The 72,089-nt window shown below is 33.2% G+C and overlaps 4 protein-coding genes and 1 long non-coding RNA gene across 14 annotated transcripts; 2 read left to right on the forward strand and 3 right to left on the reverse strand.

The window, feature by feature from the left end:
* Nucleotides 1–21,924: 21,924 nt before the first annotated feature.
* LOC118038140 (uncharacterized) lies at nucleotides 21,925–29,738 on the forward strand. 7 transcript variants are annotated; one of them, XR_012168253.1, is made up of 4 exons: nucleotides 21,925–22,616; nucleotides 28,191–28,221; nucleotides 28,318–28,460; nucleotides 29,164–29,738. XR_012168253.1 is itself a non-coding variant. In XM_035044432.2 (3 exons), exon 1 carries the CDS (start codon nucleotides 22,053–22,055, stop codon nucleotides 22,602–22,604), a length of 552 nt encoding a protein of 183 aa, XP_034900323.1. In that variant the 5' UTR covers nucleotides 21,925–22,052; the 3' UTR covers nucleotides 22,605–22,616; nucleotides 28,191–28,221; nucleotides 28,318–28,612. The 7 variants fall into 7 exon arrangements, 5 of the variants coding, with proteins under 5 accessions (XP_034900323.1, XP_034900328.1, XP_073261587.1 ...); XR_012168254.1 differs by having other exon boundaries at nucleotides 29,169–29,738; XM_035044432.2 differs by lacking the exon at nucleotides 29,164–29,738 and having other exon boundaries at nucleotides 28,318–28,612.
* LOC140954749 (uncharacterized) lies at nucleotides 26,380–27,977 on the reverse strand. The gene is made up of 2 exons (XR_012168255.1): nucleotides 26,878–27,977; nucleotides 26,380–26,789 (listed from the first exon to the last, which is right to left on the reverse strand). It is a non-coding gene; the product is annotated as an uncharacterized lncRNA (long non-coding RNA).
* A 9,408-nt stretch (nucleotides 29,739–39,146) lies between the features above and the next one.
* On the forward strand, nucleotides 39,147–42,654 carry LOC118038132 (protein AUXIN SIGNALING F-BOX 2). Its single transcript, XM_035044427.2, has 3 exons — nucleotides 39,147–40,092; nucleotides 41,068–41,563; nucleotides 41,647–42,654. Exons 1-3 carry the CDS (start codon nucleotides 39,641–39,643, stop codon nucleotides 42,412–42,414), a joined length of 1,716 nt encoding a protein of 571 aa, XP_034900318.1. The 5' UTR covers nucleotides 39,147–39,640; the 3' UTR covers nucleotides 42,415–42,654.
* Nucleotides 42,655–44,151: 1,497 nt separating this feature from the next.
* Nucleotides 44,152–47,161, reverse strand: LOC118038142 (uncharacterized). Of its 4 annotated transcripts, none has more exons than XM_073405712.1 (4): nucleotides 47,002–47,160; nucleotides 46,852–46,935; nucleotides 46,612–46,786; nucleotides 44,152–44,403 (listed from the first exon to the last, which is right to left on the reverse strand). In XM_073405712.1, the coding sequence occupies exons 1-4, from the start codon at nucleotides 47,042–47,044 to the stop codon at nucleotides 44,355–44,357; spliced, it is 351 nt and encodes a 116-aa protein (XP_073261813.1). In that variant the 5' UTR covers nucleotides 47,045–47,160; the 3' UTR covers nucleotides 44,152–44,354. The 4 variants fall into 4 exon arrangements, with proteins under 4 accessions (XP_073261813.1, XP_073261812.1, XP_034900330.1 ...); XM_073405711.1 differs by having other exon boundaries at nucleotides 46,612–46,789; XM_035044439.1 differs by having other exon boundaries at nucleotides 46,612–46,908; nucleotides 47,002–47,161.
* Nucleotides 47,162–51,180: 4,019 nt separating this feature from the next.
* Nucleotides 51,181–54,496, reverse strand: LOC118038141 (uncharacterized). The gene is made up of 5 exons (XM_073405627.1): nucleotides 54,225–54,496; nucleotides 52,435–52,533; nucleotides 52,238–52,346; nucleotides 51,937–52,148; nucleotides 51,181–51,555 (listed from the first exon to the last, which is right to left on the reverse strand). The coding sequence occupies exons 1-4, from the start codon at nucleotides 54,407–54,409 to the stop codon at nucleotides 52,005–52,007; spliced, it is 537 nt and encodes a 178-aa protein (XP_073261728.1). The 5' UTR covers nucleotides 54,410–54,496; the 3' UTR covers nucleotides 51,181–51,555; nucleotides 51,937–52,004.
* Between the last annotated feature and the right edge of the window lie 17,593 nt (nucleotides 54,497–72,089).

The raw sequence follows: 72,089 nt of genomic DNA on the forward strand, positions 1-72,089 counted from the left end.
TAGTATCTATAACGACAATTATTGTACTTGTATAAATAGAATTTATATACAATAGTGTTAAACACATTACAACATGCAAAACATAATTCAAAATGATATAAAATGCAGTGTCATTGGCATATTCTTGATCTTGTAGTGATTAAAAAAGGTGGTGGTTATAACACTATCACAGATAAGATATTTACAAATGCATAAGCTATATTGGTTGAGGTGAGACAAAATTTCAACAAACCATTTTCAAGTACAATGAGGTTATATAGAAGAATTGTCATGCTAAACTATTTAGGAAATGAGATAAGGTGATGTTATTTCTGCACAAGAAGAGGTTTTCAATAGAGACATATAACAAGCTGCAATAAAAAAAAAAATATGGTCCTTATAATATTATAAAGAAGATACATGACAATGCCTATATTGTTAATATGCCAAATAATTAGGGGTTTTGCAAGATTTTTATTGTTTTTAACATTCATCCTTATTGTGATGATGAACAATTATATCCAGATTTGAGTGTTGATGTGATATTATCATTACTTTTGATATGATAATTTGATTAGCTTTTTAAAATATTCTACAAGCCCTCATGTTTATAAGTAGTCAAGTTGTTTGTACTAGCTGATTATATATCTAAAATTAGCATAAAAGATGTTTTTTTTTTATTTTTTATTTTCCAAGTTATTTTTAGATTTTTTTTTTATTTTTTTCTAGTTATTATGGGATTTTTTTTTCTTTCTAGTATAGGCCAATTTAGTTATTATGTAAACATCCTTGCATATTATTTTCAAAATAGTTTTGTGAATAATTTGGATTTCATAATAGATTAAAAAATAATTTAGAAATTAAAAAACCTTTATTTTATCACTTATGTTATATGTTGCGTCGTTAAGTTGAGCGTATTAGTATACTAAGGCATCGTTTCAAAAACAAAATTGTTGTTTAAAATTATTATTTTTTTATGTGTGTTTAGATTATTTTGATATATTGATATTAAAAATAAAAAAAAAAAAATTATTTTAATATATTTTTTTAAAAAAATATTAAAAAATAACCATTACTACAGTGTAAAACTATGCTAGGAAACATTACATCAGGCACTTTGTACTCTCGTGCAATCCTACGCCAAGGCCACAACGGCCACACATGTATAGCATGTCATTGCTAGCATCATTTGTGATCTTGACCATAACCGTCGGATTTAACCAATCCTGCAATCGACATGTGAATGAAAGTTTGGAATCCATAATTGATAACCATAACCGTCGGATCAAAGGCTTGGATGGGGATGGCGATGGTGCGAGTGAAGATTTGAAATCCATAATTTTAGATATTGATGGAACAAAGAATATTGATAAAAACAAGAAGCAAAAATATTGCTGAATGCATAATATTGGATTTGGAATATAAAACGTATTTATAATAATGATAATAAAAAAAATTATATTGCAGAATGCATAATTGGAAATTACAATTATTGGATTAACATTGACTTCCAAGTGACTTCTTTTGACTAATTATAATTTAATAATTTATAAATTTAAAGGGTATAGTTCAATTAGTTAGATTCTGAATTTATTTTTTAGAGATCACCAGTTTGAGTGTCATAAATTTTATGATCATTGGAGATTTATGTAATTGTTAATTTTATAATTTTGAAAAATTAGTTAAAAATAAGCTGATTAGAACACTTACGATAAAAAAAAATCTAACAATTTATTCTCTATATTTTTTTTTGGTAACTACTTATGTCCTTGGCCATAATTAGACAGTGATCTCGTGCAATTAAAGTATTGAAATTGCTAGAGTGAACAGTTTTTATGTATTAAAATTAAATTTTTATTACCATATATATAATAATAATCCAGCACACTAGATAGAGAGAGAGAGTCTAAAATGCCGTATTTTGGGTAATGTTAGGGTCCCACGCCTCACTTCACTCTTTTGTTGGTTTGTCTTTGCCTTTTCGTGCAAGTTTTTGTCTCTAAAAGTGAATTCTGTTTTTTTAATCTCCCAAGAAAATCCAACAAAACGACAACACTGCAAACGTGAAACGTTAACAATCAACAACCCACGGCGATCATAACCACGCAAGAAAAAAGAAAAAAAAAAAAGAAAACCACCAGATCTGCAATGTATTTGTTATATTTTCGCCATTTTATTCAAAGATGTTTGATTGTTGACAAACTGCAGCGGCAAAGGAATTCAAAACTGAGAGAAAAATTTACATTTTTTTTTTCAGATTCGGGAGAATTTATGAAATAATAATAAGATTTGCACTAGAATATCATGCTGGGTTTATGTTAGTGTCCAAGCAACTTGTTTTGAAAAAAAATAAAAATTGTAGCATAAATTTGAGTATATAGAAAATAAGCAAGGGGTGTGTATAAATATTTGATATTATTAAAATGTATGAGTGAATATAATCTTTATTTAAAGTATTTGCATAAAAAAATAAAATAATAATCTAATTCTTTTCTTTAATTTGATTTACAATGACTTAATTTATTTATGAAACTAGATCAAAATTTATACTTTACAAGAATACAAATTTAAGCATGTATTTTGGAACAAGATTCAATGATTTGATGCTTTGAAAATCAAAATTTGATTTATCTTTAAATTAGTGTTATTAAATAACTCTTATAAAACATTTATACTTGTTCTAATAGAGCTTTATATTTTGTAGACTTCAAATATAGATAAATGAGATTTACAAGTTTTTAAGAGAGTTTTTAGACATGAGAGCTTTTAAGAGAATTTTATTGTTTAAAGAGTTTGTCTTGAAAAAGATTTTGTATCACCTAGAAGAATCTCCTTCCTTGTGCCTAGGGTACGTCTCTTTATTTATAAAAATTTATCACGGCACTCAGGTTTTTATGATTAATGTTATATGATATTATTTTATTGATTGATTTTTATTTATAAGGTCTTCTATTTATGATAAAATATTTTAAATATTTCATCTCTTATGTCAACTTTACATTAGTCAAGAAATACATTAAAAGTCCATTTATTTTTCACGTTATTTATTTTAATTTTACTATATTTTTATGTAAAAATAAATAAAAATTACACATGAAAAATTTTAATTGGTAAAAAATCTTTGTTTCTATTATATCCCTTCAAGACAAGTACAAATTTACTTAACCATTAAAAAAATAAGCTGTGAACATGTCTCAAAAAATTTGGTTAAAAATATTTTATACTATAAATATGTTTTTTGCTAAAGTAATATATTGTTGCTTGCAATTTCACATCATTTAACTAAAATTTAATTTAATCATATTAAATCCTCATTTAACTATAAAAATCATGCTACCCCTTCTTTCCTTATAAGCAGCGATTGTAGCTACTTCACATAACACTGGCATCTCTGGGTTGTTAAGATAGGCTAGACGACGAAGTGGGATTTCTGGAAGCGTTTCGATCTTGATATTCTTGCTTCGACCGACACCAATCTTGGGGTTTTTTTCTTTATTTGTCAACGTACCAATCTTGTAATATAATTTACGTCGGAGGAAATGATTCTCCACAATTTATTTTGATGCAAAGATGGTTTGAATGTGTGGCCCGAGGCCCAATCTTCGAGAATTACTTGAAACATATTACATACATGTTCATGTCCAGCTTCACACAAGTTCGGTTTTATCTCAAATATGGCAATCTGCACAATCGCAAACATCGACAAATTACTTGGGATTAGGTGTATAGTGCAAGCATAAAACTTTGAGGAGTGAAGCACGTAGAAGATAAAAGCATTCATGGATTAAGACGCTATTATACAACTGCAACAAAATAAGTTGTGAAGTATCATTTCCTCTGATAGCAACAAAATAAAAAATGAGAACAGAAATGCAATTAAAAAACCCATAAAATTATGAACAGCAACCCAAGGAAAAAGTAAAAGAAAAGGCACCGACCTTGGAGGTGCAGCTGAGATCTACGGGTTTTGTTTGAAGGGATTTGGGTGTTTTAACTAAACATCTTTGAACTTCCATTGCTAAAATGCTGGTGATTCTTACGAAGAGGGATTCAGCTTTGAAGAGGGAACAAAGAAATTGAAATAGGTTGAGGAATTTGAAAGCACTGGATTGTTAGGTTTGTTTTTAAAATTTCTAAAACTTCATAAGGATGAGAATTGGGAGAAGAGGCATTTCTGTTAATGGGTTTTAGTTTTTGAACATATACTAATAGGTTTTTGTTATGATTTTGGTCTTTGAATTGGAGAACATGTTATTAAAAAATAAAAGTGAATTTCAAAAATGGATTTTCAAGATAAAACACTCTATTATATCATGTCCTATGTCGTAGTGGAACATGCAGAATTTCTTGGAGGTACGAGTGTTGGGTGTCACATTCATCGATGAAGGATATTGGAATATTATTTTTAACCTTTAATGATAGTAAAGACCTTGGTGATAGTAGTGTTGAGAGGGGTGGAAAACCTCTCAAGATATACCAAACACCTATTGGTTGGTCCTTTCTTGTTCTTTCTTGAGCTTGAATTACCATTAAAGGTGTAATTCTACTTTGAAGGTCCCTTCTAATTGGCTCTTCTTATAAAAATAAGGATGTTTGTATTGTCCACACATGTCTTTCCCACCTATATATAGTTCTTTTTAACTTGCTTAACCTTAAACAAGTTTTTGTTCGGCAAGTAAAGCTCTCTCTACAAAGCACACTTTTACCTCACTTATCAAGGCCTTTTAGGCCACAAGCTCAAACAACTATTTTGCTTTAAGCATCTTTTTGTTGACCCTTATCAAATATGCATGCATGGACTTTCCCTCTTATTAGGTAACCCCAAAGAGCTCCGTAAAACTTTTCTTGACATATATATTTATACTAAAGTGCGCTACTAGTTTAACACAAAGATCACTCAAACCTCCAATAGAGTCGTAAAACTTTTCTTGAAAAGTAAACTTATACTAAAGTGTGCTACTAGTTTGACACAAAGGTCATTGAAGCCTCCAACAAAGCCCAACTCTATATTATTACACCAGGTATGCGCGGAACCATGGAAGGTAGTTTGAAGGATCTTGCATATCGCATTGCTATTCTAGATTACTAGTGAGTGTGTTTGGTATTGTGATAGCTGTTGTGGTTGTGGTTTGAAAAAAATTATTTAATAAAAAGTATTTTTAGTTGAGGTTGGTTTGAAAAAAATATATATTTGGTTAAAACGATGGTTGAAATTGAGGTTGAACCAAAAATAATTTAATGTGTTTGGTTAAAACAGTGGTTAAAATTGAGGTTGAATAAAAAATAATTTAATATGTTTGGTTAAAAGAATGCTTTTCCAATTGAGGTTATATATATTGATGTTTTTAATTTAAATATTGTAGATTTAACTACTGTTATTACATCATGAAATAAATAATATTGATATCAAATATTTTTTTATTGTTCGAAAAAATTCTATAAATGATATGTCATCAAGCGATCTCCTTTTAATTTTTTTGAATAAAGCACAATTAAAAAAATAAAATTTTTTTTATTTTTTTAACTAGGTTGGACCCGGCAAGAACAAAATTGGAATTGTGATCAAATTCTGCAAATGTTTCGTTATCAAGCGATCTCCGTCTAATTTTTTGAATAAAACACAATTAAAAAAAAATCCCTTATGACTTGTGTTTTTTTTTTTTATGTTAAAATATTTGTTATCCAGCCACAATTACGGTCTATAAGTCTTTCTAATATTTTTACACCTCGTCCTTCACTATATACTCTCAGCTTTATTTTCAATATGAATATGACAGTAAACACTCGAGAGAAAAAAAAACCCATCAAGAAAATGGATCATCCAATTAAGTTTAGTGAGCATAGGAACCAAACCAAACTCACAATCTCATTTTTATCCCAGTCCAACACTCTAAACCACAAAAAATTATATGGATATCAGTAATAGACACTTATGCAACTGACTTTTTGTGCTTTGCTTTTTTAGAGGAATCGAGGTGGTTGGGAAGTTTGATTTTCCTCTAACAACTTTTTTTTTTTTTTTTTTCTCTTATTGTTTATGGTCAATGGTGGAAAAAATTGAGGTTCAGAGTTGATGCTATTTGTACAAAGCATAATTTTTATGCTTTTGTTGAACCCCAGTCCAGCCATAATTTTTTTATGGGTCCTATCAAAACAAAACTCAGAAAAAAATTAACCAAACATTTGGCATTGTGGCAGACTCTCAACCGCACATGTAGCCACAATGCCAAACACTATCATAGTAAGGGTTGTCCAAACAAAAGCTTCCATTAAAGAAAGTAGAACTTTAAAAATAGCAAGCTGGGATCGTATAAGCCTAGGTAGGATAAAAATATAACTCTATTTGTTTATAAAAAACTGCAAGTTGGGAGGTAGTCATATGTAACGAGTTTGTTATATTAAAATATTAATATAATAACTTTATAGGGTCAATTTTTTTTTGTTAGCTACTAATTGATCCAAGCTTTTTGTTCTTTTTTCACTATTGTTCCTGACTTTCTTCCTTCTACAAAGATTTCTTTTCAAGCACTAAGCTATTAATGTTTTAGGCTTTATGCTTTAGGAAAGTTTCCTTCATCTTTTCTATTTGTTTCATTATCTAATTTTAGTTTTATTTCTTTATAATTAGTTATTGAAAATGTTAGGGTTTATAATAATTTATGGATTTGTTGAATTAATATGTGTATGGGTAATATTATATGCTAATAGATATGAATTGAAATGAGTTTTAATGAATTGATAAGTATTTTGTTATGAATTTCATATGAAAAATGATGATAATGAATTTACTAATGATTAAAAATGAAGTACATGACAACTAAAAAAACTAGGGACATAATAAATAAATTAAAAAGAAAAAAAATTTAATATTTATGTTTAATCCACTCGTACAAAAACAATAAGTCAGCAAGAACAATATTAATTTATGACAATCCTTTTAAGTTATGATTTTAGATGTTATGCACTATATGTCAACATAGAATTCTTGCCAAGAACTTTCCTAGTCCTTGAAAGATTTAGAAATAGATAAATGAAAGTTTGTTATATATATTGAGAAATATATATTTAATGAGATTAAAAATAAAATAATTATAAAGCAGTTTTAAAATATAAAATCTCAAAAGAGAACAATTATAATGTACAAGTTTTTTTTTTTTTTTAAAAGTATTCTTAAATTAATTTTGCTTGACTTGAATTGGTATATATATATTTCAAATTAATTTCTACATATAACACATGTATGTATATATATATAATATCAATTATTAGTAAGTAATTTGTCCCATCATTTAAAAAATCATGGCTCCGCCACTATTTGTGTACATAAAATATATGAACATAACTTACCATATATATTGTTGCTACCCAATTTTTGATTCATGTTTTGATAAACTTTCAGAAAAATCCAAAAATAGAGAAAAAAAAATGAAAATCCAAAATATATATATTTTTAATATATTTTTGTCATTTTAGCATTTTCAATGTCATCTAAAAAAGAATTAAAATTTTTAAGGGTCTTTCGAAAGCGTTCGACTTTTCACACGTTATTTTTAAAATCATTTGATTTTCCTCATCGAGTCGATGTTGATATTGCTTATTTTCAAAAAAATACAAAAAAAATCAAGAAAAATCAAATTTACAAAAAAAAAAGAAGTTGAGGGACCAAGTTTGGAAACCTAGTAATATTTTTGCCTATAAATATTGGTCTTTAACTCACACAAAAGGGGGGGCAATTTTAAAAGAAAAAATACAAAAAAAAAAAAGAGAGAAAAACCTAACCCTAAAATCTATCTCTACCAAGCCTGTCGCCCCCCTCCCTTGACCCAAAAAGAAACCAGAAACCAGCTACTCAAGCCTCCTCAGTCCCCGCTAAACCGATCCCTATACACACCAGCCGCTCAACCCATTTGCGGGTGGCATCTCCATCTTCTCTACCAAGACAAGGCCGCCATTTTCCCATCTCCTTCCCCACAGCAACTGGTCACTACACAATCTCTCAGTCGTTCCTCCCTCACTCTCCAATCCTCAGCCACACACCGGACAGGAGGGAGCTTCTCCTCTCACAGCCCCCAAAACAATTTTTTTTTCTCAGCCGACCCATCGATTTTCTCAAACCAGAGAGCCTTCACGCTCCCCTTCCACCTCAGCGCCGTCCACACCGTCAGCCATCAGCGCCATCCACAAACTGACCTCCAGCAACAACCCATCTCCAATAGCATGCCCACAGGTGCCATCCCTTCCTCATCCGCCAGAGCTGCTCACCTTCTTTAACCAGCAACAACAACCTGCAACCATCACAGACCGATCTAGATCTCCACTAGCCGCTGCCCAACTACCTGCAGTAGAGGAGAAGACGGCGAAGCCCCAAGAATGAAGAAAGTGAAGCAGATAATGATGGAAAGCAGAGGAAAACAGATCTTAAAAAAAATAACTAAAACAGACTGCTTGTGCGTTTTTTTTTTGGTTGCAGGTGACGGTGATCTTCACCGCCAGCGAGGAAAGGAAGAAGGAGAGAAGCCGAGCCAAATCCACTTTGTCTCCTGTTCTTGCTTGCGACGGAGCGTGAACCCACGCGCCGCCAGTGGCGGAGGCGCATGGGAAGAAGCTCTGCCACTGTTCATGTTGTTCCAGAAGGGCTTCCCAGCACTGTAATGGATTTTGAGGGGTTATTTTGTAATTTTAATGTGTTTAATGTAACATTTTTTTTAGTTTTGAGTTTTTTTGTAATTTATAGTTTGTAAATGTGGAAGCAAAACAAGGAAAACAAAAGAAACAAAAATAGGTTAGGTGGGGAACTAGCTATCTGCCTTAAGACTATTAGTCAGGGTTCAGGTGCGTGAAATACCCAACTCATATCTGAGTGCCTGCTTGGTAATGGTGGGTATATGTGCCTTAACTATTCCTTGCAACGCCCCCATACTGTCTTTACGAAGAACGTCACTGGGCAGATATGAGACCCTTTTGAGACCAGATAGAAAACCTACCAATGTTCACATAATGAATAGAACATGTCCTTAGGATGTATGTGCTATCGTTATTTGCATAAGAGCAAACCCTTCTTGAAGCATCTTGAACTGAAGACTTGTGGGTGACACAATGGCCGTCACTCAGAAATTTTTCATTGTAGAGTTTGGGCAAAAATCACGATTCTTGTTCCATCATACAAGAGTTATGACCATATTGTCACCCCTCGAAGGGTGAGTTCATCATATAGATTACATGTTCATACATTTGTCATGCATGCACCGAAATGAAAAGTAGGTCCCCTACGAGTCCATAACACTCGACTTTGAACGAAAAAAAACGAAAGATAAAGAGTGTGTTAGCCGTAACGTCCATTTTTAAGAAGAGTTGGAGTTTCTGAAGACATGTGTGACTCGCCTCTAGCTTACTCGAGCAAATACTGAAAAATAACTCTAGGGAAGTTTCCTTCCAATCGACTTATCATCTTTGTTCAAAACCTAACAACGACCCAGCCCGAAGAAATTGGGGGCAAAAGTCGATCAAGAGCCTCAACACAATCATGTATTTCTGAAAAAGCTTTGGTGGGAAGGTTGACCGAGGGGGAAGTGCACTACCGGTGCATAATGGAGCCTATTCTTGTTTTGCAAAAAAAAAAAAAAAAAAAAACTGCCTCTGTTTGATCATGCCTGCAAAACTTATTGATTTTTGTTTCAACCTTTTCCAGTTTTTGTTGTTAATTTGGCTCAAAATTCCACAACACTTTCCTTGTCAAACGAGCCTTTATTGTTAAAAGATCAAATGCTTATAACATGCCTTCATTTTTGTTGCTGTTTCATGTAAATAACACATTGAGCATAACTGTTAAGCATGAAACCATCACACCAAGAATCTTTGGGTGTATTTCCCTTTTCTTCCAAAACTGTACATGATCGCACATGTTCACAAGGATTTTTGAGAATTCAAAGTTTAGTATAAAAACAAAAATCATGTTGATGTTTGTCCAAAACAAACGAGTTTTGGAAATTCAGGTGATTCCTTAGAAAGGTAACTATACACCTAGAAAACCTAAAAAAAAAAACAAAAAAAAACAAAAAGAACCCATGAAGTGACTCCAAAAGTTGAGTTTTATTTGAATGAATAATGAGAAATCACATTGTATACTTGCATGAAAACAAGGCTTACCGATTCTAAATGCATGAGTTTGAATGAAGAAAGGTCATCTTTGATAATCTTTTCACGAGACTAAATATATCATTTGCAGTCCCTTTTTGAGCCTAACGTTTTTCTTAAGATAAATAACCTTGGCTAGGATCACACCCCACACTAAGGGCAAGTGCGATGACATAGATAAAACCTCAATGATCGAAAATGCCCAAGCAATACTAGGGGGCATAAAAGAAAATTCTCAATCATCAAAGGTGCCCAAACAAAGCTAGGGGGCATGAAGAAAAATCCAAAGGATCCAAAAATTTTGAGCAAAAAAAAAAAAAAAAACCCAAAAGGATGATGCTCAAAACCAAACAAAGAAAACAAAGAGAAAGAGCCTAAGCCCAAACACTTGGGGCACAATAGATCGATTTTGGAAAGACATTCAAATGATAAAAGGTAAAGAAACAAGCACAAGTGATCCTTAGTTTTGAAGTCCCTTAAACACCTTTTGAGCCTACAAATATCATTTTCTTCATAACCAAGAGCCCAAGTCTACATTACGTGCCTAATCAAGCCCTTTCTGATAAAAGGCACGCAATCTGGATTAGTAGGCAATGCTTTCTCATGTGAACCAAATCATTATTCATGCAAATAAAATGAATGCTTTCAAGACTGGATCTTTGAAACTCTCATATTAAATCTTGAACCATTTTGACCAGCCAAATGTCACTTCATATTTTTCGCTAAAAGCCAAAACAAAAGGTTTTCATCACTTCTGATAACCTCTCCATAGGAAGCACTTGAATTTCTTCAGAATGAGTTTGCTTTGAATCAATGTCAAAATAATTTATGTGTCTGGAATAGCTTTGGAATTCTAAAAATTCTGCATGAAAACAACTCCTTGTCAAACCTTCCTTCACATAGCCTCATCCCCAAACCCGAATTGAACACTTGGGGGCATGATCAAGCTAGGGGGCAATAAAAAAAACATATAATAGGGCTGGCTCCATGATTCCCATTCTAAGAAAATGTCAAGCAAAATTAGCAACCCTTGAGATAAAGGGGCGGAGAACAAGGAAGTATGATGATATCAAGTCTTTCCTATAAGTCAAAATCACAAGAGATGACTTGAGTAAGCAAGAGCGAAAAAGCCATCGAAGTTCACTACCAACACTCCAACTTTTGTGAAAAGGAAGACACCATAAAGAAATGGGGACCTATGTTTCTCAGGTAAGTATACATGCATATTGACCATAATGCATTGCTTTCAACATTGTCAGATTGGTGTTTCATCACCACCATTTGGGTAGTGTGTTTTCTAACCCTACCTCATTTCGAGTGCGCCTTTGAGCCCTCACATCTCGGGTAGTGCGTTTTCTAACCCTACCTCATTTCAAGTGCGCCGTTGAGCCCTCATTTTAAGTGCACCTTTAAGCCCTCACTTCTCGGGTAGTGCGTTTTCTAACTCTACCTCCTGTTGAGTGCACCTTTGAGCCCTCACCAATATTTTTCTGGGTAGGTCACCCATTACAACGTGACCAATTCTCCATGTTTTTTTATCTAGGTAAGTCACCCATTACAATGAGATCATTCTTTCACCTGGGTAGGTCACCCATTACAATGAGACCACTCTTTCCTTTTTCTTGGGTAGGTCACCCATTACAATGAAACCAATATTTTTCTGGGTAAGTCACCCATTACAACGCGACCACTTCTTCATGTTTTTTTTACCTGGGTAGGTCACCCATTACAATGAGGCCATTCTTTCACTTGGGTAGGTCACCCATTACAATGAGACCACTCTTTCCTTTTTCTCTAGGTAGGTCACTCAGTACAATGAGACTGCATTTCACATTCTTTCCATCTGAGTAGGTCACCCATTATAATGAGATCGTTTTTCACATTCTTTCCACCTAGGTAGGTCACCCATTACAATGAGACCACTTTTTACACATTCTTTTGTTTTGGTTAAATGAGGTCGCCAGATGGGATCTCAGGTAGTTTTGGTTAAAGGGAATCGCCAGATGAGATTTTAGGTTGATTGAGCTACACATATTTTTTTAGTTCCAGTTGAATGAGGTCGTTAGATGGGATCTCAAGTAGTTTTGATTAAAGGGAATAGCCAGATGAGATTTTAGGTTGACCGAGCTGCACATATATATATATATATATATATATATATATATATATATATATATATATATATATATATTTGGTTTAATGAGGTTGCCAGATGGGATCTCATGTAGCTTTGGTTAAAGGAAATCGCCAGATGGGATTTCAGGTTGACCGAGCTACACATATTTTTTAGTTCCAATTGAATGAGGTCATCAGATGGGATCTCAGGTGGCTTTGGTTAAAGGGAATCGCCATATGGGATTTCAGGTTGACCGAGCTACCCACATTCTTTAGTTCCAGTTGAATGAGGTCGCTATATGGGATCTCATGTAGCTTTGGTTAAAAGAAATCGTCAGACGGGATTTCAGGTTGACCGAGCTACATGCAGTTTTTAATTCTAGTTGATTAGGTCGCCAGATGAGACCTCAGGTGGCTTTGGTTAAAGGGAATCGCCAGATGGGATTTCGGGTTGACCGAGCTACACGTAGTTTTGTAGTTCCAGTTAAATGAGATCGCCAGATGGGATCTCATGTAGCTTTGGTTAAAGGGAATCTCCATATGGAATTCCAGGTTGATTCTTTGGTTTTGGTAAAGGAGATCACTAGATTGGATCTTAGATTAGCGGGGGAAAAAAAAAGAAGAAAGAAAGAAAGAAGAGGAAGAAAAGGGAAGGAAAAGAGAGAGAGAGAAAAAAAAGTAAGGTCTTTAGATGAGTGGATTCAACAATGTTAAGAAGACAAGCAAACAAGTTTTTCTTTATAAAGCTTACTATGCAAAACATTGAGGGGTTTTACTTCGTAAGCATTGTAAAGAGGGGGCATCTGTTGCTACCCAATTTTTGACCCATGTTTTGATAAATTTTCAGAAAAATCCAAAAATAGAGAAAAACAACGAAAATCCAAAAATTATGTTTTTTTAATATATTTTCGTCATTTTATCATTTTCAACGTCGTCTAAAAAAGAATTAAAATTTTTAAGGGTCTTTTGAACGCGTTCGACTTTTCACGCGTCATTTTTAAAATCATTTGATTTTCCTCATCGAGTCGATGTTGATATTGCTCGTTTTCAAAGAAATACAAAAAAATCAAGAAAAATCAAATTTACAAAAAGAAAGAAGTAGAGGGATCAAGTTTGGAAACCTAGTAATATTTTTGCTTATAAATATTGGTCTTTAACTCACACAAAAGTAGGGGGGCAATTTTAAAAGAAAAATACAAAAAAAAAAGAGAGAGAGAAAAACCTAACCCTAAAATCTATCTCTACCAAGCATGTCGCCCCCCTCCCCTGACCCAAAAAGAAACCAGAAGCCAGCTGCTCAAGCCTCCTCAGTCCCCGCTAAATCGATCCCTATACACACCAGCCTCTTCATCTTCTCTACCAAGACAGGGCTGCCATTTTCCCATCTCCTTCCCCACAGCAATCGGTCACTACATAATCTCTCAGTCGTTCCTCCCTCACTCTCCAATCCTCAGCCGTTCCTTTCCTCTCCCCTCAGCCACACACCGGACAGGAGGGAGCTTCTCCTCTCACAACCCCCAAAACTATTTTTTCTTTTCTCAGCCGATCCATCAGTTTTCTCAAACCAGAGAGCCTTCACGCTCCCCTTCCACCTCAGCGCCGTCCACACCGTCAGCCATCAGCGCCGTCCACACCGTCAGCCATCAGCGCCATCCACAAACCGACCTCCAGCAACAGCCCATTCCAGCAGCATGCCCACAGGTGCAGTCCCTTCCTCATCCGCTAGAGCTGCTCACCTTCTTTAACCAGCAACGACGACCCGCAACCATCACAGACCGATACAGATCTCCACCAGCCGCTGCCCAACTACCTGCAGTAAAGGAGAAGACGGCGAAGCCCCAAGAACAGACCTGAGAAAGAAGAAAGTGAAGCAGATAATGATGGAAAGCAGAGGAAAATAGATATAAAAAACATTAACTAAAACAGATTGCTTGTGCGTTTTCTTTTGGTTGCAGGTGACGGTGATCTTCACCGCCAGTGAGGAAAGGAAGAAGGAGAGAAGTCGAGCCAGATCCACTCTGTCTCTTGTTCTTGCTTGCGGCAGCACGTGAACCCACACGCCGCTAGTGGCGGAGGCGCGTGGGAAGACGCTCTGCCACTGTTCATGCTGTTCCAGGAGGGCTTCCCAGCACTGTAATGGATTTTTGAGGGGTTATTTTGTAATTTTAATGTGTTTAATGTAATATTTTTTTTAGTTTTGAGTTTTTTTGTAATTTATAGTCTGTAAATGTGGAAGCAAAACAAGGAAAAGAAAAGAAACAAAAATAGTGAAAGTGTAAGTGTTTGTTTGTATTTGTTTTATGAATGTTTTATTTATTTTTCTTTTTTATGATAAAATTGCAAAGATTAAAGAAGAATTTAATATTTTGATTGGATCATGGTAAAGAATTATTAACTTATACGTAAGTTGTATTTCTAATATCCGATGAAAAGATAATTATTAAAACTTCTTTAACACATCAAATTTGCGAAGCAGCTTACCTTAGGTAGGGTGCGTTAGAGATACTAACACCTTCCCTAACCGCAACTAGTCCCTTACCCCGGAATCTCTGACAAGACCAGTACATCCGGTTTCCTAATAGCTCGCAATTAATTACTAGGTGGCGACTCCAACGAACCGTTCAAAGAAACGCAATAATGAGAAAAAATCGACAACCGATGCCGCGTGGATTTTCTATTGTGCGACATATATATGCATTGGTAATAAAAATAAAAATAAAAAAGCATTGGTAATGCCAGTTGTGAGTTTTTTTAATATTACCAATGAAATAAAATCATCAGTGATTAAACAATGGCACATGAGCATTTATAGTAATTGTTTATCAACTATCTGGAATATACAGATGGACTTAATATGTCGGTAAGACCATTAATAATATTTGAAGAGTTAAAAAAATCTATTAAACAAAAGTAGAAAATAACTAAAAGAAATCAAATTAAAATAAAAATCAAATATTTATTACAAATTAAAAAATTTAGAAGTTTAAATACAATTTAATCTATAATAAAAGGGTTGAAGAATGAGGAGGAGATGGGTCTTCACAAAGACTGTGGGGCCAATAAAAAAGAGCACATGTACCACTCATTTGTGATTTTATCTCCATTACCAATCGATGGAGTTTAGTCAACTTCTCAGCACTGAGTCATTATATCTCAGTAGTAAGATAGGTCGACCGAGCTTGAACTTGTTGGTCTAAAATCACCTCGAACTCTAGCGTTTGAGTGCTCAAAACTAATTACAAGCATCCAATGGTTGAAATCGATAGAGTTCGGTCATCTCCTCAGCACTGTGTCATTTTATCTCAGCAACAAGATAGGCTGACCGAGCTTGAACTTATTGGTCTAAAATCACCTCGAACTCTAGAGTTTGAGTGCTCAAAACCAATTACAAGCATCCAATGGCTGAAACACTTCGGGTTATTTGTAATTCCTCGGTCATAGTGTTTGAGATATCGTACACTTGATTTTTATAAGGTCCATCGAACGATCCTACCTCCAACCATAAATCTAGATCGAGTTCTAGATGAGTTGAAAGATCATCCATGTATGATGCGAACCCTATCGGAATTTAATGGAATTCACGACTCCAACATCAATCTAATTCAATTTTATTGAGATTTGAATGAGCTTATCACAATTGAAGACTTGCTCCAAGACAATAAGACTATAAACCAACTTGATCACACCGTCTACACCTAAGAATGAGTAAAAGAAGTATAAATTCACAACAAAGAATGGTCAATTCTTTGAAGAGTTAAAAGTTCAACCAAGAATCAAGATTGAGCAACCAAAAGTCAGCTACAATGCTAAAAATATCATCAAAAGTCCCCCTAAAATTATTCTTAAAGAGTATTTTGAACTCCAAGCAAAAACCCTAGTTTCCATAATAGGTCTCACATAAACCCAATTTAAATAATAATCAACCCAAGCTACCTAAGCTAAGCTAGCCCAGACTAATTAAAATAAACAAGTCTAAGACCTAAATAAAATGTCTCCTCTCAAAATAAATAAAGTTTGATAGCCCAACTAATTAAATAAGACAAGTTCGTTGTTTCCGCATTTTGTTTGGCAGCAACAAAAATCCAACTTAAAACGGATGGTTCTCTGTCATCTTAATGAATTAGAAAGCATTTCATATATCGTTAGAATGATACGAAAGTCTAGTTTCTAGACCAACTAGAATCACATCAAAATTCTATATGTATCTTCCGTTATGACCCAAAGAGTAATGAAAGGTCAAACTGTCTGAATCTAGTCTTCTTCTCCTAGTCCTTGTATAATGGTCTTGGCTTCACCAACAAGCCCCTCTTGAACATGAATCAGATTAATCAAGGCTTGCTCTTTATTATTATAAATTCTCTTGAAGTCCACCTTAGCCCATGTATCTTGAAGAAGTCCATTGAAAGCTTCTTTGAACTTTTTATCCCTAAACACGTGACAGTCATAACACTTCATTTCATACAATTTGTGATCCTTCAAATTCATTAATCTAGATATGTTCAAAGCATGTCTATCAGGAAAAATCAGACTCTTAAGCCATTGATAGACCAATAATTGTGTATTCTTACCCAAGGCAAAGTTGGCTTTGGGTTTTGTGACCTGTGACCCATAACAAACCAGCTTCATATTTTTATGTTGACAAAATAAAGCATATTCATTCAAGCATTCATATTGTCCTTTGTCTTCCTTTTCACATTCATAATTGTGCTAAAAATATTTTCGAACACATTATTTTCATTGTGCATGACATCAAGGTTATACATGTTTTACAACGAGCACTCCCACATGTTTTGCGCTTAGTCAGCTATGTATTTTCAAAGTAGTACAACATGTAAAAGTTTTGACACGTGTCAATTTTCTGGTATCCTAGGCTGAGTAGTTTTATCATGGATTTAGTAGCATAAAATTTATCTTTTAACTTATTCTCTTTAGGTAAAATGCTTTTCTTTTATTCGACAATTTTGTCATAACCAATCTCACTCAACCTATGATCTGATTTAATGTTAAACATCTATGCAATGACCAATAATTTATTGTGATTTATACACTTATCCTATAATGATTTGTCAAAATCTTTCAAAGATATATATATATATATATATGGTCACGTCTCCATTAGATTTATTCATCTATAATTAGACATTCACCTACATAACCCTAATTCATTTTCATCGCATCCATAATTATATTCTTATAAGGATTACTATTGTCATCTATAACTCCATACACATTGCTAGAACTAAAAGTTGACCCAACTATCCTTTTTATCATGGTCTTGTATGGACACATGGTTCTCCGTATGTAAACTAATTTAAGTATTTTTCCAAGAACCCTTTATGTAGAAGATGTATTATTCAACATCTGTTTCGATAAACTTTTTATTCTTATACCTCTTACATGGACATCTAATACCTCCACCAATATTTCTCAGATTAGATAGTGCATAATTAATAAAACCCTCAACATCATTACAATAATCCATCATGTGCAACCCTTTTGGAAAATCTCGATACATCTATAAATGATAATCTATTACCTATATCAAACCTATATAGAAGATTGATGACAATATTTATTAATTAATTATGTAAACTAAATAAATTACCTAACATTGGTTTAACTCAAACTTATTCAATTTGTTTTAATAGCACTTTTAATCCATTATCAATTATCTGCATAAATCCAAATTCATATACATTTACCAAAAACTTTTAAATCAATAATAAAATTGATAAAATATAAAACATGCATGTTAAATAAGCAATTATTTCTTTCACTACAAAACACATAAGTTAAAAATTCAAAATAAATTTCATACATTTATGAAAAAATTAAAATTTTCAAAATCCCAAACAAACTTTAACATGTGCCAATTATACACTTATACAACAAAGTTATTTGAGAAAAAGCTATATAAAAAAAATAAACATCCAAGAAAAAATACATATACTACAAAAATATGCAATAAAAAATTAATTTTAAAATTAAGTTCAAACAAAAAATGGGTAGTTTTTCTTACTTGATGTGGGGAGTCCTCAATAAAATTTGAATCAGAATAAGGATGATGACAAACTAAGTGTTGCCGTGGCCGAATTTATAAAGGGAGGTTAATTTGTGATAAAATAAGGGGGTGCTATTTGTTGCAAAACTAGGAGGAAGAAGAAGAATAAATAGGGGAAGGAATAAGGGGGTTGTTGGCTAGGTTATAAAATAAATATTATCGATGACATTACGGATGGAATTCACCGATGGGTTAATTATATCGATAATTTTATCTGTATAAATGACATGTTATCGTACTTTTTGATTTTTTAAATTTCTTCCTTTTCCACTGTAATTGCATCGGTATATACTAAGAGAATATTTTTATTGATATTTACTGATGGATGCAGCACGAGATTATTCTATAGGTAAAGTTCACCGCAATTTATCAGCTTAAAACTTTCATTAATGTTTCTATTTGTATTTGCCAATATTTTGGTAGTGACAATTAAATAAAAATAGATTTCAAAAGGAAAAGTTATTAAACCTAACTGGTCCCCTAACCCGTGACACTCATTGGGTAGGTTAACCTTAGTTGACCTAAGTCAATCCAAAATGTCATTGTTATTAGGTTTCCTAAAATATATAAATGCAATGTAAATAACAATTTAAATTTTTTTTTCTAGGAATCACAATGATCTTGTTAGATAATTTAGAGTTTGAACGAAGATTACCTAAAGATTAGTCCTTACTTGATTTTTCTAGGTCTAAAATTGTAATCACTTGTATTAATTATATTTTTATCCGAAATCTCTCAAGCTGGGTTGTTGCAAATCATAAGTCATCCAAATATCCGATCTTTAATAGTGATCCATATGAATCATTGGTTAAAAATCTCCTAAAACCTTTTTAGAAGAGAAGGATTGTTATGTCTTTGAGTTCTAGCCTTTTCTTTTGTGTTTTTAAGTATTTCTCTATATCGTATTGATGCCAAGAACAAGTTTTTTTTTTTTTTTGTTGGAATGTGGATAACCAATAACTTTTTCTCTTCTCCCTCAAACCAAATAACTTAAATGTGAACAAAATAAAATTTTAAACCCAAACATGTAAGTGTCAAACTAAAGGAACTAAAATAGAAATGGAGAAAAATCTCAAGGCTTATTCCCCCAACATAACACTGAATGAAGAGTGCAAGGAAAAAAAAAAGACTTTATTTGTCACCCACTTTCAATTTTGATCCCTTAATTTTTATTTTATTTTTTCATAAAATCGAGCTTTAAACCAATGTTAGGATGTTTATATATATATATACTATGACAACTTAATAAAATGAAAATTAAAATAAATTATCAAACTCAATACTTAATAAACACAATATAGATGAGTGAAATTTAAAACAAAAAAAAATCATTATTACAATCCATATTAAATTCACACATAATCCACAATCTGTATAGTGAAAACATTTTTATGTTTTTTTTAATGAGATGATTATTTGTGTTAAAGAAATTAATCTCTTCCAGTGCTTAATATTCTTATTTCATAAATTCCATTTCTGAAATCATTGCCCATTGATTTGAGTTGAATCCCATCAAAATACAAATTTGTTCAATGATTTATATGCTGAAATAAAAATGAATGAATTATTAAGATAAAAAAAAATTTAAACAGAGAGAAAGGAAAATTGTAAAAGAACCAACCTCTCATAAAATCTTACCTGAATTAATCAACAAAACTATAATAAGTGTTTAATTGATAACACTAAAAGTATAGATGTGTAATTGACAAATACACTAAAATTTAGGGTTATAAATTGAAATTTATTTATAAAATAGAAACTGACTAGATTGGTGGCCTGTGGTATGCCCCCAACCAAGTTAATTTTTTCATAACATAAAAAAGGGATGTTTGGATGATGATAGAGTTAATGATAAAGTTAATCTTGTTTAACTTGTCTAACATGCGATCCAAGATATAAAATTGAATAACTTTGTAAAATAAAAAGTGATAAAAATCATAATTTTTAAGTTCCAATAACTTAATGTCAAAGTATAAAAGTAAAAAAAATCAATTTCAAAAAAAAGAAATATTGAAGAAAAAAACTCGAGTTAACCAAAGTTAAATCTACTAACCCGTCAAATATGATACAAGATCAAAATTAAAAAAATTAAATCTTTAAAAGAAGGACATAAAAAAAAAAGACCAAAGCTCAATCAACAAAAAAATCAATGAAAAAAACCCCGAACCAACACGTGTTAACTTGACTAACTCGTACCCAAGATGACCCCACGGGAAAAAAAAATCACAGAACTCAAGAGCCAATAATTTAATGCCAAAGAATAAAATTGCAAAAAAATTAATTTCATAAAAAAAGATTGAAATAAAACCTTATTCAACCCAAGTTAACTCAACTAATTCGCAACCTAGGATATGAGATAGAGATAACTTCAAAAAAAAAAAAACAAAACAAATAATAAAACTCAAAACCCAATAACTCAATTATAAATAATGAATTTGAAAATAATCAATTTTAAAAGGGACTTCAAAAAAAGATGAACTTAAACCAGGCTAATCTTTGAAATCAGTGGCCCCGATCATGAGACCAAGATTACCTTATAGAAGACAGACATGGAAAAAAAACCAAAATTTCAAATCATAAAAATTTAAAAATCAGAATAAATAACAATTAAAACAACGAGGACCACATATAATACAAAAAATAAATTAAAAATAATTATGGATTAAATTGAAAAATAAAATAAATGAAAAAAAATTAAAAATAATAATAAGGACCAAAATTGGATACAAAATCAAATAAAAATAAATCAAGCAAAGGATAAAAAAAATAAAAATCAAAAGAATAAGGATAAAATTAAATTAAAAAAAATAAAATAGAATAAAATGCTTAGAGATGAAATTAAAAAAATAATAAATATTAAAAAAACAACCAAATCAAATCAAATAAAAATTAAAATAATAAAAACTAAATGTGATAAAAATAAAATTAGAAGGATATATTTGAATTTTTAAAGGCTCAACACAAAGGCCAGAAGAGAGAAAATAAATGATGGAGAAAAAACTCAACATCTATTAAAATTACCATGAATCTTAATACACAAGCCACAACATCAGCTGCGCTATCACTAGATGAGTCAGATGATATGAGAGTTGACAGTTTTTTATCGTTATATGGCTCCTCACATACTGCTAGAAAGTAGCAAGGAATGCGTCTGCAAATCTTTTTATTAATATTTTAATATATAAAATTATTAAACAATCTAAGTAATACAAAAAAAAAAAAAAAACCCATAATATAAAGAAAAAAATAATTTCAAATCAACCTTATTTTTTTTATTTTAAGGTTCAATTTATCATGTAAAAAATATGAGAAGAAAAAAAACATTTTATCAATGTTCAATAATTTTTTACCTTTAAGGGTATTTGCATCATTTAACTGTGTAAAAAGAAAAAATGATAAAAAAAAATCCTTAAACAAAAACATAATATATATATTTTTTATTTTTAAAGACAAGAAAATCATTTTATTATGAGAAAAATAGACAAAATTAATACCAATTAATTTACTAATGACTAAATCCCATGTAAAAAATGATTTTACCTTATTATTTAGATATCTGGTTTTAAGTAAATATACACTGTGTTAATCCATGGTGTATAGAAAATCACCGATCTCTCTTAGGTTTCTTTCTTATAATAAATAAACCTTCCTCTTCTGTCCTTCGTTGTCTCTTAAATTGCAACTAGGTACCACACTCACTAGTCTCTTCAAAAACCCTAAAAATCTGTGTTTTTCTCCCATAAACCCCGTACGAAACAAATCAATGGCAGAAACTGAAATCCCAAACGAACCCGCATTACCCACTAAACGCAAACTCGATGAGGACCCATTTCCTGAAAACAAGCAAGAAAATCACACCAACAAATCGCAAAAGCTTGAGTCTCTCACCAACAACTCACCAAACACCCAAGAGAAAACCACTGATAGAACGCAAACTCTAGAAGCTTCTTTCAATAACCAAAATGACACTGTACAGAAAGTGGTAGAAGAAGAAGAAGATGGTGATGATGAAGATGGTGATTATGAAGACGAAGAGAACGGAGAGGAAGTGTTGGTGGATAGGAAAGGGAAAGGGATATTGATTGAAGAAGATGAAGATGACGACTCGAGTGATGATGATGGTGATGAATCAAGTGAATTGGACGGTGGCGATGATAGTGAGGAGGCGGAGGAGGATGATCCATTGGCTGAAGTTGATTTGGATAATATTTTACCGTCGAGGACTCGAAGAAAAGCGGTGCATCCTGGAGTTTATATTGCTAATGACAATCACGTGAATGATGATGATGATGATGATGATGACAGTGACGCGTGATTTTAAAGCAAGGTTAGTTTTGTTTTAAAGAAAACTGAGGTTAATTTCATTAGTCAAGTAGTGATTAGAATTTAGTGATTTGGCCATATATGTTGTAGCAACCTTGAATAGATATTTTGTTTATTTTCGATTTGAATTTTGAATTTTGAAATTGATCATTGTGGAAATGTAGATGTGGTAGTCTTTCGTTTCTCTTATTACAAATTTATTGTTTAATCTCTGTTTGTAGACAAGTTGGTGATGTTATCATAGAGGGTGTTTGCCTTCAAAACTTAGTGGTAATGCTGAAGAGTTAAAGAGGAAGAGATGCTAGGGGAATTGTGTTAGTATGTTCTTTTTGGATGAACAATCTAGAGGAAATACAACAAGCTACTTTTTAAGTTGCAACGATGGTGATGCTCATTAGGATCCTTTCCTTCTAAAGTTGGTAGGAAAAAAGATACTTTGGTGATTGAGATGTGTTGGAGAAAAACACTCACCTAGGTTAGTAACGACATGATAGTGTAATAGTTTTCCTTTACCAGGCCACAATTGGCACATGTGATTAATGTTCCTCACTGAGTCTAATTGACATCTTGGGAATAACAGAAAATCCATGAATCCATGATTGAGGAAAATGATTAATGAATTTTAATTGCTGTCTAATAGAAGCTTTCTTCTCTTAGAAAGTATGCCACTAAATGCTGTCCATTATCGACAAATGTCGTGCCTTTCGCTAGTTCATCTGGGTATAGCAACTACATTGAATAACTCATCTGAGTTTCATACACTGTTCTTCCCTGAACTGTGTTGGGGAGAGTACAGAATGTGATTTCATTGTATTTGCAAATTATTGGTAGCAAGTTCGAAACCCTGCATTAGGACTTGGAACTGAGTGGGAAAATATACGAATGCATGGTGATCCTTGAATATGAGTAAACTATTTATGAGATTATGGAGTCCTGTAAATTAGTGGTGAAGAGGTATATGTACCTTTGTGTGGTTTCTTGTGGTTTAGCGATTCTTGACAAACTTTTGGCGGGGACTTCTATGCATGCTTAGCAATGTAATTGCTATATTGGTAAATGGTTCAAAGATAATAGAGTAACAAATCTGTCTCACAGTTACCTAATTTACTGAAATCCCTAGAATTATGATCTGGATCGCATGATCCCAACCATGGTGTGTTTGTGATCTAGATTGTGAAAATTGGCCACCCTTTTTTTATGTTTCACATTGATTTACAAGTATTTGTGTTTATAAGAAAGGAAACATTAAGATTTGAAGTTATTGTTATTAATTTGAATCTAAAAGGTTGCATATTTAGGTTGGACTTTTCAATTTGTTACCTTTTAAAAAAATAATAAAGAAAGAAAAAAGATAATTATATTCAGCTGCATGCATGGAAAAGATCGAGAGGTTTTTTGGGGAAGAGGTAACTTGTTGGCAATTTTCAAGGCCCTGGGATGGAAAATATCTTGTTTGGAAGTAGAAAATATTTAGTTTACATGCTCCCATACAATACTTTTATCTTTTGAGAATTAGAAAGCAGCACATGTCATGATTATCTTAATAAACTGATCTAATGGCTAATAACTAAAACAATCTAATTGTTTTGTTAATAGGAAATATTACTTCTATCTCAATTAAATGACATATGCATACCTGTGCCGCGTACCATAATGTATCATGTTCCAGCTAACAGTGACCTGTCCAAAAGTATTGAGGGTATGGATTGCAGTTACATAACCTTAAAAAAAAAGGTGTATTGAAGTTTGCTTTGATATGGAAAGTCTACTTTCTGGAATTGAAGTTGGTTTGGTTTATTAGTAAGCCACTATAGATTGGCAATATTATGGTGCGTGTCTATATAGTTGTGGCTTGATTAAACACACACAAGGAATCTAGTTGTATTCTAGTCTTCTTTTTGTATAATTCACATTGATTTTTGAAAAACTAAAGGTCTGTTCACTGACAAGAAACTATTTTCTTTTTTCATTTCTAGTTTTCTTTTCCAATGAAAAATTGGAAAACATGTACAACTATTTTTTACAAAAAAAATCAAAATCATAATTTATAATAGTCATTTTAATATTTTGTATTTGTGATAATTTAATTGTAAAATGTTAATTTTATTTTATTCAAATTAAAATTATATATGAAAAGCTATATTGTTAACTAAAAAAAACTTTATATTAGATTTATAATAAAAAATAAATTTATGACACCAGCTATATATATATATATATATATATATAACATTCCTAAAAAGTATTTTTAATACAGAAGAAAAAAAATTGTAATGGTCATGTCTTTTCTTCATTTAAAAATCAGTGGAAATCTTGTAAAGAAAAACTGTGAAGTACCTCTAAAATGTGTTCCCCAAACTCAGTACATATTTGGAAAACTAGAAAACTAGTTTTCTATTTTTATGAATGGAGAAATGTTGCATTTGAAAAGAAGTTCCAGTTTTTATTTTTCTAACTTGAGCTATCCAAAATATTAGAATGTTACTCTATTTCTCAACAGCCTCTAACTTGTCATTGTATTCGGTTCCTGAAGATGTGGTCCCACGAGTGCGTGGTGATGCTGCCCCGCACATCTTATGGTTGATTAGCACCAGTAGCAATCTTTAAAGTCAATCATGAATTAGCTTGTGGTTTTGGTGAGACCTTATAAGCTTTTATTTTTATTCTAAAACGGCAGTGTAGTTTACCTTGATGAAAAATCATCTTTTATATGAGCTTGAAGTCGCAGAATATGCCTTACATGATTGGCATAGTGAAGGGTTGTTAAATCTTTATTTAGTTGGTTTATGGTGTATTTACAGAGCCAGTTGATGTTTATATCAATTTCCTGAAATAGAAATTCAACTTCCTGAAATAGAAATTCAATGATCTTGGTTTGTGTTTGATTTAGATTTGTAACATTATAGTCAGTCTTATGGCAAAATATCCACCACCACTTCCCTGCTCCAACACATAACTAAACTGTTTAGCTCCTTTCTGTGCTAATTTCTGGCCTCTGGATTTCCTGGAGAAAAACTTTGGTATTTGTCCTTTTCATTTGCTTTCTCTTTCTTGTATTCTTTCCTGTTTATATTCATATCATATTTCCTCACTTTGATCGGCCACTGTTATCTGCCTTTTGATGAATTGTTTTTTAAGCTCTAATCTACTTTAGAGACGAAGTGACCAGTACACTGGGGGTGTTCCATATGTTTATTTTGTGTTCTAACTTTATACATTTCCTACAGGTTATGTGTTTTGATGCTGAACTTTAATCTTATTTGTGTGTTTAAGCTCGACTCAAATTAACCTTACATCCTGGCTATTACTATAGCTTTATCAGGTTCAGCATGGACCCTTCCCTTTTTTAGCTACATGAGAGTTTTGGTCGCAACTCTTTGCACTAAGGACAGCACTTGCAGCGATGACCTTCGTACTTGCTTGTGTATGTAGTTGTGTGCATATATAGCCTGTGCCAGGCCTATTGTTCGAACCTCTGATGGTCTTGATACCAGTCATCCTGAGCATGGTTACAAAACGAACCTTTTTCCAGATTTTTCAAGCAGGGATTGTGCTGGAGATAGGTCTTGGATGGCTTGTCTCACGTTTTTTTTCCATGTGTTATACCCTTCTTGATGACCTTATATTAATCTGAGTTGCATGAGGGGTTAGGCCCTTGAGCGTTTGGAGTTGCATTTTTTTTCTTCTCCTAATATGAATGTCCACTCTTAACAGCATTTTTTGCTTTCACAGTTGTTCTCTACAACACAGCAGTCCAGAAGAATAAATTAGCAAATGAGAACACATTGATTCGCATGCCATATAAACTTGAAATACGTGTTTGATATTTAGTCTAAATTCCATTTCCTTGTTTTCTAAAGCCTTAGTTTATGCACTTGGTTACATCGGTGTGTTATGGATGTTGAGATACCTTCATCTAATTAATTATGTTGGTGTCTCTTAAGCCGTTGTTAGCCACACGTGGGCGGGCAAGGTGGTGCGCATGCTTGGCCCTCACCGGACCAAGCACCTGGCGCGCTACTGAATTGCACTTCTCAAACATAAGGCTTGTCCGGAACATGAAGATCAACTTGCATGACTTGCTGGTGCTTCGATCGCTTCATGATCTTAAGGTCGTCTTTTAGCTTTTGCCTTGAGCACTTGCTTTTTGTTTGGTCTCATAGTTCTCCACATCGACCTGCAATTTAATGAAAGTATGGTTGCGGGCACACCTTAGGTGCATATTTCATGAAATCAAAATCAAGCTATAGTCTATTTGTACGCACTCAATGTCGAACTCCTACGCGGAAATCAACTCCTCTAAAATGGAACTGGACCACCCATGCATGGATTGAGGAAGGAAAGAGATCAAATTCATTGATTACATGGCCAAAACCGTGTCACAGTGGAACAGATAGTAACTGGGAAAACACTGTAGGAGTGGTAGAATTCTGGTGTGCGTCTTATCATTGATGTTGGCTTTCGGCTTTAGGAGTACGCAAGGTCAAATAATTGCCTGAATTAAAGCATTATCCCATGGTCCATGTTCTTAGGATATGTATAGCAAGGGACCGTGGTCCATAGGCCTGGCGTTCATAGTCTTGGTGGACTCAAATCCAACTCCTTAACCCCTTAGTTGCCCCCCTCCCTACTATGATTCCTTGGATGTGAGGAGTTGTGATGCCCACTCAATCTGGTAATTGGCTTGCTGAGGTTTAGTTTATGCGCCACTTCCAAGGGGTCTCAAGCTGGACCAGCTGACGACATAGAGGAAAGCATATGATAGGTTCACCATCCGCCAATTAAAATCTCACTTTTGCAAAAGATAGGAAGCTGACATCGACCGACCATTTAGGTGGTCGCTTGCCTCCCTTCATTTCTCTTATCTCTTCTTGTATGTACGAGAAGACCATGACCCCCTTTTTCTGTCTCTGTTGCTCTCTCTCGGATTACTTGCAAGAAAGTTTCGTTGTGGGACATTACTTTTTGGACCATCTGAATAAAAGGGACATCTTGTGTTCCATCTCCCTTTCACCAAAGTCCAATCCCTATTTCCTTCCTGCAATTATACGTGCCATGACTCAGGACCACCATGCATTGCCATGCGTTATGATGCCGCCTGCCTCCATCTGAATTCAATTTCCTCGCAAAAGTGTCACATAGCATGAACCACATACGAGTATGCAAGTACCTGTGTGTGTGTGTGTGTTTTGGTTTAAAGAAATTACTGCATACATGTCCATTTCGTGCATAGAGAAGGAATCGGGTTTCTAATTTGTGGATTAAATAGTATCTATTATAAGCTTACAAGGCTCACATGGAAGCCATTCTAGGAAATGATGGGAGATGGAAATGATCATGGTTGGTGACTCCTTTTAAACAACAATTCCCCCTTCCCCTTCCCCTTCCCCTTTCATTTTCAATTATGCCCTTCTTGTAATTATGCGCGAGTGGGGCTATAATTTGATTTGATTTGATTTAGCCGACCTTTTGGCCTAACAACTCCCTCTTAGAATTTAGTAAATATCAATCTTGTTCGTTATGCTCCCAATAACTTAGTTGCTTAATTGCGTACTTCTTGCTACTTGATTTTGATCAGGTTGAGGGCTGGTGCCAGACAATATTTGCTGGTGAGTAGAAACACTTCCCCTAGTTTGATCTAGAAGCACCTTTTTTCTTTTTCTTTTTTCTTTTTTTATCACATGGTGCTTTTCATTCTTGAACAGGTGAGGACCTTCTCTTCATCATAAACCCTATAATTCATAGAACCACAAAGTCATGTCAGGCAGTCAACTATGGCAGCTAAGCTTTATTAGAAGTGGATCTTAGCCTTTGTCCAAGAACTCGTGCTTACGAACCAATTAAGCAGGTAGTGCTATCTCATCATTTAGAAAGCACATGAGACGTTCTAAACTTGATTTATTTATTTATTTCTTTTCTTTTTTCATTGGGAGATTTATTGGATTTTGTACTACATGAACATATTTTATTAGATTTGACAGATTTTCATATTTTGCGAAATCCATTCTTGCCTCACTTCATAAGATATATTTATTTTCTTACAAAGAATCTGGAGCTGTATGGCAGGAGGTGAATCTCTTTATCCTAAGATCTTCATAATTTAAATCCCAAGCATTAAAAACCGAGCGTCTACTTGAGAGCAAAGTTGGATTTTCTAACAGCTAAAATAGTTGGCAAGACTAGTTGAACACCTTCCACCTCAACATGAAATCACCACGAAAAAGCTTCCTCCCATACTTTACAAGATGAACTATTTAAAGAATCTATAGAATCCTAAGGATTTCTACCAAATCCAGTCGAACCTTTACTGCTGTATACATTATAAAATTAGAAATTAGCACTCATGATTCAATTGAACACCCACGAAAGACAAGGAAAATGAGCGAAGGTGGTTGGCTTGTGCAAGCATCATGTTGCATTACAGTTGTGGTTTTTGCTCGGCTTTTTACAATCAAGTTTTATATTAAAAATAATATTTTTAAAAATTTATTGGATTTCATGTTACCATCACCCGCACTGCATTTGGAATTCAAACAATCTCTTTCCGGCAGGCTAGACCAGGAGCTTCTTGTCTGAATGAACCAGGCGTCGCAGTTAGCAGAGCTCATCTGGGCTGCTAGCTCTCATTATATGTGACCGGAGACAGGGCATCGAGTAACAAGAAGATGCAGAATCACCACGGAGCAATCAAAGAAAAACAGTCACGGAGGAGCTGGCCCCACAGTCACGGAGGAGCTGGCCCCACAGTCACGTGGCTAGTGACGTCCCTTTAGCGATGGTCCACGTTAAGGAAATCGACAGCGGAAGTAGGTTAAAAATTGGGAATATGAGTCCACTTGGAAATCTCCGCGTGGCTTGACCTAGTGGCCCTGCATATTCAAACGCCGGTGGTCATGCCACAAAAAACCAACAGAACAGACACCAGCGGTCCAACACCAGGGACCCGAGCACCTTTTGGCAAGGCATTTGTAGGCAAGGAGTGTTCCAAGAAAAACCTCTAAATCTTGGAACGGAACTTAATTGAATAGACTGCTTCTGAAAAAGTAGGTTTATCGAATCTATATTTTTCAAATTATAGATTCTCGTTACGGCTCACGATTTCTCAATCTAGACTTTTCTTTCCTTCCTTATATTCCACAATAAGAGGGTGTTTGGCATTCGGCTTTTTGAAAAAATTCAAAAGTTTTTTTTTTTTTTTTTTTACTAAAATTAAGTGCGGTTTGTACTTTGGATCATTTTGATGTGCTGATGTCAAAAATGATTTTTAAAAAATGAAAAAACATTATTGGCATGCTTTTCGGCACGAAAAGCTATTTACCATACAAACATAAATAGTCATTTTATATTCTTCTAGTTAATATATTTAAATTAAATAAAACATCTATAAGGCTGACACTAATATCTAATATTGATTACGTTTAGGATAAAATTATTAAAATCAAAAGGTTTTGGACTCAATTGATAATTAATAGAGTCGTCATCATGTGGTAGTGGCTAAATTAGGTTTCTCCTAATTATATTATCTTAGCCTTCATAGATTCAGAAACTTTCAATTTTGACCCTTATGTTTCAATTTTCCCAACAAGTCATATTATTTCAAAGAAATATTTAATGTTATTTGCCTAGACAGCCAATGGAGTCGAAATCTAACAAAATACACGCTTATTTTCATCTTTTAATTTCTGAATATTCATGTTAATTTTCTCTTTTGCCTTCTTCCCAAACCCTAAGCACGTAAACATATCCCACCACAACTCCTAAGGACTATGGATTATATTGGAGCTTCATAAAACTTTAGAGCTGGTATTGAGAAATCAAAACTATATAATTAGTTAGCAAAAGCGCATGGAATATTGTCAAAAGGCTATGATGAGTTTAGCAAAAAAACAAATTTTTAAAAAACAAAGTCTCCATACTTTGCATGGAAATAAATATACATCACAAGTTCTTGAAAAGGACAGAATTCAATCTCTAATTGGTTATCCAGTGGCCACCAAGAGGGATTGGAGAAATCAATTGAAGAGGGAATAATTTAAATAAATATATATTTTTATTAATATTGATGTTTGGATTAGCTTGAGTGTAATTTTATTAATTTTATATATTTTAAAATTAATAATTATATAAATATTTAATGACCCTAAAATTTATAATACTTTCTTAATTTAATTTGAGTAGTTTTCATAAAGATTGGTTGAAACGAAATGTTTATTTTGGAGAAGGTGATGATCCAAGCTAGTAGGATTGTTTTTCTTATGTTATTGGATGACTATCCAAAACATCTTCAAGAGATTTATTCAAAAGAAAACGAAAAGAAGAGGAAATAATCTCTATGCAATAATTCCCGGCCGTCTCCTAATATGACAAAAGTCTTGGCATCAAAGCAACCAGAAGTTGCTCTTCTGTCAACATTTATCCATCCCACTTTGAAAGATGGGGAAGAAAGAAGCACGGAAGCAAGCTTACGAAGGTTGACGACATTTTCAATTACAAGTAGCAATGGATTAGTGTTTGACAGCAAAGATTTAGGTAACATATAGACTTGACTAATCCCTAACTGATTAGCAGTAATACAAGTTGCATTTCAACACGACCACCTTTGATATGGTTAATGGCTGCCTGCATACGCCATTGATGTTTCTTTCCCTCAAGGAAACTAAGGGCTCAATGATTGCTTGTTCCTCTGGCTCATGATCTCTACATAATATATGGATTTAAAAAATCATCAAATTATTTATTTGTACGATTACAGCTAATTAAAGATTGCCAAATCACCATGGATTGTTGGATCTAAACCGCTCTTTGTTTCAGAAAATGTTCCATGTTTTGTGTCGGGACGGGAGGATGGAAAGTCGGGGGAGAGAATTTGGAGGGAAGCAAGATATAGAAGGCAAGTACTTTTACCTTGTATGGGGAAAAGAGAGGAAGAAAGGGTAAAGGTTAGTGGGTGGCGATTGCAAATTTCACATTGGGCCCACCCAAACTCTATATATATAGACACACATAGACACTTTAAGGTTTATTAATTAATCTAGCTTCAAGTTTTATGGATGGACCAAAATAATCTTCTCTCATGACTTGTCTTAAGAGCCAATGAAATTACATGAGATTAATTAATGTAAAGGAAAATTACAAGTTAATTTTACAATTATGGTAGAAATGTAATGTCTGTTTCTGTTAAAAACATAATATTGAACAGAAGGTGCTAAGCATGAGACAATCGGATTATAGTAGGTATAGGCTCATAGCATTCCTCATTCAATGTGCATGCATACACATGATCATGCTTGGACGTAAGATATAATATTTCAAAAATGCTTTCAGAAAGAAAACCCTAAAAACACCACTTTCACTGCTCGTAGAGCAGGAATAAAGAAGGAGAGAGGAGGAGAATAAAGATTGAAGATGTTGTGGGCGACAAAATTGACTTGGCAGAACACAAGATGATGTTAAAATAATAGAAATTTACCATGAAACAGTAGTAATGTGTATATATGTAATGCAACAGCAACAACTGGGTCAGTGGCTGGTTTCAGCATAATTGAGGTGTGAAAGTGATACAGAATTGACAAAATACTGCATTTTGTATGATTTGTCTTCTGAGAAAAGAGAATCCCAGATGACTTTTTTTTTTTTTTTTTAGCTGTGGTTGGGAACAATCCCTTTCCTTTATGTTCTTGAAATCTCACGTCTCTTTGCTATTGGAAATGTCCAAAACAGTGAAACACTAGGCAGAGAGCATTTCCTATGTATATAATTGTACAATCTACAGCTTATGGCATCATTCATATAGTGGAACAGATTGCATTGAGCGCACGCATGGTTCTTGTTGTTTTTTATCGGCTCTTGAGATTGTCCTGATCATGAGCACAGGGAGAAAAGAATTATGCGCTCAGTTCATATATGTTACTCTGAAAAAATCCAAAAATTTCATGAAAACGAGAAAAAAAAAAAAAAAACTAATGACTACAAGAATATTGAGGTAAACAAATTATGCTTGGTATGGCTAGTTGCATCTCCACCCTTGAGCAACTGCAAGAGAAATCCTGCCTCATTATAATTAATATCATCCAGTCATTTAAAGATTTTCAAAACATAGTTGAATCAATGAGAAGAATTTGATATCATGATATTCTCGACTCTTGAAATAGTTTTCACATATTGAAATTAAATTTTTCATTTTAAATCTCAGAAAAGTCATTCATATATAAATCAATGCACCAATATCTTCTCTCTTTTTTATTTCTTATTACACTCTCTTGAATTCAAACTCAAAACAATAGGATAGGATATGGGATTTTCGATATGGAACCAAGCCTCCAAACATGAACTTTGAAGTATAAAAGCAAAGCTTCTTGACTTTAATGTCGGTAAGTGTTAGAGAATAATATAAATCATATTCTGGAATCTCACCTAATAGCTTAAACTTTTAAGTTAAGATGGTTCTTTGATATGGTATCAGAGCTTGATGACCAAACAATTACGAGTTCAACCTATGCAAAGTTTCAAACCCAAAAGGCTTTTACTTGAGAGGGTGTGTTAGAGAATAATATAAATCATATCCTAGAATCTCACCTAATAACTTAAACATTTAGATTGAGATAGTTCTTTGACAATAAGAAGCACTTTGAAAGAGGTACCGAGGCATTGAAGATACATCATACGCTAGTTAGGTGGTTATGTTCATTAAAGTTAGGGGTTTTTTTTCTTCCTATATTCTAAACAAGCTAGAACCACCGAAGTTGGTGGGATAATTCGGTTCCTTCAGCCCGGTCATGATAAAGTTAAAAAAAAAAAAAAGAATAAACTTTGAATATATATAATTTGTCAATGATCACAGGTTATGTTCTCTCAAAGCAAAGATTTGAACAAGGCAAGGCATTGCTTCAAGGAAGGCCCTTGTTATCATTTCCACAAAGAAAAAGCAAGGCTAAAGTTTTTATTCTCACTTTGACAATTTGACTCAGGAGCCAGCTTTAAGCCTACAAACCAATGGATAAAAGAGTGGATAATTGAGGCTATGGCAGGAGCTGGTCAAAGCCACAAATGATTGGTGAGATCGCAATTCACAGCCATGGAATTAAACTTTAATGGGAGAATCATAATATATTTATCTTTGTACTTTAGATAGTGAAAACTTAGACAAGAAAGCTCTCATGTTGGGCATGGTAATGGTAGGGATACTCTTTTCTTTTTTCCCTTTTATTATTGACTTGCGAGCAGTGAGTTACCTTTATATCTGCATGTTTAGCTTTCCAGGGTGAAGAAAAGAAAGGTTTAGAATTAATATCCAGACTTTTTTATGTTCCTTTACTTTAATCCACAGCTTAACCATTGTGAGTTCTTTTTATGGATTGATAAGGAAATAATTAGTAGAAGTACGATTACAAGCCAGTGAAAATGAGAGTCTCTTTTGTGAATCTTGTCCTTGGATGTACTGTATGTTTTGTGTTTAAGGTAATTTCTAGGATGGTAGTGGTGGTTGATTTTTAAATTGTTTTTTATTTGTAAATATATTAAAATAATATTTTTTTATTTTTTTATTTTGTTTAAAATTAATATTTTTTGGTGTTTTTTTATTGTTTTGATGTGCTAATATTAAAAATAATTTTAAAAAAATATTATTTTAATACATTTTCAAGTGAAAAATATTTTAAAAAGCAATTACTACCGCTATCACTACTACACTTGCAAACACGCCCTAAATAACTACAAACCTTCATCTATATGATCTAAGTTTTTAGCTCGATTTGGTTGTCTACCACCCTTAGTAAGCATCTAATTCATAGACTCCCCTAACAAGATTTTGATTAATTAGATAGTTTTTTCAACTTTAAAATATCTTTTATTTAATAGAAATATAATAGATGATTTTAATATTTAACAAAGTTTATTAAGTTTTTCTGTCTATTTTATGGTTGTTGCCTCCAAGAAGATTATTCCTTCTATTGAGTATGGTAATACGGTTATTTCTCAATAATTATGATGAGCGGAGATTATTATTTATGCAAATTGTATAAAAATCCAATATCTAAAAGGTTCTTATATGGGATGGTTAAAAAGCTCTATTTAAGACTAGTTATTGCCTTGATGTGTTTTTGTAGTCATTGTTGCATTAGTTGTTATCAAATCATTATTTTAACAGCAAATTGTATTGTCGTGTTAGGGCTATGTGCAAGTCTTTTAAGAAGATAATTTTATACTTTGAAATTATTTTATCTTAATTCAATTCTATTTTTAATTGTGATGAAAAAGAAAATAAAAAGTTCATGTAAAATCAAGTAGATGGTGACTTTTGTAATAAACTCACCAAGACAGTTGTTGTCATGCCCCCAACCCTAGAGGCAATACCCAAGTTACATAATTTGAACTAGCCATGTGACACGTGTTTTGTTAAGGATTAGATAAAAAAAAATTAAGCAAAATAAATGATATTCAAGTGACATAATCATATATATATATATATATATATATAATCATTATCGAATAAGAAAAAATTGATGTAAAATGATGAAAATAAAATAAAATAAAAAAAAAAGATAAAAAAAATATGCCAACCTGTGTTAACCCATTAAGTCTATGACTCGTGTTATTTGACCAAAATTAAAAAATTTTAAAAACCTCAAAGCCCAATCTTCAACTAACTAAATGTTGAAAGATAAAATTTAAAAAATATATAAAATAAAGAAAATAGAAATTATAAGCTAAAAAAAAGCTTGAGCTCACCCAGATCAGGATAACCTGACAACAAGAAGAATGAAGAAAATTACGTAACCTGATTTTTTTTAGAAAAAAACCAACGTGAATAAAGAGATGTAAAATAAAATAAAGTCCAAAAACAATTGATGCCAACCTTTGTCTTCGCCCATTTGATCAAAAGCACTAAATATAAATAAATCATGAAGGTCAATTCTCAACAAATCAAATATTAAAGATGATTTAAAAAAAAAAATTAATCACACAAAAGGATTCAAAAGAAAAATCAGTAATTAAAAGCAAAAAAAAATGCAAGTCTACCCAAGTTAACTAGTTAAACACACAGACTAAATCATCATGATAACCCTTTAAAATAAAAACAAAGAAAACCATGAATTTTATTTTTTAAAAAATCAATGACGAGTAATGAGATACAAAAACAAAAAAACAAGTAAAAAAAATGATGTGAACCCTTGTTAGCTTATAAAACCCATGACCCAGACCATTTGAAAATACCAAACTTTGAAAAACCACAAAGCCCAAAATTCAATAAATTAAATGTCAAAGTATGAAATTGAAAAAAATTAGAAAAAAAAATTGCAATTAAAATAATAAGAATCAATTTTTTTTTCTTAAAAAAAACAAATACGATGATGGATAATTTTAGATTGAAATGCTAAATTGAAAAGAAAAATCAATTCCACAAAAGAATTAAACAAAGAAATAACCAAAAGAATAAGGACTAAGTTTTAAAAAATAAAAAATCTTGATTAAAGGATGAAAATGAAAATAATAGAAAGTTTATAAAAGTGGAAAGAAAAAAAATGAAAAAAGAACAAGAATCAGGACTAAATTTTTTAGATTGAATGATGAAAATAAAAACAAATCAAAAATTTACAAAATGACCAAGGATAAAAATTACAAATTAAAAGAATGAGAATTAATACTTAAATATCCTCATCTAAGAGGACTACCCTAAAAATTTAAATGTCATGCATGAATTTCAAGGGAGGAGAGGGAAAAAGGAAAAAGACAAGAAAAGGTTGTTGGCACCAAACCTGACAATCTTTGGCTATACACACTGCCTCCTTGAGGAGGTAACACCAAGATGAATCAAACACCGTCGTAAAAGGTGGTGTTTGACCATTGTGCAGCCCTGCACATCCAGTCCAAAGGATGCGGGGACCGTCATGTGTTAACGCACAACTTTTTTTATAATACTTTTTGTATATACTAAATTAGATAATTGCCTTTAAACAAACCCAATAATTACAAAAACACATGAGCTTGAATACAAAATGCCCTTGAATGTAAGGTATAGAAATTCCACTCCCAAGGGCATGTAAGTTAATTTATTGTTCATTAAAATTATAAAAAGACTAAAACACCCTTGAACATAAACTTTTAAAAAATTTGAACAAGGGTATAAAGGTCTTTTTATTGTGTATTATAAGAAAAAAAACACATAATCGCCCTATAAATTTTGGAATGCCAAATAGTCCATTGTGAAATTACTTAATTACCCTCAATACAATGATTTCTTGGTTTTTCCTATGGGCAAAATAGGTATTTCCCACCAATATCTAAAAATGACATCCCCCCCTCTCTCTCTTTTTAATACTTTGGTCCCTTAACAAATTATTCTAAATTGACCTATAATTTGGCCCAATAAAGGCTAATTTTTTTAAAAAAAAAAAGAACAAAAAAAAATCATTACAAATAGTTTGTTATATTGCCTTAGGAGGGGATCTACAATGAATAATGCATAATAAATTCCCCACATGTTTTAAATATACCGATAATAGTTGTAAATTCCCAAGTGTACATTGAGTTGGATCTTTATTGTCTTCATTATTTTAAAGGTATTCCTTGTTGAAGTTAAATTTTACATTTTGTCACAAGACATATTGGGATGAACTATATGAAAAAAAAAAGTAAAAATATAAAAAAAATCATCATGTAATTTTATGATAACTAGAAACCTTAACTAATCTTTTAAAGATTCTTAGATAATTGACTAGTTATATAATAAGAAAGATACCAATTATCTTGTACATCATATCTAAGGTAAGTTGAATTGTTATTTGTTTCTAACAATAAATGTGTTTATTTTGCTTTTATGCCAAGAGTTTGCCTAAACTATTAGACTTTTGGATGATCATTGTGTAATTAATTTGGGTCTTTTATATCTTTTTTACCCTTTTTTATATTTAATATTTGATATTGTGAGCGTATATGTAAGATATGTTTTTCGTTATTAAATAAATCAGGTTGAAAAAAAATAAAAAAATCCTTTTTTCAAAAAACTATATATATTTTTATGTTTTAAATTATATACGGTGAAGTTTCTCTAAAAATTATTATGTTTGCATTTTCAATCAAGAAAATACATACATACATACATATAAATATATAATTGCATGATTTAGCATTTCTTGAAAAAATTAAAACAAAATAGCTTTTTATATTTTGCATGTGTTATGACTTAATAACAGGTTTATGAAGCCCATAGGGGACTTGATTTAAATTTTTTTTTTTTTTAAAAAAAAAGTTGTTTGTTCTTAATATTTTTGGAATTAGGATCTTATACATAATATTTTTGGAATTAGGAACTTATACGAAGACATGTTCCTAGGGAAAAAAAAAGTACAAAATAATAAAATATATTTTAACTTTAGAAAGACGAGGCTTGACTCATAAGGTTATAATTCACCTTAATAAGATGAATTTGCTTAAACCAATAGACAAATTAACAATTAGAAAACATAATAGAATCTTAATAATAATCAATCAAATAAATAAATAATATAACTTACTTTAAGTAGAGTCCTCTTTTCTTTTCTTTACACAATCCGTCCTTTTATATTGACTCTATAGATTAGTTAAAGTTTCTAGTAATTAAAATATTAAGTTGTGATGTTTTTATTGTTTTGAATTTTTTTTTTTATCATTATGTAAAAGTTATATTTCTTTTTAATGTCACTCTTTGATTATATTTTTATTTTTATTTTTATATCAGTTTTAATTTTTATTCTTTATTTATCCTTTTACATCGGGTGGTTTTTTGAAGGTGGTTTTTTCCACTAAAAATAATAGGGAAGATAGCATGGGGATCCCATCGCACAACATCAGCGATTGCACAATGGACATTATTTGCAAGCGATGAAACTGCAACCCATAAATTTTCAGTACAGACACATTTATTAAACACAGTCTTAGATTTTGTCAAAATCATTTTTCTCCCTCTCCCTTTTACTGGATTCCCTAATCATTAAAAGCCCCCCCATTTCTCTATTATCCACGGTGCCAAACACAAAAAAATAAAAAATAAAAAAATAAAAACTGAAAAATCTGCTGACACACAAAAAAAAAAGTCCCTCATTTCTTGTGGAACACTAAATAAACCCCACTTGAGAGAGTACCAAACCTATATACTCTCCCCTCCTTATCCTAGTGTGTTAAACCGGGTCGCTGCCATGCCTCCCCACATGGTGATGTCTACGTCAGAGAGAGCGAGTGCAGCCACACTCGCGAGTACAGAAACAGAAACCTTATCTACGCCATGGCATTCTCGTAAATGGAACCGGACTCCATGGCCAGTTAACTAACAGTCCATTACTACTCATCTCTTTAACAAGAGGATTTTAGCAGATATACAAAGACACATGCATGCCACACAAATCAACGGTCAAGATTCTCTCTTCTTTTTAACTAGATCACTCTCGCCCTTTGATCCAGAACTACGAGAAGACTAACCATGGTTAGAAGAAAACATTATTTCGAACCATGGTTAAGCTAAGCTGCAAGTCACTTGAGTTAAACTTAAAAAACACAAGTGTTTTTATGTTCTTCTTTTTCTGTTGGGTTTTCTGGGAATAGAGAGAGAGGAGAGATGAAAAATCTGAACTTGAAGTAGGAGTACGTGGTGGTCTCCCTCTCTATAACATCATCTTCTTTGTTTTTCTGTTACTGTTATTTTTATCTTGGGGTTTTTTATTTAGTTAAGAATTTCCATTTATGGAACCCTCAAGTTCTCAGATCTCTGTTGTTTGATCTGTTTATGTTTATTCTTGAGTTTTTCACTTCTGTGTAATGTAATCATCACCATCGGATTCAACAACATTATCATTTCATAAAACCTAACGAAAGAAAAGAAAACCCATAAATTGTTCCTTCACTTTCTTGAGAAAGTTTGAGTATTTTCTCTCTTTTGTGTCATTTTTAATAAACCCATTTGGTTTTTAGATCTCTGGATCTGTTTCAATCGTTGTAAAGATAAAGATTTCTAGTTTCTAGATCTAGGTTCTTTTTTCTGGTAGGTTTTGAATTAAAATGAATTACTTCCCAGATGAAGTATTAGAGCATATTTTCGATTTTGTAACATCACAAAGAGACAGGAACTCAGTGTCTCAAGTATGTAAACCATGGTACAAGATCGAAAGTAGTAGCAGGCAGAAGGTTTTTGTAGGGAATTGTTATGCAATTAGTCCTCAGAGAGTGATTGAGAGGTTTCCAGGTTTAAAATCTATTACTTTGAAAGGAAAGCCTCATTTTGCTGATTTTAATTTGGTTCCAAATGATTGGGGAGGCTTTGTTTATCCATGGATTGAAGCTTTTGCAAGGAATAGTGTGGGGTTAGAGGAGCTCAAGTTGAAGAGGATGATAATATCCGATGAGTGCTTGGAGCTCATTTCAAGGTCTTTTCCCAATTTCAAGTCCTTGGTTCTTGTTAGTTGTGAAGGCTTCACTACTGATGGCCTTGCTGCTATTGCTTCTAATTGTAGGTAAGAAATGCTTTGCTTTGTAGGTTTTTGTTTTTGTCTTGTTTGATTACCTATCTGGCTTGTATTTTGCTATTACTGCTGATTTTTCATTTATAATTTTTTTAAGCTTGATACAAGAAAACTAGGCTTCTTAACATAGTTTTGGTGGTTGCTATTTGTGGAGTACTAATGCAAGTGCTAACTCTGTTCTGGCCATGGTGGTTGTTAATTTTTGAATACTAGTGCTAGTGTCAAGTCTGTTTGGGTTTTGGTTTTGGAATGCCTTTGATTTGACTAGAGAGAAGGAATATTGAGACTAGTATTCTTAGATTTGGTATTTGTTTTGCAGTACGGGTTTTGGTTTGCATTGCATGGGGTTTTGTGGCTGTCAAATTGACGGTGGATATATGGTTATTAAGCAATTAATGCTTGTATCTGCTTGCCAGCTGCTGAATATAGAGTAAAATTACACCGTAAAAGGCTTAGGAATCTATAATGGAGTGGTGGATGTAGCTTGGTATAACTGTACAGTGAAAAGTGTTGGATGATTTGATGATTCTTTTGTTTTTTGATCTTGAAGGGCATGTGATTCAGCTCTATACTTGTTGTTATTTATAATGTTCGGTAGGCATTTCTGTGGTGTTGGTGTTGCTATTTGTAAATGTTACTGCATTGGTCCCTCGTTCCAAAAAAAAAAAAAACAAAAAACAAGAAAACCTCCCTTTATGATTTCTGAAGTCTCTTTCTAATTCCCAATTGAGTCTTAAGTGGCGATCATTGTTAGTCCAGATGGTTATTTCACGTTTGAGGCTTCAATTATTTGTGAAAATTGGTATCCAATTTGATCTTTTAAAAGCCTCTGAAAGATACAATGCTGACTAAACGAGGAGCAATAATCATTTCGTTGACTTAATATGAATAGAAGGAAATGACGTGAGGGGTTTCAGGAGATAATTAGCATGTTCTAACTACTTTGAATGTCTTTCTTCAACCCAGGTTTCTTAGGGAGCTGGACCTGCAAGAAAACGATGTCGAAGATCATAGAGGCCATTGGCTTAGCTGCTTTCCTGATACCTGTACATCTCTTGTATCACTTAATTTTGCATGTCTCAAAGGAGAGGTCAATTTAGCAGCACTTGAGAGACTTATAGCAAGATCTCCTAATCTGAGGAGTTTGAGGTTAAATCATGCAGTGCCACTTGATGTACTTCAAAAAATATTGATCCGGGCACCTCATTTAGTGGACTTGGGTGTAGGGTCTTATGTAAATGATCCAGATTCTGAGACCTACAATAAATTAGTGATGGCTATTCAAAAGTGCAAGTCAGTCAAGAGTTTGTCAGGATTTCTGGAGGTTGCTCCCCACTGCCTATCAGCTTTTCACTTAATTTGCCCGAACTTGACTTCCTTGAACTTAAGTTATGCTCCAGGAATTCATGGTGCTGAGCTCATAAAGCTAATTCGCCACTGCATGAAACTCCAGCGCTTATGGGTATGCCTGTTTACCTGTTTTTAGGAACTCACAAGTTCACTTGTTCGCATGCTGACTTTTAGTGGTTTTTGCTATATCTGTAGATACTGGACTGCATTGGAGACCAAGGACTAGAAGTTGTTGCTTCCACTTGCAAGGATTTGCAGGAAATAAGGGTCTTTCCTTCTGATCTACACGTAGGGAATGCAGCTGTGACAGAAGTGGGCTTGGTCGCTCTTTCTAGTGGTTGCCGTAAGCTCCACTCAATTCTATACTTCTGTCAGCAGATGACCAATGCAGCCCTCATTACTGTAGCTAAGAACTGCCCCAACTTTACCCGCTTCCGGCTGTGCATCCTTGACCCCACAAAACCAGACGCTGTGACCAATCAGCCATTGGATGAAGGCTTTGGGGCTATTGTTCATTCATGCAAGGGTCTCATGCGGTTGTCAATGGCTGGCCTGCTGACTGATAAAGTTTTCCTCTACATTGGAATGTATGCCGAGCAGCTTGAAATGCTTTCTATTGCATTTGCTGGGGACACTGACAAGGGAATGCAGTATGTGTTGAATGGTTGCAAAAAGCTTCGCAAGCTAGAGATAAGGGACTGCCCTTTTGGTGATGCAGCGCTTTTAATGGACGTGGGAAAGTATGAAACAATGCGATCCCTTTGGATGTCATCGTGCGAAGTTACCCTTGGAGGCTGCAGGTCCCTTGCGAAGAAGATGCCAAGGCTCAATGTGGAGATCATTAATGAAAATGATCAGATGGATGCTAGTGCTGATGATACGCTAAAGGTAGAGAAGATGTTCCTATATCGGACTCTGGCAGGGCGAAGGGAAGATGCACCAGAGTTTGTTTGGACTTTATAGGTGAACCAGGGGTGTGTATTTTATGCCCTGCCCAGTATTTCACTGTTATTAAGTAGTTGTACTTTGTTTAGGCAGCTGATTTTATGGATTTTTTAGCCTATTGGCGTTCCAGTGGCATGCGACTATTTTTTAAAAAAAATTTGTAAGAGATTGCTACTTTGTACTTGATGTTTTTATAGATATAACTGTGCTGCAAGTATTGGCATGATCAGCCAGTTCCAGCAGGAATTGGATTCTCAAGTACGAGTTTGCCTACCTTCCTTTTAAGCAGATCTTCACAAGACTGGAGATAATGGAACTCCTCTAGAGTATGGGGCAGAAGAGTTTTGCTAGATTCTTTAACAAAGCCAAGTAGGTTTATTAGCTCACCCAATTATTATCACACGGTCCTTTCATTCTGCCATGCATCAATGTTTTTAAAAACTCAGTTCTGTGTGAATGGGGTTTGAGTCAGGTTTTATATCAGATCGGAAAAGGTTAAGAGTTGACCCGGTTGGTTTGTCACATCTAATTAACTCGTGAACATGTTAATTAAAACCTCGTCAAACCTATAACTTGACTCGAAATATGGAGTATGGGGCAGAAGAGTTTTGCTAGATTCTTTAACAACGCGAAGGAGGTTTATTAGCTCACCAAATTATTATCACACGGTCCTTTCTTTCTGCCATGCATCGATGTTGTTAAAAACTCATTCTGTGTGAATGGGGTTTGAGTCAGGTTTTATATCGGATCGAAAAGTTTAAGAGTTTACCCGATTCGTGAACATGTCAATTTAAACCTCGTCAAACCTATAACTTGACTCGAAATATAAACCGGATTTTACTTGACTTGACTTCCTTGTTAGGATGCTCTTTGCTAGGATTTCAGCTTCTTAGAAACACATGAATGGAAGTTCTTCAGATAAATAAAAATTCTTGGTGTGGCTAAGCTTACAGGCTAAAATTATACCAACTTAAAGTTTTTTTATATTATGATGCAAGAAAATATATTAATATAATTTATTTATTTTATTTTATTTTTGACATCAAAACTATATAAAAACACTAAAAAACATTAGTTTAATATTTTATCAAATAAAATACACTTCAAAATAAAAACTACCAAACTCTTAAATACTTGTGTTTGGCGTTTGGTGGTAATATTTTTTGTGGTAGGAGTTTGAAAAAATAAATTAAAAATCCCACAAATTAAGAGTTTTTAGCAAAACAAATATAAAATTATAATATATATTAATTAACCAAACATTTTTAAAACCACCGTTGTACCAAAACACCATCTACACCACAAAACGGACCCTAAGTAGCATAGTAGAAGCGCAGGGAAATCATAAACGGCAGTCATCGTCAGTATATTAATGAATTCTTGGCTTCTAGCAGATGATAATAAGCCGTACCAAATTTCATAGTGCGCAACTCCTCTACTGCAGTAGAAGGTGTCCCAATTTATGCTTTCCCTCCAAAGAGAGAAGTTTCCTGAAATCTTCAAGCAGGTATCTTTTGTGGGTTCTTGCTGATAATACAAGCAGTTGACCATTAGCTTACAACCTTTATTTTTAACTTAATGGAGACCTTTTCCACCTTCCACGATCCTTCAGAGTCATGAAGTCACTGACATCAGCTAGAAGAGTAAATATGAAGCTTTCCTTGCTGACGCAAAAGAAAAGAAAGAAATGCTTTGCTAGAAGCTTTCAGCACAGGAGTAAAAGCTTCGCCAGAGAACTTTATCTAGGATGCCGCATTGAAGTCAAGAAGATAAATGAAATCATAGCATTGAGGCATATTCATATTGTTTCCAATTTGGAGGAAATGACACTATTATATTATATGTGCATAGAAAACCATACAAATACATAATCTCTCAACAACCAGATAAGAAGATGGCAAAACCAGAATTACCAGACCCCATATACATCATTTGAAACTTAATGAAGCAACCAGATTTTAGAAGCAGCACTCCTCCAACACACAACAGCAACAAAGTGCGGCCAAACTGCACATTTAGAATAAATAACCATCATTATCACATCAATAATTAAGAAAAAAGGTGGCATTCATTAAATGAAGTCAGCACACAAAATCAAATAGATACCATGATCAGAACATTGCAAGGTGAAGTACCTACGGATTTAGCAATCCAATTTCCAAAATACCAATAGCTAAGAGACTGGGAGCATTCAGAGCAACAAAGAAGTATCAAGTGCTCCCTCATTTACAATGCAAAATCATTGAGTGAGAGAATGCCAGATTGCTAACCAAATGACAAACCTATATGCATTTGCAGCATGGAAAGCCGTTTAAAGCCACAGGATATGAAACTGAAGATTTAATATCAAACACGGAAAAGACATTTACTGATGTCCACAAGAGAGAAACACCAAAGAAAATGATCACAAGGTATCAAAAAGCTCCTGTTTGTCCAGGGGACCCAGAACTTACAGATATTGACTATGACTGAAGTAACAGTCAGCTGTCGATTTGTCAGATAACTTGTTGAGTTCTGAATTCCGAGCACTGAATGCTACAAGTGTAAGAAATATGGTAATCCAGGTCTTTTTGACAGAGCTTATTCCAAAAGCTTTAGCGACTGCCAATTTTTGTGATGATCATAGACACTTCTTTTCAATGCCGTGTCAGGACCTTCATAGGAATGGTACTAGTAAGAGGCTTATTCTAGACAATAAAAACTGCTAGATGTATATGGCTGTCCGCTGTTTTATGTCGGACAATTGTTTAGGATCTTGCTCAACCTAATTTGTGAGCTATGATAATTAAGTAAATTATCCCGGTGCTCCAATAAGATTATAGATACTTAACCATCATGTTTAATGCCATCCTCGCCACCTCATATTGCTAAATAAAACCCTCAAGGGTTAATTATATAATCCATCACAGATAGTTATATGGCATGTTTATGGTCTAGTTATGTATTGGCTTCAACCTCCAGCTGGGCAATTCCAAATTGAATTTGAACAAGTTTCTAAGAGGAGAACAGCTTTTAATCTCAAGTATTTGTGGTCTATCATCCCACATGTCCTTTCTAAAACTATGCCCAAACTTTTTCAAGTTAGGCTTTTAGGCTCCTGTTTTGTGTAATGAATGTCAAAAGAAATAGAAGTCCTGGAGTTCCCATCTCGCAGAGTTACTTGCCACAAGGTGACAAGACAATCAGATCCTACCAGAGTTTGAACTAAACTCTAGCCAATGAACACCAGATATCAAAAGCCTCAAGCTGATTTAGCACCAATTTTACCAAGACCTTACAGATATCGAGTAGGACCCAAGTTACCTAGTCGTACTTCATAAATTTCAAGTTAGCTTGTTCAGTTATGGGTTCTCAATCCATTTAGTTATAGTATGATAATCGATCAACCACAGCAGGTTTTTAAGGATTTACAAGGCTTATTCAAGACCCTTCCATTGCTTTCCAACAGTTACCAACCTTTGTTAGGTGCATGGGCAGTTCTATTGTACTCTATTCTTTTACGAGCCTTTGTAAGTACAGTACTAGCCAGAGATTTGGCACAGCCATTAAAAAGCACTAGATGCATATTGCTGTTATAAGCTGAGCAAATATTTCAAACGTTGTATTCTAACAGTTAGGCTGTGACACGGATCTGCATGCATGTTTCTTTCACTGGCAATTATCAAAAACTCTTAATAGTAAAGTTAGGATGCAAGAGAAAGATTGACTAAATAAGTATATGTGCTCTAGTCATGCAAATGTTAGGTTTTCACTAAGTAGTTAGATAAAGAATATCTTCCTGGTCACCTGAGGATTAGATGCCCAACCGATCCAACATATATAATTGCCGATTCAACACCATCCTACCACCCCATATTGTTAAGGCAAACCCGCAACAAGTCAAGTGCAATTCATTACAGACAGTATTATATTGGAGGATAATCCAAGACGGAGTTAGTTGTCGCCTCGATTCATCCAAAATGAAACTGATAAGATCGGACAAGTTTCTAAGATGGAACTATCTTCTGGTTCTAAACATTTAAGACTCCATCATTGACCTGAATCCCATAAAATTAAACAAAATTCAAGACCAAGATCTCAAAAAAATAAATAAGTAAATCATCCTTTATATTAGATAAAAACATCAACACTATAATGACCGCATCCAATAAAAACCCAAATAGCATAAGACTATCAACAAGAGACATAAGAAACAGAGATTAAAAAAGAACATACCATCCACGTAATAACGAGGAGCAACCACCATAATTTTCCTGGTAAGGGTGGTGTTCATAATGATAACACTGCTGGTACTGTGGCGGACCTGGAGGCGTTGGATACCCTTCAGCGAAATACCCTTGGTACCCACGCGGTGGACCCGGTGGTGGGTATCCTGGATACCCTGGAGGTGGTGGTCCCGGTGGTGGGTATCCTGGATACCCTGGAGTGGTGGTGGTGGTGGTGGGTACCCTTCGTGTGGTGGTGGTGGGTACCCTTCGTATGGTGGTGGCGGAGGCGCTGATGGCGGGTACCCTGGAGGCGGGTAAGGTGATGAATACCCTGTCAGTTCAAAATCAATAAGATTCTAAATTCAAAATAGAAGGGGGGGGAGGAGAGTTTGATTACCTGGAGGAGAGTAGGGATCATGAGGGGCTTTCTGGTAACTCATGATTTTATCTTTTGGGGCTCTTCAAGATTGAAGAGAAGATGGATCGATAGATGGATGGATGGGTTTCTGTTGTTTTTGTTAAGACCGGAAGACTGCAAGGCTTGAAGATGAGGGGGATTTTTATTTATTTTTTATTCTTAATGGGATTGAAATATTGTGAGGGTTGTCTTTCTGTAAGTTGACGAGCTCTTTTTCTCGTTCGTTGGATATTATTGACAAGTAAACATACTGAACGGTCTTGATTTGAAGGTTAGTTGGTCAAGTTTGCTTCTTCCATTGCCGCTCACAACATTTGGAACATCTTCATGTTTGATAATTTAGATTTGAGAAATCAACTTTTCACTGTCAACATCACGATCATCTTGAATTCACCAGTTCCCGGAGCTGCACGGCGCAAGATGAACCGGCCTGAAAGCTAAAGCAGGTGGATTTTGAGGCTCTGTGCAAGGAGGCCTTCAAAGCACGTACTGATCCAAATGAACAGCTGAGGAAGACAGACATTCGCCTGCAATCTGTCCACAGCAGCAGATCCAGGTACCGGAACCCCTTTATCTATCTGATGCTCGTGCAGGTTTCTGTAGTGACCGCCCTTCATCCTTCACAAGGTAAAGCAAATTGGTACAAGCCAGCATAAACTGTGTACCAAGGGAAGTGCTCTGACATTAATGACACACAGAGCTCTGTAAGGTTGCATGGAAAGAATGTTTACGTGTTTGGACATGCCACTCTTTGCTATTTCATGACAGATATCGCAGTGAAGGAGAACTATAGAATGATCAGGCAGAGGACATTATTAGATTATGAAATCTTCCTGAGGTTAATGGAACCAGAGCGAAATTGTTTAATTAAATCGGAAGAATTAATTAAAGATGAGAAATCAACGGGTGAAACCGTTTAGCTCTCTTACGTTGATATAAAGGCCATTACTCTTATGTTCAGGACCTTCAGCAAGGCCAATCCGTCAGTCACCTGGATAGCAAAAAAAAAAGTGCATTCTGAAAAAATAAACGCCGTTGCCGGGCAATGATCGAACCCGGGTCACCCGCGTGACAAGTGAGGCAAAATAATTGTAATGGAATACTTGTTCACACTATACTACACGACTTCGTTGCTTTTGATTCATGCATTATTTATTAATTCAAAATATTTTACTTTTTTTTCCCGTATAGTAGAGGTTTAGAACTACTTTTTTTTTTAATTCATCTTAAATTAATTCAAAAAAAAAATATTATTTTCAATCTCTCTTGATGAAACCTCAAAAATCCTGCTTCAATGGAAACCAAACCACTGACACTGCTCTCTCTCTCTCGTCTCTTTCTCCACCTCTTTCACTTCTACAGACAACTACCTTATCAACTGTGATTCAAACACAACACCTCTTTTATTCTTACAGATAACAGAATTTTTTGAGCTGATTCCACTTCACAAGGTTCAATCTTTAAAGGCCAGTCCATTTCACCCAAGAAGTGCTTGAACACAGCTTGTGCTAGGATGGCTTTATGGATTTTACTTTAATCAAACAGAGGGGAAAGTTGTTAGCTGTTTTTTATTACATGAAAAAACTGTCGGTGAGAGGAGAGCATGGAGTGAAAAGCAGGTGTGAATTACTTTTCACAAACTGAGGTCCAACCTCAGTTTTGAGTGGGTCCCATGCCAAATAAAAATATGATTTGAGATTACCAAACACTTCAGTCTTGCTTTTATTATCAGCCGCAGCCGCATGCCAATATTTGAGGTGGAGGTTGAGGTTTAGGTGTGGGATCCATTAAAAAGCAAGAAAAAATAGCTTTTTGTGGTTGAAGTTTGTGCAGTTGTACCCAACCACAACCTCAACCACAAAAGCAAAAAACAAACACACTTTTAGTTGTATGATAATTATTCTTGATTATAAAAGAAGAAAAAATCATTTATTCTTTATTTCAGCATTGATCTATAATAATAATAATAAAATATAAATACAAACTTTGTATATAAAAATATTTTTTAATTTTAAAAATCATTATATTGTTTTATCTTAAAAAGTATATATATTTTAAAAATTAAAAAGGCTTCAACTCTATATAAAAGAGATATACTTACTATTTTTTATATCATAATGCAGTGTATATGTCAATACTAATATATAAATTCAATTATATTAAAACTTCAATATAATCTCTAAAATATAATTTAACCCCGTTTTTCTATTATGCATAAAACCTTAATCTCTATAATGTTTGATTGATACTTTATTTTGACTATTAATACTCTAAAAAATGCTTAAAAATAGATCAATAAAAGCCAATAATAAAAATTTGAAAATGTAAATTTATCATTAAATTAAATCATTTATCTTATTATTAAATTAAATCATGTATATATAAGTGTATGAATATATATGTATATAATATTATTAAAATTACAAGTTGACTCATAAAATCATATAATTTTATAAGTTAATACATGTTTATAGTGTTAACTCGGTATAAAAACTCGAGAAACATTAAAATCATTTTGAAATTGTTTTGACTCGGTAAAATCAGTTAAGATCGGGCAAAATTGTCCTCTCCATTATTTTTTTCTCCACATTCTCCGTCGTTTCATAACCAACAAGGCAACAACCACCCATGTAAAACAACCCAAAATCAAAGCGCACATCTCCTTCTCTTTCAAAAAGCCACCTGCAGCAGACTGATCCTCTTATTCCTCTTCATACTTCTATTTCTTCTTTCCCCGTGCAAGCCAATTTTGGTTCCTTCACTTCTTGGGTGTTTCTTTTCTTTCCAATGTTCTTTCTTTCTTGGGTCTTGCATATATATATATCTTGGACTGGGGAGGAATAATAATTTCATATCTTGCTCAATTGTTGCCTTTTAATTGCTCTTACATACTTCAATTCAACCATAAGCCTTTTGGTTAATAGTTAACACAAACAGATCTATGTTCTTTAGCCATATGATATCATTCATAGCTTCATACATTAGAATATAATTTTAAGACCTGGCTCGATGGCTGGTTTGGTCCAAGGCTTGGGTTCCAGGTTTTGACCGGGTCACCGGGTCAGTCAGGTCAATTGTTTTTTACAAAAAAAATCAAAATGATATTGTTTTAGTAAAAAAAAAAATCAACGGGTTTGCGGCCGAGTATTGACTGGTCAATCCGCCGGGTCATATCAGGTTTTCTTTTTTTTAAACCCGGCTCGGTTTCAATTTCAGGTCCCGGTTCGACCTACCGGGCCAAACCAGATTTCAAAACTATGCATTGTAACGCTCAAATATAGGTGACGTGAACAATGTGGGTATTAAACAAGACATATATTAATGAGAAAGACATAAAATGAAAAGAATGAAAATTATGGATGGAAGAGAATAAAAGAGCTAGATCAAATCCCACTTTGAATTTTTTCATAGTTTGGGTTTATCTCATGAGGCATGTTCAATGCAATTATCTGTCATTTTTATGAATTAGAGAGGAGGTGGCAACGTTGCTAAGAACATGTCAATGCTTTTGTATATAAAAGTTTATGCTTGTTTTAAATTTTTTAATTATTGATTAATAAAATTTTATGAAAATTAATAATTATATTTATTGTATTTTTAAGTTATTTGAACTATATATAAATTTTTTATCTGAATTATGTGTTTTTAAAATACTTAAACTATATATAAAAACAACTTTCTTTACAATTTTATAATTTTACAATCTATTTTTACAATTGAATTTATTTTATTTTTTGTGCTCACATTTTTGACAACCTTATGGGTATGTAAATATAATATACATAAGATCCTACAAAATAGAAGGAACCATACAGGACCCAGGTTATGACATCAGTTGCTACCTCTCCATGTTGCACGATACTTGAATTACTAGAAAGAAAGTTTTTTTTTTTTTTTTTTTTGTTAATTATGAACATACCTGAAATTAACGATAAAATAAACCTCTAGGAACATTGAAATTTATACCACTCAAACAGGTTAAAAAGAAACATTTACTTTTATGGATGGCGCTATGACAGACACCCTGTGAGCACATACAGTAACAGTCAAGAATCATGTTATTAAACCTAGTAGCAACTCCTACTGGCAAAATTTTCATGGCTGGCAAATATATCATATCTCGTCTAAATGAGATTTCAAGATATCCATGGCAAAAAGTTATATAGAATTCCAAAATTGATAAACAGTAAATGATCATCAAAATGTACAAAGCCAGAGATGATAAATTAGTTCTTTTAGTGAGCAATTGGGGAGCGGTTGATTCATCAAGCACTTGCTCATTAACAACTATGTAAACCGAAGGTACTCAACAGATGTTCTCAGTTCTAAGGGTGGAAAACCATTTAACTAGCAGTGCTCATGCCTCTGAAATATCTAAATTGCAGGCAAAGCTAATGGATCAGTTTTCTCTGTTTAACGTCTCTTCTTGCTTCCTTTTGCAGCACCGGATTTGGATGGGGTAACCAGCAGGTAGATGAACAGAACCACAATGGAGATCACAGAAATTAGAGACCCATACTTAGCCAAAAGCTTCTGCAAATATAAAAATTCTTGTGTTAGGAATACGATAGTATCATTGCATATTGAGGAAAACGAAAGTATATCACTATAGAGACTTGTAGCAGCAGTTACAGTAGCTGCTCTATATAAACTTGGAGAAAAAATGGACTTTCAAGAATCATTTAAATGATAACCATGGTGCGGACATCAGCAAATAATATTACCATTTATTTTATTTTTTTTCTTGTTTATAATTCCATGATTACCGAGTCAAGAGGGGTATTGAAAAAATGGACGGTGAGGTCTTAGTTCTTTTAACCCTTTTTACTTGTAAGGTCAAATTTGAGTTCCAGGAAGCACAGTTTAATAACTCTTAACCAATAGTGATAGAGAGAATAAGAAGATGATTCATACCTTTGCCTGCATAATTTTGGCCGGACCATAGGTGATCCCATAAAACAGCAAAGAAAAAAAGACAAGCTTCAGTAAACAGCAGAGAGAAAGAGAGAGAGAGAGATGAATTTGTCTGTTTGAGATTCCAACAACAAACTTACCAACTCCAACTTCTGCACTGGAGGTTTTTCTGCAAGGACATCAAGAGGCAGGATGGGAGTCGAATATGCCTCCTGTTATAAAGCAGACATCAGAAAATAGAAAACTTAACGCAAGATGGTGGGCAAAGAAAAGAAAATATAGAAGACTATGAACATCAAACCTGTAGGGCAGCCTTTGTGGGGATACGGAATGTAATGACTGCTGGAGAACCGTGAAACAGTCCTTTCACTTTGCCCTCCAATTCAAAAGAGTGCGACAGAAGACCACCACTGCAAAAAATATAGAGGGCCGCATATAACAGTGACTAAAGAATGATAAAGCTCAAATAGACAGTCATTATTGCAAGATGGAACTCACGCATCAAGCCTGTCCCATGAATGTGAAGTATTGCCACTGACAACATCAAATATATCTTTAGGCCAGTGATCATCAGTGAGAGTTATATCATATGCTGTCCTGTAAATTTACAAATAAGCCATTGTTAAGCAGATGTAACAAAATATATGCTCAAATTATATTTAATGAAGGTCAAATTAAGTAGGAAGTAAATTAACTACCAAGACAACAGATAAGAGGGAACCCTGCCTACAGCAAGGGAGAAGGCGACTGGGGTTATGCATTAAAAGTCAGCTGGCATAGTGAAACAAATAAAATAACTACTTTTTTTCTTGTGGCAACTAACTACATTGTCTACCAACAAGCAAAGGAGCATTTGTAACGATATGTAAAACCATGCAAAAGGATCACCATATATATTCTCTTAGCCCATTTATGAACATACAGATATAAAGAATAAAGGTTCTAATTACTGATCAGAAGCATCAGTTCCATAAACTCAATCAGTAAGTCATCCGACTGATCAAGCAAGTTTCCAGAGACCAATTGAGCCATTCATTATGAGGGGTTTCTTTATAACTCCTGAAACATATTTTCCCATCCATTCTAGCCAGTACAGCAATTGCCAGAACATTCTATTCATATTTTTTAAAGCAGAAGGGATTTAAACTCCAATTATAACTGCTCACAAGGTACATAAGAAAGTAGATTTGCATGCCCTTTTATATGCACCACTTTTTAAAAAAATAAAGCTAACATTTCCTCGCAGAAACTTTTTATTGATGCTAGACTAGTTTACCTTGGTTCCTTGATGTGTCAAGGAATCATTTCACTTTTATATGAATACCGTTTTGTTAAAAAGATGAGTGAGGAAATCATTGCAGAACAAGACACTTCCAAAAGAACAAAAACAGAGTGAAACAAGATAACACTATAACCTGTCATAAATCAAACAATCATTTCATTACATATATCAAGAATAAAAGTAATAACATCTGGATAGCTGAAGGGAAAACTAGAGACCACCATGGCATTTTAGAGGAATCATTAAAGGCAACTTAAACGTAAATTTAACCCATCAATTACAATGTGATTAAAACATCACCATCCCGTATCGTAAAACTTATAGTCCAAGAGCAAATTGATTTCCACCCACAAACCTAAACTCATTTTAAAAATCAACCAATGCTTATACGCATAAAGTGTGTCCATCTCGTTGAAGCACTATGATCTAAAACTCCATGCTATTAATCCTCGATGAAATTTCACATCACTCAACAAAATTTAACTTCGATCAACATCTTAAAATATGGAACACTCTAGCCATCATCATTTGAACCTAAACCCTTCCACAATTATACAAAACTCTAACCTTTGAGGCTGACCATTACGCAATTTCCTGTAAGTTTCAGAATTTCTTGTTACGAATAGCTATCAACTTCGGATTTCATCTTCTACACAGAAATCAATACATCCATCCTTAATTCAAGTACAAAAGGATTAAATAAAAAGATCCACCCCTAAAGACCCACGACTCAACAAACATCTATTAAATCCATATGGATTTAATCTCTATTAACACGCTGCTAATAAAAATAAAACCCATCTCCCTACTCAAACCCCTACAATTTTGCATCACATGCAATCAAATCTCTTAATTAAAATTGATTTCCCAAATTAGAAGCATTTAAAATTAGCTCCAATTCAAATTCTACTTGAGATCTAATAAAAACAAACATCGATAATTGAACGCATGCAAATAGTTAAAATCTCAGATCTAATTAGATTGAGAGAGACATATCGGAACTCACGAGGATCCTTGATTGTAAATATCGATGGAAACGGAGAAGCGCTCAGCTCCAGATTTGAGGCTTCTGGGAGTGGCTTTCTTGTGAGCGACGATGAAGGGAACATCGGAGCTAGCGAGAGATGAGGATACCAATAGGAGAGATAGTAAGAGAGAGAATAGAATTTTTGTTGTTATTGGGTTTGCCATTGGATTTCGTCGTGATGGTGGTGGTTGTGATAGTGGAGGAGGAGGAGGATCTGGTTGTTTTTTTGGTAAAAAATGTGGAAGTGGAAATAAAAACAAGAGCGACTAGGGTGCGTATTTGGTCAAACCAGTGACATCGAAACGGTAACGTTTCAAACAATGGCGACAATAATCAATTTCCATTTCTGTTCTTTTTTTTGCCTTCATTTTTTTTTTTTTCCTGATACTACATTTTGTTCTTTCTTATTTGTTCTCGGATTCCTTTTCTATTTCTCTTCAGCATGTTTCGTATTTTACTTTTTTTTAACTATTATAAATTTACTTTAGCTCATCATGGACGTAAATTAAGATTATATATGTATATATAAATATGTTTTTGTTTTTGCTAAATGAAATGAAAGAAGATTATAAAACTTGTATTATGATGATGAGGTTTTTTGTTACCTATTTTTGATTTCATAAAAAAATCAAGAAAATAAAATAAAATAAAATTTAAAATACAAGAGGATACACATGAAAAAAAGCTCAAAAGATCGTCCAATTGGTGGTGAAGAACCAAAATGATAAGTGAAAAAGTTGGAGGACTAGAATGTACAAGATTGGCAAAATTGATGATCCAATTCTAATTGACAAAAGACTCATTTAGTGAAAATAGTTGTATTTGAGGTAAGGAAATATAAATTTGGATGAGTAAGGACTCATTGAGAATTTTGAAAAGTTTAATTAATTTTATTAAGAACTTAATTGCAAGGAAATCAATTTTTTAGAGTCAATTTGGGTGTTAATTGGAAGAAATTGAAGTTTAGGGACCAAAATTGAACTTTAGCAAGTTTAATTAGTCAAATTAGGAGCTTAATTATGAAAACAATGAAAGTATGATAGCCAATTAGAGATTTAATTGAAAAAATTTAAAACCAAGGATCGAGTGTAAAAGACGTGAGACTTCAAGAGTTGAAATTGACCAAATCAATGATCAAATTAAAGAAAAATAAAAATTTGATGGTCAATTAAAAGTCTAAATGTAAAAAATAGAAACCAATAACCAAGATGAAAAAGACATTAAACTTTAGGGTTGATAATTGAGTTTGGCAGAAGCGAAATTATATGAAATTAAGAGTTTAAGAGGCAATTAAAAGTAATTGGAAGAACATAGACTAAAATAAAATTTGTCAGATCTCAAATTAAAAACCCTAATCTTAAGGAGTCAACCTAAACAACACATCGTTCACCCAATGTTTATCTTCTTTCTTGGCAATTTTGGATAATCGAGTTAGCACCTTCTAAAAGCTCGTTTTGGATTTCTAGACCTTTAAATGCATTAGGTTTTTTGCAAATGGAAGAAAAACATCCCCCTTTGCAACCCCATTTCCATTAAATTAGACATTTACATCACAATTCTTTCATATAAATCTTCAATATCTTGTTCATGATTAACCATCACTACGATTTCAAATTCTAAACTGATTGAGTCGACATCTTTTAATAAATGAATGTGAAACTACTAACTTTCACATTAAGCAAGCTTGAATCCAAATGAAAGGTATACATCTTATTTACCAACTTCAGGTGGTTTTTTATGACGTTTACATCGGAGTTGCTTTGGTTAAACCTCAAAAGTGATCACCCAAGTCAGCCTAGACTGTTACATATAATTTTTAAAAGCCACCTATTTTTATGTGTATTCACATTTAAAGCTTCTTAAAAGGTTCTTCTCGATGACTTTAATAAAATAGCTTCTTGCCCTCCAAGTTTAACAAAATGACCAAGTATCCCCAAAACCAAAACAATCATTGTAAAACTAGCCTAGTACAAGAGCTTTCAACTGTTAGCTTTTATCCATAACTCTCTCATTTTAATTAAAGGGCCGAGCTTTAATCAATCTTTGAGGGAATTCATACAAAACCTATAAATACCCTTATAAATCAAAGAAAAAGAAGAGAAACAAACTAAAAAAACCATATAAATACCCTATGGAAAGACCATACTGTGAAGGTTCAAGAGCCTAAAACAAGCAAGCTTTAGAAAAAAATAGAAAATGAAGGGGAAAGAAAAAAGAGAAAAAAAAAATAAATGAAGTAGTTGCCTATAACTAACAAATTTGTAGAATGTATAACGATGTGAAAACTCAATGGTGAAGTCCATATGTTCTTTCTATTCATGCTTTTTCAATGTTTGATGATATTTTTTAATCTTTTTAGCATTATTTTGTGTTTTATCATTTATATGGATTGATGAATGAAAATATTGTTTTCTTTTCTTAATGTTGCTTTAAGTTAGTTATTAATGTTTGTTGGATGTTTATAATGGTGTTTGAATGTTGTTCTTGCTGAAATGAAATGATGCATATTTTTTAGGTGTTAGTTTATGTCCTAGGTTCTTAGACTTGGTTTTTGTCATATAGAGTTAATTTTGGATTGAAGCTTGATATTATGTTGGTTGTCAATGGGGTTGCAGTTTTAGAAGTTGAAATCTTAAGCATGTTTTTAATGATTTGATGTTATTTGTTATTATTTTTTATTCAAACATATTTGTTATTAACAATATGGTTTATATGGATAAAAAACAGGAAGTTTAAAGGCTTAAAATGTCATTTTCTAGGTTTAACAGTAATTCATGTTTTCTAGGTAGCCTGGGTTCGTGTACCATCCCTTGTTTATTTTTCATATTTGATCCCAATTCTTTTTATGATATTATGATTTGGTTATAATTGTTTTTTTTTTTTTTTTCATATTTTAGTCCTTGAAAGTTAAAAGATGATAAAGAAAGTCACCGAAAGAAATCGAGTAGAGAGAAAATTTCTTGAATGACCAAATTTCAACACTAATAATACCAATTTTAGCGTCTATTAATTTATTTTTAAGAGAGACTCAATAAAGTTGATTTCAGTTTTTAATGATGTTGAAAAAGTAGATTAGGGCTATATTTGTTTTTTTATTTGATTTTTTAGATTGATTATAATATGTTTTGTGATTGAAAATGGGGTTTTAGATGTTTAAAGGATTGTTTTTTTCATGTTTTTTGGGTAAAAAATGGGGGAAATATGGATTTCAATTTCCAAAAACTTGAAACTTGATTGATTTTCCAATCATTGAAGCTATTTTAGTGTTTAGAATAGTTGTAGGTAAATGATGTATCATTTATACTAGTGAATGACTGATGTGTTATTCACCAAAAAAAAAAGAAAAAAAAAGATGACTTCAGCTTGGAAACATATGGCTTGTTAATTTAAATTCAAGCACATGAGCTTGGATTTTAGGTCCAGGAGTGCCTACTTGCAAACTTAGATATATTTCCTTTACAAGCCTAAACAAGTTTGGGTTATTTTATTTTTCCCCGTTGCATTTAAGCTTGTTATATATATATATATATATATATATATATATATATATATATAATTGCAATGATATTTAAAAAAATATAATTGTTTATGCTTTTTAAATAATATTTGAGCTTTTTAATGTAAATTTGTTCTATGAGATTATATATGAAACTAATATGCACAAGTTAAAAAATATACACATAATTATTCAATAATAATTAAATATATATTTTTATTATTCTTATATTATTTTCTATAATTATATACTCTTTTATTTGTTTTCATACAATTATCTGAAAACAATTAAATTATTATTATTTTCTTGCTTTATAATTGCTTTACATATTATAATTATTTTTTAATTGAATAACCATGCTTTTGATAGAAAAAGAAATCAAAATTAAAAAGAAATTAAAAAAAAAACAAAAATGAATTTTTTGCTAAAAAAAAAAAAGCATTTTTCTACCTAATTTAAATTATTTGAGTTATTATGGATATTTATTTTAATTTCTTTAAGTTGTTGTTTTTCAAATAACCATGTTTTTAATGAAAAAATAAAAAATATTTTTGACATAAAAAATAATTTTTCCTAGAATTGAAATCATGAAAGTTTTTACGAATATTCATTTAATTACCATAAAAAAATAATTTGGTTTGAAAATGGCCCAGGGACATCTCGTGGCACCATGACTATTTTAAACTAAAGATTTTTTTTTTTTTTTTAAAAAAAACCTAATTATTTTATTTCAAAAACTTAATGAGTTTCTCAACAAATGAATTCTTTTTTTTAAAAACATACAGATATCATAAGAAAATATAAGTAAAAAAAAGATTAGAAATAATAATCACAATAATATATAGTTTTTTAGTAAATAAAACTAGTAAGTTAATTAATTAAGATCTATAAAAGCTAAGATCTACTATACATAAATTAAAATAAATAAGGTTAGCTAGGACGCGCGCGTGCGCACACGGTAATTATATAATCAAGTAAGTTAATTTACCACCCCCAATCTCACCTCATTTTCATTTCTCTTGTTTTCTTTCCGCACCCATTTGACCCAAAGACATTGTAAATCTTTACTAATTCCTTATTCAATTTTTCATTAACTATAACTAAAAGCATCAACCTTTCTCTATACACAATTAAGCAGTGCATTTTTTTTAAATTTTATTTTAATCCTCAAACTTTTATTTTGTGTGATTTGGTCATTTTGAACCTAAATTAGCTCCCAATTACATATTTGTTTTTAAAACGGGTTGAATTTGTAACAACCCCAACATTTGTATTCAAAATAAAGTAAGGACATGATAATTCAATTAAGATTAGAGATTTTTTTTTTCTGTAATCAATAAAAATTCGACAAAGTTTCATCTATATTTTTAGATACTAAGTTATCGACTCTTCTTCCATAATCCCCAATTAAAAAATTTCTTACTCATCCTATCATTCAGGACATCCTCCTCTCATTACATCACAACTTTTTAATAATCAAATTCAAACATGTCTAAACAACAATATCCCACATTTACATGGATGTAATCTAAAGAATTATTCTAAAAATTGTAACTGAAGTACATTACACAATTCAAAGATTTACAAATAAGAACCATTAACAAAATTATAATCGAAATAAGTTCATAATTAAAGAAGAAATTCATATTCAAGATTATACTACACAAAAGAGCTTTCGATAAACTATTGACGCATTATATTATATAAAAAAATGATAAATTCATTCATTACAACATGACATCCAACAAAATATAAGGAAACTAATATATTGTTCAGTCCGATAGGGGATGTACCTGAAAATATATTTAATAAAATAATTCAATTAGACAAATGAAAAAAGATATCCATAAAATTCTTTCTACTTTCTTTTTTTCTTCCTTTCTTTTTGAAATTTAGTCAAAAGATCATTAAATTAACTTGCTCATCTAGTATTATATATATATATATATATATATATATATATATATGTCAATTAAATTTTAGAATAATCTATGATTTTGTGTTTTTTTTTTAACATCAACAAAAAAAAAATATAATTATTCATATCACCCAATTAACACGACATTACTTTCACTAATAGATGATTAATTTTTCCATCAATCCATTCAACAAGCACTATTGTCATCAGTTCAAAAATTAGTTTAACGTTTCACCCATTCATCAGGATACAAATCCTATTAACCAGGGAATTTATTCTTCATCTTGCCCATTTGTTAGGGTACCAATTCCATTAAATCAAGAATTAGTTCAACGATTTATCCATTCACCAGGGTACTAATCCCATTAACCTGGGACTTAATTCCTCATCATGCCCATTCACAGGACATTAAACTCATTAATCCAGGAACTAGTTCAACGATTTGCCTAATCACTAGGGTTCTAATCCCAGTAACCAGGGAATTAATTCCTTATCACGCCCATTCACTAGGGCACTAATCCCATTAATTCAGGAATTAATTCATCACATTGCATATCTTATTTTCTCAAGTTAATAACATAATAATTTCTAATATATCAACCATAATTAATTAGATAAAAATACATATTGACCAATATTAAATTTGGGCGTCATGTAATTAACTGACGACTGGGCTTGAGTCGAAATTCCCTGTTGCGTGTCGGCTTGACAACCTCTTCTGAATTAACAAGTATATCGCATCATTATTCTACTTTCTATATTGGCACACTCAATAAATAAAATCCTTCCAATTATCCTTTCATTTGCCTGATTAGTACTTAAAAGTGCATGTTTATCAAGGTTTTATATCATCATTTTGCACTTGAAGTATCAATAACTCCTTAACTAAAGCATGTTTTATAATAACAAGTTTGATACTATAAGATACCTTAATTTATGGTAAATGCTCATCTTAAATGCAGGCCTATCACATAAATAAAAGGATTGATTGATGAGTTTAAGTATTGAAAGTGAAAGGACAAAGAGATGGCCAAACTTAGAAAAGAGATGCCGGTGTAGTCCAAACCGGAACATTGCTCGGTAATTGGATCATATCTGGAGCTCTAGATCTCGGATTTAGGTCCATTTTATATGGATGAAAAGGTAAGATAAAGGCCTACAACTTTCATGGGGAGCCCAAGATTTAAAAAGGCCTTTTTGAAGTCGAAACTGAAGGAACAACGAAGAAGTCCGAAGCTGTCCTGCAGCCCAGACACTATTTAGTGTTCAGCCCATATCTTGAGTTCTAGATGTCCAAATGACCTCATCTTTTTTTTTTTGAAAAGCTGAGACAATTTCCTAGAACATTCCTGAGGATTCTGGGCAAATTATGATGTTAGCAATGACGTCTTGTTCAGACAAGAAGATAAGGATTGTCACCAAGTCAAGATGTGGCCACCCACTCATCAATTAATTAACAAACCAATAGTTCCAAATTTTGGCCTATAAAAGGAGGCACTTACCATGTATTGAGGCATCTTGGTTTGCAGATCAAGATCATGCTCTTGCTTTCTCTCTTTGTATTGCTTATGTTTTGCTTTTATTAATATCAAGTTTATGCACTTCATTTCTTTTCCTTTACTTAGTTAACTTCTTTCTCATTTATGTTCTTATCTTGTTCATCTATGTTTCTTTCTTTCATTATGTTTAGCTAAGTTAATTATGTCAAGGTGAAAAGGGTACACTAATGGTGTAGAGAATAAGTATATAATATAAACTTAACATGGACCTTAACGTTAGATACTAACATGTTTTATATTTGTTATCTTGTTCACTTTTAATACTTTGCTTGTTAAATGGTTAATCTAGATTTATGTTGTATAACACTTGGTACAACAAATACTTGGTACTTTCATAGCCCATACTGTATGGTATAACCGACACCTGAGCTATGAAAGGAACTTGATTTGTTGTTAACATAAGTTATAATCATGAATGCCTGCCAACATTTACAAGTATTAGCTTTATTCGAATAAGATAACTAATGTAATCATGTTAACAATTTATAATCTGATTGGAACCTCCTTTATGTGTGGTTTCCAATTGAGTAATAAGAGTTTATACTATACTTGTTTGAAGTACCATTAGTGGATCCTCTAACCTTGACATTTATTTTTATCGTTGTTTAATCCTTACATTAATCTTTCAACTCAAAGTTCTCATTAATTTCTTCCTTCTCTTCTTTATTATTGTTGTTGTTTATTGTTGTTATTATTATTATTATTATTATTATTATTATTATTATTATTATCTGTTCATAAACTCAGTATATAGGCTGGAAACCTGTGACCCGATCTTTTAGATCATTCTCAGGTATAACAACGCCACGTACTGAGTATTATTATTATTATTACTATTACTAGTACTACTATTGTTATTATTATTGTTATTGTTATTGTTGTGTTGTTATTTATAATTTATACAATTAACCTCTCTGTGGTTCGACCCCGGTCTTACCGGGTTATTTATTACTTCGACACTCCTGCACTTGGGAAAAGACATCAAGCTTTTGGTCGTGTCAAGTTTTTGGCGCCGTTGCCGGGGAGGTAAATTCTTGTATAAATTATAATATTTATTTTATTTTCTCTTTTCACTTTTCATTTTATTTAACTTTTGTTTCTTTTGTTTTCTTTTGTTTCTTTTTCTTCTCTTCTCCTTTCTTCCTTTTATTCTCTTCTTACACGTGCATGAGAGTTTGGTCACGTACATTAAGTGGTCGACTTTGTAGGGTATCTTCATCATTTTCAGAAAATATGGCCGAAGAAGATAATCAATCGCTTCATAATGAGAATAATGAGAATAACCGTATGAGAACACTTAGAGACCACATGAATCCCACAAGAACAAGTGCACCCTCATGCATAGTTTTCCCTCCTGATGCATCTCATTTTAATTTTAAGCCAGACATTATTCAACTTTTACCATCTTTTCATGGCTTAGACTTAGAAAATCCATACTTGCATTTAAGGGAATTTGAGGAGGTCTGTAATACCTATAATGACTCAAATTGTAGCATGAACACCATTCGATTAAAGCTTTTTCCTTTTTCATTAAAAGATAAAGCTAAAACATGGCTACAAAATTTGAGACCAGGATCTATTCGTGCTTGGGATGAAATGCAACAACAATTTTTAAAGAAGTTTTTTCTGTCTCACAGAACAAACTCTTTCAAAAGACAAATTATCACTTTCACTCAAAAACCAGGAGAAACATTTTACCAATGTTGGGATAGGTATCGAGATTTGCTTAATACTTGCCCACATCATGGTTTTGAAACATGGAGATTGGTTTCACATTTTTATGAAGGTTTAACACCTAGAGATAGGCAAATGGTTGAATTGGTGTGCAATGGAACTTTCGAAGATAAAGACCCTAATAAAGCAATGGAGTACCTAGACTTGCTAGCCGAAAATGCTCAAAATTGGGACACCACAGGTACTTATGAGGCACCAAGTAAAACTCAACCTCATACATCTAGTGGAGGTATGCACAACCTTAGGGAAGATCATGACCTCCAAGCCAAGTTTGCATCTTTAGCTAGAAAAGTCGAAGCACTTGAATTGAAAAAGAGTGGTCAATTAAAATCTGTTCAAGACATTGTGTGTCAAATCTGTGAAACCAATGAACATTCAACAAATGATTGTCCAACTTTGCCTTCTTTTAAGGAATGCCTCCATGAACAAGCCCATGCTTTAAACAGTTTCCAAAGACCCAACCATAACCCATACTCACAAACGTACAACCCTGGTTGGAGAAATCACCCAAATTTCAGTTGGAAGAGTGATAGAAACAATGCACAAACTTCACAGCCACCGTTTCAAGCATATCATAATTTTCAAAATTCTCATGGATATGCACCTCCTTATGCTCCACCTTCTAGAAGAAATTTTGAGGAAACATTGCATGCATTCATTGAAAAGCACGAGACAATCAACACTCAACTTGCTCAAAGCATGATAGATTTTAAAGATGCTCTTGCAAAATTAACATCTGCTCTCAGTTTCCAAGAGAAAGGTAAGTTTCCATCTCAAACACAGCAAAATCCAAAAGGGCAATACAATGTAAATGCGAGTAGTTCTGGAAGCCAACACATGGATCAAGTCAAATCAGTCATCACTCTTCGTAGTGGTAAGGTTATTGAAAAACCCATTCTTGAACCTTGTGAGAAAGATGATGAGTCTATCTCTGAGGGTAAGGAATGGGTTGAACTTGAACATTGCAAAGAGAAGGTTGATTCCCCGCCAGCACTTCCATTTCCTCATGCCATGACCAAACAAAGGAAAGTCAATCACAACTCTGAAATCTTTGAAATTTTCAAACAGGTAAGGATCAATATACCTTTGTTGGATGCTATTAAACAGGTTCCTTCCTATGCTAAATTTTTGAAAGATTTGTGCACTGTGAAGAGAAAACTGAATGTGAAAAAGAAAGCCTTTTTAGCCGAACAAGTAAGTGCCATTCTTCAGAACAATAATGCTTTGAAATATAAAGACCCTGGTTGTCCTACAATTTCTTGCTTTATTGGAGAACATAAAATTGAAAGAGCCTTACTTGATCTTGGAGCTAGTGTGAATTTACTTCCATATTCAGTCTTTCAAAGTCTCAATCTAGGTGAGTTAAAACCAACCTCTGTAACTCTTTTACTTGCCGATAGATCTGTAAAAGTGCCTAGAGGAATAGTTGAGGATGTGTTAGTACAAGTTGATAAATTCATTTATCCTATGGATTTTGTTGTCTTGGATACACAACTTGTTGAAGCATGTAATTCAATTCCTGTCATTTTAGGACGTCCATTTCTTGCCACTTCTAATGCATTGATTAATTGTAGGAATGAACTAATGAAGCTATCATTTGGAAACATGACATTGGAGATGAATATTTTCAACATTTACAAGCAACCTGGAGATGATAATGATTTACAGGAAGTGGACTTTATTGAAAAATTAGTTCATGATCAATTTCAAACCACTTCCAGTGAAACTGAGATTGATGAATCTGATGATTTGCAAATGGTCTACTTTCAGAAATCAAAGGCATGCAATTGGAGACCACAAATTGAAGAATTGCCACCACGATCAATTGAGCCCATACCCTCAAGTGTTCAACCACCAAAACCTGAATTGAAGCCGTTACCATTTAATCTCAAATACTCATTTTTGGGAGAAAATGAAACTTTTCCGGTAATAATCTCTTCCAAACTTAATGCACATCAAGAAGGTAAGTTATTACAAACTCTGAAAATGCACAAAAATGCATTAGGATGGACCATAACTGACATAAAAGGAATTAGCCCTTTGATTTGCACACACAGGATTTATTTGGAGGAAAATGCTAAACCCTCTAGAGAAATGCAACGAAGGCTTAATCCTAATATGAAAGAAGTAGTGAAAAATGAAGTCATTAAGCTTCTAGATAATTGAATCATTTATCCTATTTCTGACAGGAAATGGGTAAGTCCTACCCAAGTTGTACCCAAAAAGTCTGGAGTCACTATGATAACGAATGAGAAAAATAAGTTAATTCCAACTAGGACTGTTACTGGTTGGCGCATGTGCATTGACTATAGGAAACTTAATTCAATGACTAGAAAAGATCATTTCCCTTTACCTTTCATGGACCAAATCCTAGAAAGAGTTGCAGGTCATGAATTTTATTGTTTCCTAGATGGCTATTCAGGTTACAATCAAATTGAAATTGCATTGGAAGATCAAGAGAAGACTACTTTCACATGTCCATTTGGTACTTTTGCATATCGAAGGATGCCTTTTGGGTTATGTAATGCACCAGCCACATTTCAAAGATGCATGCTTAGCATATTCAGTGATATGGTTGAACGTTTTCTTGAAATTTTTATGGATGATTTTTCTGTTTTTGGTGATTCATTTGATGATTGTTTGACTAACTTAGAAAAGGTTTTGAGTAGGTGTGAAGAGAAGAATCTTGTATTGAATTGAGAAAAATGTCACTTTATGGTAACAAACGGCATTGTACTTGGTCACATTGTTTCATCGAAAGGAATTGAGGTTGACAAATCTAAAATCGAGTTAATTGCCAACTTACCAACACCAAAATCTGTTAAAGATGTTAGATCATTCTTAGGACATGCTGGTTTTTACAGAAGGTTCATCAAAGATTTTAGTGTAATATCCAAGCCCTTGAGTAACCTTCTAACAAAGGATAATATTTTTGAATGGACTGAACATTGTGAAGAAGCCTTTGTTAAACTTAAAAACTTGCTTACTTCTGCTCCTGTCATTCAACCTCCTGATTGGTCATTACCTTTTGAAATAATGTGTGACACTAGTGATTATGCCGTGGGTGCTGTCTTGGGACAAAGAAAAGATAAGAAACCTTATGTGATTTACTATGCAAGTAAAACTTTAAATAGTGCTCAAATGAATTACACCACCACTGAAAAAGAATTACTTGCAGTAGTATTTGCTTGTGATAAATTCAGATCTTATCTTGTTGGCTCACCTGTTGTTGTTTTTAGTGATCATGCAACATTGAAATATCTTCTTTCTAAGAATGATTCTAAGGCTAGATTGGTGCGGTGGATTTTGTTACTTCAAGAATTTGATATCACAATCAAAGACAAGAAAGGCACCGAAAATGTTGTTGCAGATCATTTGTCAAGATTGACAACAGATTCGAAATCTGACATCACACCAATCAATGACTACTTTCCCGATGAATCTTTATTTTTCGTTTCTACGATGCCTTGGTTTGCTAATATTGTTAATTTTCTTGTTTCAGGACAATTGCCAGCTCATTGGAGTACCCAAGACAAAAGAAAGTTCTTGAACGAAGTGAAGAACTTTTATTGGGATGACCCTTATTTATTCAAATATTGTCCTGATCAAATATTTCGAAGATGCATTCCTGACAATGAGGTAAGTAGTGTCATTAAATTTTGTCATTCTGAGGCATGTGGGGGTCATTTCTCATCAAGAAAGACAACTGCAAAAATCTTACAAAGTGAATTTTATTGGCCCACCATGTTCAAAGACTCACATGCATTCTGCAAGACTTGTGAAAATTGTCAAAAATTGGGATCTATTTCAAAACGTCACATGATGCCTTTAAATCCTATTCTTGTCATTGAGATCTTTGACTGTTGGGGTATAGATTTCATGGGTCCATTTCCTCCATCATTTGGTTTCGTGTACATATTAGTCGCAGTAGATTATGTTTCAAAATGGATAGAGGCAATTCCAAGTTGAAACAATGATCACAAAACAGTGATAAAGTTTTTGAAAGACAATATTTTGAGTCGATTTGGAATTCCTCGAGCCATAATAAGTGATGGTGGAACACATTTCTGCAACAAGTCATTTGCTTCTTTAATGAAGAAATATGGAATCACACACAAAGTTGCCACCCCTTATCACCCTCAGACAAGTGGACAAGTAGAGCTTGCTAATAGGGAGATCAAACAGATCTTGGAGAAAACGGTGAACCCTAATCGGAAAGACTGGTCTTTAAGACTTAATGATGCACTTTGGGCTTATCGAACTGCATATAAAACATCATTAGGTATGTCACCTTATAGACTAGTCTATGGAAAACCTTGTCACTTGCCTGTGGAAATTGAACATAAAGCTTATTGGGCTATTAAAGCTTTCAATTCAAACATTGATGATGCTAGTCAGCTGCGAAAATTGCAAATAAATGAGCTTGAGGAAATTAGAAATGATGCATATGACAATTCAAGAATTCATAAAGCAAGAATCAAAGAGTTTCATGACAAGAAAATACTGAGAAAAACATTCAATGTTGGTCAAAAAGTCTTGCTTTATAATTCTCGACTCCATTTATTTCTTGGAAAACTAAGATCAAGATGGAGCGGTCCTTTTATTGTGAAACATGTGTATCCATATGGGGCCTGTGATATCGAGAATCCAAAGAATGACAATGTTTTCAAGGTAAATGGGCATCGGTTGAAAGTTTATTTTGATAATTTTTCAGTTGAAAATGACTCTACTGAATTGAGTGATCCTGTATATAAAGATTGATTCTTTTTCTCACATTGTTTTGTGTTTGTTTTGGTGTATCTTTTGTTTTGCTAGTTTCTCTCACCCCGGTCAAATGGCGGATAACGGTACTCCGTGACTCTTAAGTCGGTTCTTTCAGTTTCCCATGATAACTGATATCTGTGTATATAATTGTGCAATCTCTGCTCTTTCTTCTTTCTTTGAATCTCCCATCCAATTCTCATTTGAAGATGGACACCACTCTTGAAAAATTGAAAAAGTATTTTCCCGCTCTGCCTCAGAATGCGATTACAAAAATTTACCGTGCTAGGTGTGAAAGATTGAGGTTGTTAATGAACCATGGAATTCCTGAAGATATTCGTTGGCTGATTGAAGCAAAGGTTCGATTATCAGGTGAGTCCTCCAATTCTTTCATTTCACACATGCCTGGAACAGGTAAAAGCACTTTTGTAAAGAAACGTCGTGCAAAACGACTGAAAGTCTGTCACAGATGTGCCAGATGGACTTGTAATGCGACATGTCGTTCTTTAGGAATGATATCTGTAAACCGTGAAGATAAAATACAATTCATTAAGGATGGCCTGAGTAAGGGGTCTTTAGATAATCTTTTATTGACCCTTGAGACGCATCCTAGTGGAGATGTGCATCGTGTAATTCATGATTTATGGCCACAATTCCATAAAGAACATGATCGACTTAGTCTTGGGAATCTGACTAAAAAAGACCCTGTTTGCCAGTTTTTAAGAAAACTGGATGGGAAGCCTATCCCCGACCCATAGAGGGCATTTAAGCCGTTCTTGGACGTAAAACCAAGGGAAGATGTGAGCCACAATCACAACTACCTGTACATACATGCTTTGTCAAAATAAATAAATACAGAGAGATAGTGTGAGACTACAGCTGGCCTACATGTAGGTGGTATGATTGCATTTTCACTTTTTCATCTATAAATTCTTCTCTTCCTTCCCTTCATTTCTACTCATCCCATACATTCATCAAATATAGAAGTGTGTAGAAATGGAAGGTTCCTCAATTCATCACATAAAAAATATTTGTGTTTTCGGTGGATCCAGTCCTGGGAAAGAAAAAGAGTTTTTAGAATCAGCAAATCATCTTGGTCAGGTACTAGCTGAGAGAAAGATTCATTTAGTGTATGGGGGAGGCAGCCTTGGGTTAATGGGAGGTGTTTCAATGGCTGCATTTTTAGGAGGCAGTCAAGTTTTGGGGGTTGTCCCCAAAGCTTTAGCAAATGGGGACATCATTGGAAAAACAATTGGAGAGGAACTATAGGTCCCAACAATGTCTGACCGACTGAATACCATGTTTAACCATGTTGATGCCTTCATTGCCTTACCAGGTGGTCTGGGCACATTGGAAGAGATCTTTCATATTTCATCTTGGGCCCAACTGCACATTCACCATAAACCTATAGGTTTGTTAAATGTTAATGGTTTTTATGATAAGTTGCTATCTTTCCTTGATCAAGCTGTGGAACAGGAATTTCTAACATCTTCGGCACGACAAATCATAATCTCTACTGCTACTGCTGAACAATTGATTGACCAACTACAATCTTTCATCCCTGTCATTGATCCTTGCATGAGTCGCCTAGATTGGTCAGCTAAGGAAAGCCGTAAAAAGCTTAGATTAGATTTGAGCCTTCATCTGTGAAACCTTGTGTCTTTTGTGTTATTAATAGCATATTATTTTGTTTTGTTACTTCTTATATTTGTTTAAGTGTGTTTCAGGTTTGTCATTGTTTGTTGTTTCAGGTGATGTCTTCTATACTCTATCTTTCTACCTTAGGACATTGAGGACAATGTCTCGTTTTGGTTGGGGGGAGAGGGTAGTAGTTTAAAAAAAAAAAAAAAAAACTAACCAACTAACTGTTGTTGTTTTTAAAAAACCATTTGGCAAAACTGTTATTACTAGGATGGCAGAGTAAAGAGGAATTATTCTTGAGACGCATCGTAGTAAAAATTTTCTAATGGTTATTTGCAATATTCATAACAAGGCCTATTAGAATACTTCTTGAAATATTCAGGTTTACAAACTCTCGCATTGTTATCACTTGATTCTGCTCATATACTCATTTAACAAGTATTATTAAACCTTCATTTTCACACACACACTTTAACATATGATTATGGGTTGCACATTGGATTATTACATTATTTATGTTCTTTTGTTAAAGGTAACAACTAAGGGAAAGGGATAGTATATAATTTGCAAAAAAAAAAAATGATAATATTGATGATAATAAAAACGTAGATAAGTTTGGTTTCGTAGCCTCCCTAACCTAAGCAATTAAGCCCGAAGGGGTGTTTTAACACCTAATACCCTAAAAGTCAACTGACTTGGGAGCTATTGGCCCAAAGCTTGTTACATGGGTTAAGGAGAAAAGCTTAAGGGAATCAAACATTGCACTATCTACGTATCAGTATCTGCAACCCGAGTTGTTAAGCTCGTAGGGGTGTCTCAACACCTAATGCCCTAAGACCAACTGGTCTGGGAGTCATTAGCCTAAAACTCGTTACATGGGTTAAAGATACATTATGTTTTAAGTTGTATGTGTATATAAATAAAATTAAAAAAAAAAGAGAAAAAAAAGAAGAAAAAAAAAAAGAGTAATAATAATAATAATCCCAACCCAAGGAAGTTCACCTTAAACATTTGAACATAATATTGTTTTCTTCCAACAAAAGCCCCATCATCTATGTTTTCATATATTGAGCACATAAAAAGAAGGTTTATTAATATCTTGTTTAAGAAGTATGAAGCAGTAATATAAATTTAGTGAGAGTTTGTTTATCTGGATAGATTAATAGAAGTTGAATGATGAATGCCTTGCTTTGTGATACTTGCAAATTGTTTCTCTATTTTAACGCTTTAGATTACTAGGGACTAGTAATAAGCTGGTTGGGGGGTGTGATTAGTACTTAAAAGTGCATGTTTATCAAGGTTTTATATCATCATTTTGCACTTGAAGTATCAATAACTCCTTAACTAAAGCATGTTTTATAATAACAAGTTTGATACTATAAGATACCTTAATTTATGGTAAATGCTCATCTTAAATGCAGGCCTATCACATAAATAAAAGGATTGATTGATGAGTTTAAGTATTGAAAGTGAAAGGACAAAGAGATGGCCAAACTTAGAAAAGAGATGGCGGTGCAGTCCAAACCGGAACATTGCTCGGTAATTGGATCATATCTGGAGCTCTAGATCTCGGATTTAGGTCCATTTTATATGGATGAAAAGGTAAGATAAAGGCCTACAACTTTTATGGGAAGCCCAAGATTTAAAAAGGCCATTTTGAAGTCCAAACTGAAGGAACAACGAAGAAGTCCGAAGCTGTCCTGCAGCCCAGACACTATTTAGTGTTCAGCCCATATCTTGAGTTCTAGAAGTCCAAATGACCTCATCTTTTTTTTTTTGGAAAGCTAAGACAATTTCCTAGAACATTCCTGAGGATTCTGGGCAAATTATGATGTTAGCAATGACGTCTTGTTCAGACAAGAAGATAAGGATTGTCACCAAGTCAAGATGTGGCCACCCACTCATCAATTAATTAACAAACCAATAGTTCCAAATTTTGGCCTATAAAAGGAGGCACTTACCATGTATTGAGACATCTTGGTTTGCAGATCAAGATCATGCTCTTGCTTTCTCTCTTTGTATTGCTTATGTTTTGCTTTTATTAATATCAAGTTTATGCACTTCATTTCCTTTCCTTTACTTAGTTAACTTCTTTCTCATTTATGTTCTTATCTTGTTCATCTATGTTTCTTTCTTTCATTATGTTTAGCTAAGTTAATTATGTCAAGGTGAAAAGGGTACACTAATGGTGTAAGAATAAGTATAATATAAACTTAACATGGACCTTAACGTTAGATACTAACATGTTTTATATTTGTTATCTTGTTCACTTTTAATACTTTGCTTGTTAAATGGTTAATCTAGATTTATGTTGTATAACACTTGGTACAACAAATACTTGGTACTTTCATAGCCTATACTGTATGGTATAACCGACACCTGAGCTATGAAAGGAACTTGATTTGTTGTTAACATAAGTTATAATCATGAATGCCTGCCAACATTTACAAGTATTATCTTTATTCGAATAAGATAACTAATGTAATCATGTTAACAATTTATAATCTGATTGGAACCTCCTTTATGTGTGGTTTCCAATTGAGTAATAAGAGTTTATACTATACTTGTTTGAAGTACCATTAGTGGATCCTCTAACCTTGACATTTATTTTTATCGTTGTTTAATCCTTACATTAATCTTTCAACTCAAAGTTCTCATTAATTTCTTCCTTCTCTTCTTTATTATTGTTGTTGTTATTGTTTGTTATTATTATTATTATTATTATTATTATTATT

This window comes from Populus alba, chromosome 17 (assembly GCF_005239225.2).
Source record: "Populus alba chromosome 17, ASM523922v2, whole genome shotgun sequence".
Lineage (NCBI taxonomy): Eukaryota > Viridiplantae > Streptophyta > Magnoliopsida > Malpighiales > Salicaceae > Populus > Populus alba.

Bases quoted from the DNA above. Each gene is read 5' to 3' on its own strand.
- LOC118038132 (XM_035044427.2), top strand. From the start codon at position 39,641: ATGAATTACTTCCCAGATGAAGTATTAGAGCATATTTTCGATTTTGTA. The intron at 40,093-41,067 runs GTAAGAAATGCT...TCTTCAACCCAG, and splicing joins GCTATTGCTTCTAATTGTAG to GTTTCTTAGGGAGCTGGACC. The intron at 41,564-41,646 runs GTATGCCTGTTT...CTATATCTGTAG, and splicing joins TGAAACTCCAGCGCTTATGG to ATACTGGACTGCATTGGAGA.
- LOC118038140 (XM_035044432.2), top strand. From the start codon at position 22,053: ATGGCAGAAACTGAAATCCCAAACGAACCCGCATTACCCACTAAACGC.
- LOC118038142 (XM_073405710.1), bottom strand. From the start codon at position 47,044: ATGAGTTACCAGAAAGCCCCTCATGATCCCTACTCTCCTCCAG. The intron at 46,936-47,001 runs GTAATCAAACTC...TTGAACTGACAG, and splicing joins TGATCCCTACTCTCCTCCAG to GGTATTCATCACCTTACCCG. The intron at 44,404-46,611 runs GTATGTTCTTTT...CTAAATGTGCAG, and splicing joins TCCTCGTTATTACGTGGATG to TTTGGCCGCACTTTGTTGCT.
- LOC118038141 (XM_073405627.1), bottom strand. From the start codon at position 54,409: ATGGCAAACCCAATAACAACAAAAATTCTATTCTCTCTCTTACTATCT. The intron at 52,347-52,434 runs GTGAGTTCCATC...TATTTTTTGCAG, and splicing joins TCATGGGACAGGCTTGATGC to TGGTGGTCTTCTGTCGCACT. The intron at 52,149-52,237 runs GTTTGATGTTCA...GCTTTATAACAG, and splicing joins CCACAAAGGCTGCCCTACAG to GAGGCATATTCGACTCCCAT.